The sequence below is a fragment of the Gopherus evgoodei genome, chromosome 6 (assembly GCF_007399415.2).
Source record: "Gopherus evgoodei ecotype Sinaloan lineage chromosome 6, rGopEvg1_v1.p, whole genome shotgun sequence".
NCBI classification, from domain to species: Eukaryota; Metazoa; Chordata; order Testudines; family Testudinidae; genus Gopherus; species Gopherus evgoodei.
Window position 1 is genome coordinate 100,009,016 of NC_044327.1, and position 72,089 is coordinate 100,081,104.

A 72,089-nucleotide genomic window follows, 5' to 3' on the forward strand; every position below is an offset into this window, starting at 1 on the left:
ATATTTACATAACAATTTACAGTTATACACTTTAAAACATCTCTACTGGAAAGAGATCCAGTAAATTAAAAAGGACAGAAATACACAAGGCTGAAAAATACAGATTTAGAATTTATCTTGGAGATGAAGACTAAAATAAGTTCTAAATGGGGATTGTTTTTAGTCTGGCTTTATTGTTCCAAATCATCTTGATTCTGTTTTGCTTCATGTAGTTCAGCTTTCAAAGCTGTTTTGCTAGATATGTTGATTATGCAGGGAATACATTTAGTATAATTCTCTATAGGATTTGCTTTCTACCAGTCAAAGGAAAAAAAAATTGTATCACATAATAGACCAGGTTTTTCTTGTGAGAAACTGTGGAATACAAAGTAGAACAAGCTATGATGTAAACAACAACATTCTGAACTTGAATTACTCATATTCACACAGCGTCCTCTGAGTCACCCGCAAAAACTACCAGCTCTTCTTGGCTGTAGCTTTTACAGTTTGAATTTTTAATATAGATTAAGAAAAGGCAAAAAACATTTGTTTCCTTGACTAACTGGCCCTTCAAAGCACTCTGAGAATGTCTCTGTCAGAGTTAAGCTTTTCCATTGCATCTTAGGGTTTTGCGTAGCACCTGCCACCATACTAATCACCAGTCATACTGGTGTAAATAGCCAATGAGATTCATCAGTTTAAGTCAACATGCTGCAGTAAAGGAACACACACAGTCACCCAAAAGATGAAATTTGTATACAAAAGCATAGTGTAAAATAAACTAACTTTTTTTATTATTTCTGAGCATGAAAATGACATATTGGAGCAAATTCATCCATGATTTACACCAGGGATACATTTGGGACACAGTCAAATTCTGTCCATCCAGCCTACAAAATCCCAGTTCATTCAACAAGGTTGTGCACATTATAAGAATACAAATTGCTCCCTTTTTACATTCTTATTATGGTGTAACAGTAGCACCAACAGTCCCCAACCTCTATGTGTTTATGTAGTGAGAGCCAGCCCTTGTCCGATGAACTTACATTTTCAATAGACAAAGGATGGAAGAAAGGAGGTATTACCTTCCCTTGCTTACAGATGGGATCTGACACAAGCAAGATAGAGGGCATGTCTAAATTTGAGTTGAAAGGTGTGATTCCCACACTAATGCCTAAAAAGAGCAGTGTGCCTATGTCGTCATGGGTGGCAGCTCAGGTTAGCTGTCCAAGTATGCACCCAATGGCTCGAGTGGAAATGTACTTGGGGCAGCTAGCCCAAGCTGCCATGGACACACTGTTATTTTTAGGCACTACCTTGAGCAGAGCTAGCATGGGTATGTCTACATGAGCTCAAAAATCACACCTCTCAGCTCAAATGTAGACGTACCCTAAATGACATGTCCAAGTTTACACAGGATACCTGGTGTAGTATGTTAACCACAAACCACTCTCCTCCTCAGTCATGGCACCCAGGGTGCACTGCAGCTGCAGAGGAGCAGGACCTGGCCTGCCTTCTTCCTACACCCTTGTCAACATTCTAAAGCAGATGCTGATGCCCAGTACCTACTGCTCATCTCTGGAACTGCTGTAAGGCTACGTTTTCCTGCAGTTGTATGGTTCAGAATGTGCAAGAAAGGGAGTGAATCTGCCATTGGGGAGCATGATCCACTTAACTGCTGGCTCTGCTGTGTAAAAGAGTGGATAATTCTTTATGTCCCTAGAAGTGGTACTTACACATGGTGAGTACCCAAGAACTTCTTCCTCTGTGGCTGTTCCTTCACAGACCCAAAAAGGTAATCAAGTCAAATTCTTTTTTTAAAAAGTAGAGTGGTAATTATTAGAAACATTCAGCTGAGAGGCTGTTGCTACTGAAAATGTAGGGACTGTATATTTGTATGTGTTTGTACCGTGCCTAGCCAAGGGAAACAAATTCCTGCATCAAATCACTCAGCATTACTGCCATATTGAATAAATATGATCACTCAGAATATAAGAACAAAAAGATACCAGTGGTCCATCTAGCCCCATATCCTGTCCTTCAACAGTGATCAGAGCCTGTTGCTTCAGAGGGAATTAACAGAACAGGGCAATTATTGAGCAATCCGTTCTACATCATCCAATCCCAGCTTCTGGCAGTCAAAGACTCAGGGGCACTCAGAGCATCAAGTTGCATCCCTGACCATCTTGGCTAATAGCCATTGACAGATCTATCTGCCATGGACTTATCTAGTAATTTTTTGAACCACGTTACATTTTTGGCCTCCACAACATCCCCTGGCAATGAGTTCCACATGTTGACTGTGCAATGTGTAAAGCAGTACTTCCTTGTGTTTGTTTTAAACATGCTGCCTATTAAATTTCATTGGGTGACTCCTGGTTCTTGTGTTATATGAAGAGGTGAATAACACTTCCCTATTCACTTTCTTTACACCATTCACAATTTTATAGACCTCTATCATATCCCCCTTTAGTTTCCTCTTTTATAAATTGAACAGTCCCAGTCTTTTTAATCTTTCCTCATATGGAAATTGTTCCATACCCCTAATCAATGTTGTTTCCCTTCTCTGTATCTTTTTCAACTCTAATATTGTTTCCTGAGGTGGGACAACTGGAACTACACACAGTATTCAAGATGTGGGCGTACCATGGATGTATATAGTGGTGGTATGATACTTTGTCTCATCTGTCCCTTTCCTAATGATTCCCAACATTCTGTTCGCTTTTTTTATGCCACTATACACTAGACAGATTTTTCAGAGAACCATCCACAATGACTCCAAGATCTTTTCCTTGAGTGGTAACAGCTAATTTAGACCCCATCATTTTGTATGTTTAGTTGGGATTATTTTTTTTCCAATATGCATTACTTTGCACTTATCAACATTGAATTTCCTCTGCCATTTTGTTGCCCCGGCAACCTAGTTTTGTGAGATCCCTTTGTAATTCTTCGCAGTCAGCTTTGGACTTAACTGTCTTGATTAATTTAGTATTGTCTGCAACCTTTGCCACCTTACTGTTCACCCCCTGTTCCAGCTCATTTATGAATATGTTTGAAAACACAGGTCCTAGTACAGATCCCTGATGGACATAGCTATTTAATTCACTCCATTCTGAAAACTGATCATTGTTTCCTACTCCTTTTTTCCTGTCTTTTAACCAGTTACTGATCCACAAGAGGGCCTTCCCTGTTATCCAGTAACCACCTATCTTGCTCAAGAGCCTTTGATGTGAGCCCTTATTAAAGGCTTTCTGGAAGTCTAAGCACACTATATTGACTGGATCACCCTTGTCCACATGCTTGATGATGCCCTCAAAAGAATTCTGATAGGTTGGTGTGGTATGATTTCCCTTTACAAAAGTTGTTTTGACTCTTCCCCAAAATATCATGTTTATCTAGGAATCTGATACTTCTGTTCTTTACTATAGTTGCAACCACTTTGCTTACTACTGAAGTAAGACTTACTGGCCTGTAATTGCCAGGATTGCAGCTCACTGTGTTCAAGATGGTAAAAGAAGGTTAGTCTCTGGCAGCAGAAAAGAAGCCAGACTGGGGGCCTGTGCGAACTGGTTCTTGCTGCCAAAGGCCATGATTCAGGAAAGCAGTTATCACATGCTAAGCATATGATCAACAAGTACCATTGACTTCAATTGGTGCTTTCGTAAATGGGGGCCAGTGAGGAAAGACGTAGCAGTAGCCTCTTAGGATTCTATTCCATTGGAAGAGTAATCTGACATACCCCTTTGCCCTGTAGATCCATACCATGAGGAGGAAAGTGCTACCAGCTTTTTATGCTAAGAAATGCTATAGAATGGAAGCCTGGTGCCTGTAGCCCTGGAGCAGCTGACAGCTGATGGGGATGTGCACAAAAGGTGCTATTTTAATTAAAGTGAAATTAAGCTAACATTCCTTAATAAAGATTAAAAAGGGTGTGGTATGACTGAATAGGAGGAAGTCACTTTCTCATGTTTATACATGATTATGCTAAAAGTTTAATTTGATGGGTTAAAAGACTAAGTTTGATAATTTACATCTAACTATATTCTTTATATTATATTACCAAGTGCACTACTGACTGCTACTGAGCTTGTGAAGGATAAGAAGTTTGTTCTTGCTTTCACGGTAGTGGATTTTAAAGAAATTTCTCGTTCAAACAAAGAGGGAAATGCTCTAGGCTCCAGGACAACATCATCATGATCACTTTGATCGATTGATCCTTAAGCCTTTGTATAGATTTTGCAGAACACAACACGTCTTCCAACACAACATGCCAGGACGGAAACAGTGAAATCACAACCATTTTGGCCAGATTAAATCAGCAATTAATTTAAGTCACATTCAGGTCAACCAGCTCCTCTCCAGCTTGTTTCCTTTTGTTGCTGATGCTGCTTTAGGTGTCATGGGGTATCAACATTGATTGTGATTCTTGCTTTACTCCAGCTGCTGATGCTGTTGGAGACAAGACAAGAAGAACAAAACATCAGAAGGGTCGGATGGCTGACTCAGTAGCTATATGCAGCCTGTCACAGCTATCTTTTCTTCTGCAGCATGTAGCCCAAATGACTGATATGTAATTTATTTTAACAAAAAGTTTAAAATCATATATTGAATCCTGGATGAATTCGAATGATTTTCCAGTCAACAAACTCATCCCTGCCAAAGTCACATGGAAAGGAAATGTTATTTAAAAGCTGTCAGTAGCAGGTGTCATGTTGCAGAGGATGTTACAGCAAGAGATATAACACTGCAGAAGGTGTCAGAGGGAAGTGAGAGTCTGTAGGGAGTTAGTGAACTCATTCCAATTTCCGCACAATTATATTGGCATTAGGGAAGAAAACTACATAAAGAATCCAGAGACTTCACTGTATTTAAATCACAAATTTACTGAAGCATATCATCAGACTGTGTTTTACAAAAAGAGTTGCAATTTGGGAATACAGGGGATGTCGGTGGCAAAAGATTCTGTTTTCCTCCTGAGCTAACAGATGAAGCATTCTTGGTTGGAACATAATTGGGAGCTAATAACTGATAAACCTTTGCCAGCCTCTTCTGGTTTGTTCTGTTATTGAAAGGTACAGCAAATGAATATGGCATAGCAATAACTTACAACAAGGAATGTGGCAAAAGACTGCAAAAATCTTCAAAGCCCTACAAAGGGCACCAATATCTTAGTACTTTGGGTGATTGTTATAAGACAACTGCTCCTTGATTATAAATTTCATTTCCCAAAATAATGTTGTTTCAGGGTGACTGGCCCCTTTAAGAGGAAGCTATGGTCCAGTGCAATGGTCACCAATTACCTTTTTTTCTGATTATTTGCTGCCCAGTTGGACTTAAGAGAAAGCACCTGGCCCTTATAAAGAGGGAGACAGCAGTGGATTGAAGCTGCAGAGTTAGAAGGGCTGCTTCAGGTTACAGAAGAATCTGATATTTCAGAGATCAAAAGACTCCAGCCACACAGGGCTGAAAGCGGCCTGTGAAAAGCAAGGGAAGACTTCATGCAGGAGGGGAGACGAGGATTATCTTCTGTGAGAACCCCTCAGACTGAGGATTGTGTGAATTGTATGCAGAGGTAAAAGTAAACCGGTACGGTACGGGAGCCCTGCCACCACTACCCCGAGGCGGCAGGGCTTGGGCGGGGATTTCAAAGGCCCGGTGCTCCTGCCACTGCGAGGAGCCCTGTGCCCTTTAAAGCGCCACCGGAGCTCCAGCAGCAGGGCTCGGGCGGGGACTTAAAGGGCCCAGGGCTCCAGCCCCTGCTGAGAGCCTCAGGCCCTTTAAATCCCTGCCCAAGCCCCACTGCTAGACCTCCAGTGGTGTGTTAAAGGGCCCGGGGTTCCCCGCAGAGGCCGGAGTCTTTGGCCCTTTAAATTGCTGCTGGAGCCCCAGGGCTCCTGCAGCCAGGGGGCTCAGGTGTGGATTTAAAGAGCCCAGTGCCCTGGTCCCTGCGGGGAGCCCCAAGCCCTTTAAACTGACACCTGAACCCTGCTGCCAGAGCTCCAGCGGCACTTTAAAGGACCCAGGGCTCCCAGCAGTGGCAGGAGCACCGGGCCCTTTAAATCCCTGCCCAAGGCCTGCCGCCCTGGGATAGTGGTGGCAGGGCTCCCGCAGTGTTTAAAGGGCCCAGAGCTCCCTTTATTTCATCCCTAAGCTCCCAGTTGCATCTGCAGCTGGTAGCTCCGGGGTGATTTAAAGTCCCTGGGGCTCCCAACCACACCCCAGGGCCTTTAAATCTTGAAAAGCCCTGTCTCTTCTGGTTGAGGCCATGCCTCTACCAGTTGAGGCCACCCCCCGCTCAGGACTCCGATGTACCACTAAATTGTTTAAGTTACTTTCACCCCTGATTACATATAAATGAATTAGATGCAGAAAGGAAATGTTGTAAGGACTCTGGACTGGTGAAGATTATTTTAAAAACCGTGAATGGGTGGAGGGAGGGGAAGACAGACTGTGGCAGGGTGTTGCAGAGCTACCTCTGGCCAGAAGGGGGTGCTACTGGGCAGGTGCGCCCTTTTACAAGTCTCTTAAAAGCCACGTTTAGTTCTGTGTGGTGTAGAAGTGCATGCATTGTTCCTATAAAGGACCAGATGGTATTCACCCAACAGTTCTGAAGGAACTCTAATGTGAAATTGCAGAACTACTATCTGTCATCTGTAACTATAATTTAAACCAGCTTCTGTACCAAATGAGTGGAGGATAGCTAATGTGACGCCAATTTTGAAAAAGGGCTCCAGAGGTGATCCCGGCAATAACAGGCCAGTAAGCCTGACTTCAGTACTGGGCAAACTGGTTGAAACTATAGTAAAGAACAAAATTGTCAGACATCTAGATGAACATAATTTGTTGGTTTTTGTAAAGGGAAATCATGCCTCACCAATCCGCTAGAATTCTTTGAGTGGGTCAACAAGCATGTGGACAAGGGGGATCCAGTAGATACACTTTATTTAGATTTTCAGAAAGCCTTTGACAAGGTCCTCACCAAAGGCTCTTAAGCAAAGTAAGCTGTCATGGGATAAGAGGGAAGGTCATCTCATGGATTGGTAACTAGTTAAAAAGATAGGAAACAAAGGATACGAATAAATGGTCAGTTTTCAGAATGGAGAGAGGTAAATAGTGGTGTCTCCCAGGGTCTGTTCTGGGACCAGTCCTATTCAACACATTCATAAACAATCTGGAAAAAGAGTTAAAACAGTGAGGTAGCAAAATTCTGAGATCATACAAAACTACTCAAGAGAGTTAAGTCCCAGGCATACTGTGAAGTGCTACAAAAGGATCTCTCAAAACTGGGTGCCTGGGCATCAAAATGGCAGATGAAATTCAGTGTTGATAAATACAAAGTAATGCACATTGGAAAACAGAATCCCAACAATACATATAAAATGATGGGGTCTAAATAAGCTATTACCACTTAAGAAAGAGATCTTGGAGTCATTGTGGATAGTTCTTTGAAAACATCCACTCAATGCGCAGCAGCAGTCAAAAAAGCAAACAGAATGTTGGGAATCATTAAGAACGGGATTGATAATAAGACAGAAAATATCATATTGCATCTATATAAATCAACGGTACACCCACATCTTGAATACTGCATGCAGATGTAGTTACCCCATCTCAAAAAAGATATATTGGAATTGCAAAGGGTTCAGAAAAGGTCAACAAAAATTATATGGGGTATGGAACGGCTTCCATGTGAGGAGAGATTAATAAGACTGAGACTTTTCAGCTTGGAAAAGAGATGACTAAAGAGGGATATGATTGAAGTCTATGAAATCATGACTGTTATAGAGAAAGTAAATAAGGAAGTGTTATAACACAAGAACTAAGGGTCATCAAATGAAATTAATAGGCAACAGGTTTAAAACAAATAAAAGAAAGTATTTCTTCACACAACGCAAAGTCAATGTGTGGAACTTTTTGCCAGAGAATGTTGTGAAGGCCAAGACTATAACATGGTTCAAAAAAGAATTGGATAAATTCATGGAGGATAAGTCCATCAATGGCTATTAGCCAAGATGGGCATGGATGGTGTCCTGAAGACCCGCGGCAAGAAGTTCTTCCGCCCCGGGACCTGCTACCGAAGTGCGAGGTCTTCAGCTGCAATTCAGTGGCAGGGGGTCCTTCCGCTCCGGGACCCACCGCCAAAGTGCTAGGTCTTTGGCGGCAATTCGTTGGTGGGGGCCCACCGCCACCCAAGACCCCAGGCCCTCTGAATCCTCTGGGTGGCCCTGCTCCCCTTAGAGAAACATTAGTCAGACAGGGGCATGGAAGAGCAGGGCAACAGAATCATTTTTCATGAGAAAAAAAAACATGTAATTGAGGCCCTTGGTAAGTGTTTTGGCCTCAAACACACACATTCTCTCTCTCTCTGCCCCTAGCTGGCCATCCTCATTCTGTTGTTCCAATGAAACTATAAGGAAAGCCATATGGGAAACTACTGACAATTATATGGCATTAATGTGACCATACAAGTGTTTCATTCTCTGGAATGAAACAACATTTTATTTAATGTGACTATAGTAGTGCCTTTGGGTTCATTTTTAATGGCTTCACTGCTGGCTAACTTACAGGTACATTAAGACATGTTAAATCTCTCCTCTAGGGCTCCTAAGTGTACTAGGTACGTCCTGGTGTCTCACTGGGACTTCCAGTGAAACAGCAAAGAAATGTGGCAGCACCACAGAAGCTGGAGCAGAGAGGCCACTAGAAAAGCAGTGGAGTAACATATGGTAGATATGTTTAAGCAATAAATCCCTCCACACTACTTGCCAGACTCTGACCTTTCACAAACTTCACACTTGCTGCAGAGAGAACCTAGTGACCCAGCAAGGCAGCAAGTTAGAGGGAAGCAACTGTCCCAGCTGGAAATATAGGGCTAGATTATGGCCAAGCAGGGGGACACGTGGAGCTGCACCATCCCAGGAGGAACAGCAGAGAATTTCTGCCTCCCTAGTACTTGCTGGGACAGGGGGTGCATTTTTTGCCAAGTATGAGCAGGCTGATCCTGCTCTGCAGATCACGACACCTTCCTGGAATGATATGGCCCCCCTTCTCTATACCCCCATTTTTCTTACCTTGTTCCCCACAGGTCAGGAGCACTGTACTCCCCTTTATGCAGGGGCTGCACTGCTATTGTAAGCTACTCTTTGGCACCTGGGAGGTGTGTGTAGGAGGGAGGGCTGGAGCGTAAGGGTTCTTGTGCTCCCCCCCAACCCTGGTCAAACAAGGTCAGTATGCACTCTGTGCCTGCATCTTTGCATGTTCTACTTAATGACATAATAATCCTGGACAACACCAACAACCCAGAGCCCTGACACTTGTAAACGCAACAAGCTTGGTGCAAGGTACACATCTGTGCTGATCAAACTTCCTCCTAATGTTTGTAAACTAAGGCCAGGCAGTAAGAGGTCAGCCAGGTTTCAGCCTGGTCCTGTGGATCTGATTTACAGCTATCTGCACTAATGGAGAAAATTGCTAGAGAAAGTCGGATTAATTTTCTAATCAGCGTATTAAGCTTGTGTCTCTGCTTCCTATTAAAGAGAGACAAATTAGTAGGTTACTACAATGCCCAGGAATAAACAACACTAGAATTAATGGAATAACAGGGTTAGCGGAGATCTGTAAACAGGATGTATCCCAAAATATATTCTGCCAGGGGCTTTATTAGCTAAATGTGAATTATTTCATGAGGATGGTGCATCTGATGTGGCAGTTACATAATCACATGCACATATATCTTAAGGGCCCAAGTGTGCAACCCTTACTCATATTCACCCCCAGGGCAGAGGGATGACATAAGGGCCTCTGTATCACTTAAGATCTGCATATGGGCTCTGAGGGGGTCAGCTGCCTGAGCAGCCATGCAGAGGTCCCTCACACCATAGAGCTGGTCTCCACACCAGCCTTCATGGGACTAGTAAAGAAGATTAGTTTGGTTTTGGGCACCAGGTGGGACAACAGCAGGTCTGGCAAGATTGTATTTGTCTAGGCATGTTCAATGACCTCCCCCCATACACACACAAGTACTGGGGGTGCTGTGGAGCAGCGCTGCATCCTGATGCCACATTGGAGAGTGTGAATGTTACCTCCCCAGTCTGCCCTCCAGCCTAATTGCTCTGGCTTTATGCAGATAACATAAGTTTCTCTCAAAGATGAGCACTTCCTCACACAAGTAGTCTGATTGAAGTCAAGGGGATTATTTGCATAAATGCAAATAAGGAGTACACAGTAAGGTCATATATCTCTCTGACATTGTATGTTTGTACAGCCTGGGTGCTATTCAACATATACATACACAGCAGACATAGCTAGAAGGTAGCCCACAGGCTAGAGACAGAATCTGACAACATGGCCATGGCAGCTGCTACTTCCCTCATCTTGAATATGGAGCTGCAGCTGACAGACTACAAGTCTTAGCTTGAAATTATCCATCTTGATTCAGCTGATCTCTATTCATAGGAGGTCACGAGACCCAGAGAGCTCAGATGTGGCAGTTGTGACATACAAAGATTACACAGACATGATTTCCATAAATGTTGAAGCTGGCCAGGACAATGAGTCTGAGTGGCTTCAGGCCAAGACTCAGTCAGCATGACCAGGATCCCAGTGAAGTATAAGTGCTTCTGTACATCACCAAAATTCCACAATTAACCATCTTATGCTGGGATTCACACAGTCAAAAGAAACTGTCTTTGGACTGGGATACATCAAGCACCAGATGTACAGTGCCGAGAAAAGAACTACTCACCACCACCCAGCTCTTCCCTATACTGACTGAGTGCTGTTGACTGGTCAGATCAGGGGACAGGGATCAGGAACCCTGGCTTTTATTCCCACTCTGCTCCTGTGACCAAGGCAAGTCACATTTCTGTGCCTCAACCCCACTATCTGTAAAAGAGGTATGAGGATTAATGAGGTTAGCAATATCTCCACAGACCACTCCACCTACCTGCCTCTCCATAGGCTTGTACTGCAAGGTCATTTGACACATCATTCCTTCTCCTCACACATCCTAAATATTTTACAACAGCTATAAAACCCATCCTTTCCCCTTCAGACCCACCACTGAAGCCCTTGTCAATGCCCCAGTGCTCTATCTTTGATTACTGAAGCCTTCTACTCTCTGGCCCTCCCCCTTTCCCTCTCCTACCGCTTTGACCATGTGATTCTCCCACTTCGACTTCCTGTGCTGGAATTCTTTCACCTTTGCTTATGGGCTTGAATAGTGTTCACAGCGTCTCCATGCCAGCTGCACAGGAAAATAGGACCTCTACGTAAATGTGGATCTGTGGCCCCACCTCCAGTGCACCACAGACCCTTCCAGGCCTGCCCCCAAAGTGGCCTTCCATACCAAACTATGCCAGGCCATGCACTTCTACAGTGTTCAGGCAGAATGGAGAGGGGTCAGGCATTCCAATGCAACCACCCGTTGGCCCTTATGCTGGTCTTCATTGGAACAAAGGGCGTGACAAGGAAAAGACAGAGTATATGTGGGCAACCGGGCTCTTTTGAGCACTTTGGAGTAACGTAGTCATCAAGGAAGGGAATAGAACTTTCCAAAGGAGAAAAAACTAGCAAAATATATTAAAACCAAATCAAAATAAATGTAAAACATTAATTATTTTAAAAGAAACAGCTGTTTGTCACCTTGGAGCACACATCCTCACTAGCATTTCCTTGCTCATGTATATAACATTCACCAGTGATATGAGATGTATATCCTTATGGAAGAGTGCTAAATAACTTAACTGGGATGAAGGAAGGTCGCATTCAAACATATTATGATTCTGTACAAGTTACTCTAAAACCTTAAAAGGAATAAATAGAGAGTTTGACTTTTGTATGTTTTGAACCATCCTATAGAATTCTGTGACCGGGAATACAGTTCTTTACGACATTTTACAGAATAATTTTAAACATTTCTATGGCATTTTCTCCACGGGCAGGATGTGCTACGTATTGTCCTTTTAAATAATATCTCTATACTAAATACATTTTTGGGGTGAAAGTGGAGCGCTGTCTGAGAATTCTGGTTCCGTTGGAGGTATTCATACATGCAAGTCCACATTGTCAAATGCCGAAGCTTTCATTGCACCTGCAGCAAATGCACATGTATCCATTACACAAGCAAAACCTATGTTTATGCACACAAATGGTTATCTATGTATTTTGGGGGTAGTTGTATACACTATTATCCTATACGCATGTGTAAGTGTGAGACTTTCACACACATTTGTAGCCACCATTTAGAAACTAGCATTTGAAAATTTAGTTGACGTTGTCTATGAAATATTAAAGTGAAGAGGCACAGCTCAGTGGGGATTAGAAAGCACAGTTATCAGCATTCCATTTGTCCGCTGGACAGACATTTCTCCTTTCATCTAACAATATGCTGCTTGATTCCACAGAGTGCCAAAATATCCCCAGCACAGTTAAAGAGCAGATCCTGATAGCACAATGCAGACTTTTTCCACACACTATATAGGTATGAAGGTCTTACCTTCAGGTATTTTGGTGCTACCCACAAGTGTGTCAAGTAATCCTGTCCCAAAATTTTTAGCAGATACAAAGTCTAGCTAAAAAAACCAGGCACATATTACATGCATGCTCATTTTTGCTCTGGAAAAAAAAAAAAGTTCAATTCTTGCCTTGAATTCTGAAGAATGATTTAAAAGTTGTGCACACTGGACAGTCAATCAATGGCAATGACTAACAGCTGGCCAACTATTAGGACTCTGCCAGCAGATGGGGAAAGGATGCTAGAGACAGAGTCATGTGGCGTAATGTGATGGCAATGTTACCCCAGAATTTGATATTTTTGCATGTACCTCAAATAGGGTGACTATATTTCCCAAAGGGAAAATGGGACACCAGGTGGGGCTCACTCAAACTCCTCCACACCCCTGCGGATGATCCAAGTCGCTTGCCCAAGCCACTCACACACACATGCAGGACTCACCTGAGGCCCCTCCCTCTCCCGAATGCACATACGGGGCTGACCCAAGCACTCACTCTCCCCCCCACACACACACCCCCATGGAGCTGACCCGCCTCCCACCCCCACCCTGCCCCTCCCATGTGCAGGGCTGGAACAAGCCCCCTTGCATCACTGACATTGCCACTCACTCCCCCCAAACATTCCTTGGCACCCTGCTTAGGGAGCATGTCCCACTTTTGGCAAAACTGGGCATTTATCCTATTTGCTCTTGCCATCTGATGGTCAATTGGAAAGGGCAAATGGGACAAATGCCCAGTTTTGCCAAAAAAAATCGGGACGCCCAGGACAGGGCTTAAAAAGGGACTGTCCAGGCCAATATGGGACATCTGGTCACTTAACACCAAAATTTGGCAGTACTGCAGTCAGCAATTTTGCATGTTCAGCCACTGCCTGCTGAAAACCAAATATCACATAATTAGGAAAATTTTAGGCTCTGAGAGGCAAGGCCAAATGACTGCATGTTTGCGGTTTTGCTATCAGAATGGGAGGATGGGATAGGATAAGAAGGGAATGTATTGTGAGAACAGAAGGAATGTTTGAATGGCTGACTTTGGTCTTGAATGCCTCTGACACCTCTGATATGAGAGTTTTACTGTTGTTATGATTAGAAATATTGTGACAAGAGATAATGAGCAGCTTTGCTAAAATTAGGAAAATTGGTGACTCATTAGGGGTTACAATGATGTCCCACTAGGAGTCACACAAGTTATGTGCTTTGTTTGAAGTTAGCTATACAAGATTAGGCAATAGAATTTGCTTTGGAGCAGTCTGAGGGAGCTTTCTTTGGGCAAGGATCTGAGAACTAAGTTCCCCAGTGGCTAAAAAGAAGGTGGGGCCCCCTGAAGCCTGGACACTCAACCCTCAAGACCGTTCTTAACTTTAGGTAAATATACATGTTTTGAAATGCTCTAAACCTACTGGAACTGTGTGTGTGCATGTGTGTGTGTGCGTGTGTGTGCGTGCGCATGAGCGCGCTTGCATGCGTTCTTAAGATTAAAAAGTAGTGAGGTGAAAGCACTCTGGTTTGTATCTATTATATATCATATAGATGAGCTGTGCCTCCATTCACTTATTCCTGACACTGCCTGGAGAGAAACAGTTAAGTCACCACAGCTTTGGGTTCTGAAAACCCTGGGTAACAACAAAAACAGGAAGTTAGGGAATTTATTTTGCTTTGTCTTTACAGATCAAATTTCTATAAACTGCTTTTAACTAGCACAGATAATTGTGCATACAAGTAATCTGAATGTGGAACATTACGCTCACAATTTGCATTTGAAAAAGACAAAAAGGAAAATTCAGCCCTGCTGCAAGTGGATGTAACTATAGAATTATCGCTGTTTATATCCGCTATGAATTTGGCCCCCACTACATGCTTAATTCTCACTAGCATTAAGAAGAATTCCACGTGTGCATCAAAGCAGGGGCAGCCTTCAAACAAGCCATGCAAGTGACTACTTGGGGCCAGCACTTTTGGGGCCCCTTGCAGATGTTTATGCTTATGGGTCAGCCACATTCCCTATCTCTTCAGAACTGAGACTGGAGGAGTAGACAATTCATTGCCTAATTAGATCTGACAGACCAAACTGAAAAGCTATCTGGTTCAATTCAAACTGAAACCAATTTTTTCACCTCCAAAATTTCTTCTCAAATTGAAAAAAACCCAATCATTTCAAATTGACCTATTTAAAAGAAGGTTTTTTGGTTTGTTTTTAAATGTTTCAGTGACCTAAAAAATATATAAATATTGTTGTTTTTCATTTTGATGGCTGCTTTGGGGTATTTATCACCCTTTTATGTGTTTGACCAAAATTTGAATTCAATGTGCAGACATCAAAACAAAATATTTTGAAACAAAATAGTTGAAATGAAATGTTTCATAACAAAATATTTACAGGTTTCAAAGTGGTAGCTGTGTTAGTCTGTATCAGCAAAAAGAACGAGGAGTACTGGTGGCACCTTAGAGACCAACAAATTTATTTGGGCATAAGTTTTCATGGGCTAAAACCTACTTCATTGGATGCCCATGAAAGCTTATGCCCAGATAAATTTTAGTCTCTAAAATATTTACACTTTCTTTCAGCCCCACACCCAGTTTTTTCTACTTTTTTTTCTAAAACTATTATCAAATTTGATGCAAATTTACAAATAGTTTCAGAGTCCCAAAAAATGCATTTTGGATGAAAAAAATCTGGTGAAAAATTTCATCAAGTTCTACATTTGATCTCCCACTCTGGAAGACAGACCAAAGTCGGAGATAAACTTTGCCCACCACCAGACTGGGTCCTAACTCTTGCTCGTATAGGCAGTGACACTGTGGGTGCTCCAGCGCACCCATGGGAAAAAAACACCCCGTGGATCAGCTCCTTCCCCCTACCCCCCAGCCCTCCCACCTGCCAGTTGGCCCTACTAATCAGCTTCTCCTCCTCCTTCCCAGTGCCTTCCACCCACTGGGATCAGCTGTTCAGCGGCATTCAGGAGGCGCTGGGGGAGGGGAAGGAGGAGTGGGGACAGGAAGAGGAAGGGAAGGGGCAGGGCAGGGGTGGGGAATTGGGGGAAGGTGTGGAGTAGGGGGCAGGGCCTGGGACAGAGTGGGGGTCGAGTACCTCCTGGGAACTGGAGAAGTCAGTGCCTATGCTTGCTTGGCTCCCCACAAATTCTCAAGGTGTCCCTGCACTGAAGGAAGATGAAACAATCATGGATTGCTTTGCACACAGTGCTTCCCTCTTACTAAGTGCAACTTGGAAGTCTTTCTTTTTAACAAATACCATTCTGTTCCTGTTCAAAGCTGTGCTACTCAAGCTAAACAAAGGTACAAAGGTCTGGCTTGGGCTGCCAAAAGAGGACTTTGGCAAAGGATAACATTCAGACGGCAATGAAACATCACTGCAGGTTCAGCACCTGGCAAGATTACAGCACTGAAAGAGACAGAATGGGTTGCTTTGTAGCCTTTGCTTTCCTTACTATGTGTTAGTAAGCTTAGCCCATGTCCAGACTACCCCGCCGTATCGGCGGGTTAAAATCGATTGCTCGGGGATCGATATATCGCATCTAGTCTAGACGCGATATATCGATCCCTGAGCGCGCTTACATCGATTCCGGAACTCCATCAACCCGAACGGAATTCTGGAATCGACATGGAGAGCCCCGGACATTGATCCCGCGCCGTCTGGATGGGTGAGTAATTCGATCTTAGATATTCGACTTCAGCTACGTTATTCACGTAGCTGAAGTTGCGTATCTAAGATCGATTTTCCTCCCCTAGTCTGGACGAGGCCATAGTCTACTTGAACTGTAACTAGGGTAGATCACTCATTCCTAAATATATACAAACCTTCAGTAAAGAAAGAAACCACTGCTCTGGAAACCTGACAACATTTTCAAGATAGAAACATTAGCCTGTGGAAGCTTTTTAGCTTCATGGTTTTGGGTATTAAGAAAAGAGCTGCCAAAGGAGATAAAATACTATTTCAACAGTTAAGGTATTTTAGTTGTAGGCATCTGTTTGGCCTAACATCTGCTGTGAAATATGATGCCATGGCAAGAAGTGGTCTGTAATAGATTGCCTGGCTGGAATAACATAGCAGCCTCATGGAGAGCATTTGATTCTCTTTCATTAAAGAGGATTCAGAAATGACAATAGAAAAACATTATACAAGGAAATCAGCCATGAAAATGAATGTATATTAGCTTTTGAAAATACCCTCTGGAAGATAAAGAAAAAAATTTCAACCTAGACCTTGTAAGAAAGAATTTAACAATGAAGGATTACACTGGAACGGTTTTTAATTAGCACTTTACATAGTGTAAAAATCTTGCCTGCATGTTAAACAAACATGGGCCCCAATTCTGCAGACAGATTCATTCAGGCAGACTCCTGCATCCACACAGATCCCTGTTCACCTTAATGAGGATGAGGCCTGAGACTTCTCTTTGCAGAGTCAGGGACATGGTTTTCTCTAGCTTTTCAATACCATGGGCCAGATCCTGATCTCAGTTATAACAGTGTAAATGTTGTGTCACTTCAGTGAAACTGAGGCCCACTTACACACGTAAGCAACTTTATGCAGGCAAATAGTCTCACCGAATATCATGAAACTACTCATGAGGGTAGAATTACCGCTGTGCATAAGTATTTGCAGGACTAGACGCTGGCTCCGAGAGTGTTCAGCAATTAACCCCATCAATATATCATCCTCCATCTCATGGACCAGCTTTTACACAATGCATCTTAGTACATAAAGATCATCTCTGTTCTGAGAGAGGAAGCAAAGCGAATCTAAGTTGTTGGTCTGATTCTGGTTCCCGACATACAAAGCAATTCAAAGCTGTGGGGAAGAAAATATTCTCCATTCTCTTTAAAGGAGACTCTGAAATGCTACATAAAATAAAATAAAAATTATCCAGCTGTCACAGACTTCTTTAAAAATATTTTAATAAAAAATTTTCTTCAGCTATGCAGCAGCTGTAAACCTTTTAAACATTAAAAACAATTCTATTCATAAAGCATTCGTTATTTCCCTCTCCAACCCAAAGGCAAGATTTCATTGATGCTGGCCAACTCTTATTTTATCAGCTGGTTCATATTCAAGCAGGAGGCGCAGACAGACAAGATCAGTGTTCTTAGTGTAATGGTAGCAACGCCATTTCAGTCTATCACTCAGCTTGTTTATGCAACAAAAATAATTACTCTACAATCCTGCCAGTGGCTTGGCAGATATAATGTTGGTTTATGGTAATGTGCAGCATGAAAGGCTGAAAGGGAGGGAGTTTAATGCAGAACTGAGATAGACTAGCATTAGAAGCATTAAGGTGGAAGTGATTTTCCTCATATTTGAGTTATTAGATTTTATATAGGGATAAGGCAATCTGCTGCATGCACTGAACTACAGACCCACAAAGCTGAACAAGAGAGACCTTCACACAGCCATAAGGACTCTGAGAAACAAGCAGGATTCCTGCCCTCCCACCCTTTGTTACCTCACAATGCAAATAGATTAAGGCAAAAACCCAACATCTACCTACATGCACATGCCCAGTAGTGATGGCTGGGTTCCTAGGCTTAAAAGTGTTCATGCAGGTCCCCACTTTTTGTACCCTAATGTTCAAAGTGGGGGAAAAACCTTGACACCCTGGTTGGCAAGAAATCCAAGTCCAGCTTCCGGTTGTCAGCTGTCCTCTGACTGAAGGATTGGGGATAGTATTTGAGAAGGACATGTGCAGGTTGCAGGACAAGGCATGTGCCCTGCAGGCATGGAAACAGCAAGATGAAAGTCTCAGTCAGGGCTGGGGGATAAGTCAAGGGAAGAGCAGACAAGTCAAGATGCGGCAGACATCTTAGAGTAGAGAGGTAACAAATAATAGGTGCTCTATGAGAGAGAGGCATATACTACTATAAAATAGTAAGTGATATAGAAACTGTCAGTGAGGTGCTCTCATTTACTGTCTCTTCTAGTATAAGAACAAGGGTACACCTGATGACATTAGATAGCAATACTTCTAAAACAAATACAAAAGACTTTAAACAAAAGCATAACTTAACTAGAGAGATTCATTACAACACATTATAGAATCATAGGACTGGAAGGGACCTCGAGAGGTCATCTAGTCCAATCCCCTGCACTCAAGGCAGGACTAAGTATTATCTAGACCATCCCTGACAGGTGTTTGTCTAACCTGCTCTTAAAAATCGCCAATGATGGAGATTCCACAACCTCCCTAGGCAATTTATTCCAGTGTTTAACCACCCCGACAGTTAAGAATTTTTCCTTAATGTCCAGTCTAAACCTCCCTTTCTTCAATTTAAGACCATTGCTCCTTTTCCTATCCTCAAAGGTTAAGAAGAACAATTCTTCTCCCTCCTCCTTGTAACAACCTTTTATGTACTTGAAAACTGTTATGTCCCCACTCAGTCTTTTCTTTTCCGGACTAAAGATACCCAATTTTACCTCATAGATCTTGTTTCCTAGACCTTTAATAATTTGTGTTGCTCTTCTCTGGACTTTCTCTAATTTGTCCACATCTTTCCTGAAACGTGGCACTCAGAACTGGGCACAATCCACCAGTTGAGGCCTAATCAGTGGAAAAGAGGTAAGTGGGATTTTTAAAAAGAGTTATTTAGGTGAAGAACAATACAATTTGCAGATACAATAGCTAAAAGAAACATTTATAAGGGATATAAATCTATGTTCTTCAGAACACAAGCTGACACTAACTGCGTAGGGCTGGGAAGAAACTTCGGGCATTCATTTGTTATTATACAGCAAGTATGGGCTTTTAAGACTGCATCTGAAAAATCCAGTCCTGGCCACCGTTGGAGGCAGACTAACTAGACTGGCCATTGGTTTGATCTTGTATGGCAATTCCTATGCTCCTCATTCTCATTTTTTCCTTGGATAAGATATTAAGAAGGTCCTTTTTTCCCCTTTTTGTAGCCATACACAATTAGCCGTAGCTCTTCCTGAAGGGTATATTTAAGAGCAACTATCTGAATAGAGCCAGAGAGTAATTTTAGCAGTGCAATTGCCACAGAAGAAAATCATCCCTTTCTTCTACTAGAGTGTGGGGGGACGATTACAAGGAGACTGAGGTAGGAAGCAAGAGTTCATTTAAAGGCAGATGCATCAGTTAGTCAGTAGCCCCAGGATTTTTAAGAGCTGGTCAGCAAGGCAGCAAGCAATTAAGTTTCATTTGTCCAGGCCAGTATTTTGCAGTCCTGAGCTGCCTGACATAAAATTTCGCCTCAGTTGGCAAGAAAATTTATTCTTGCACACATAATGGAAGTGCTCACCTAAATGAAAGGACACAACAGGTGGGTAGCCAGGGTATGTCTACACTACAGGATTATTCCGATTTTACAGAAACCAGTTTTGTAAAACAGATTGTATAAGGTTGAATGCATGCGGCCACACTAAGCATATTAATTCGGTGGTGTGCGTAAATGTACCGAGGTTAGCGTCGATTTCTGGAGCGTTGCACTGTGAGTAGCTCCCATAGTTCCTGCAGGATCCCCCGCCCATTAGAATTCTGGGTTGAGATACCAATGCGTGATGGTGCAAAAATAGTGTCGCGGGTGATTCTGGGTAAATGTCATCACTCAATCCTTCCTCTGTGAAAGCAACAGCAGACAATCATTTTGTGCCTTTTTGCCCTGGATTGCCCTGGCAACCATGGAGCCTGTTTCGTCTTTTGTCACTGTCACCGTATGTGTACTGGATGCCGCTGACAGAGGAGGTACTGCAGTGCTACACAGCAGCATTCATTTGCCTTCGCAAGGTAGCAGAGATGGTTACCATCCATATTGCACTGTCTGCCATTGTAAATTGGCGATGAGATGACGGTTATCAATCATTTTGTACCGTCTGCTGCTGTCATGGGTGCTCCTGGCTGGCCTCGCTGAGGTCGGCCAGGGGCACATGGACAAAAATGGGAATGACTCCCCGGGTCATTCCCTTCTTTATGTTTTGTCTAAAAATAGAGTCTGTCCTGCCTAGAATATGGGGCAAGTCTACTAGAGAGCCAGAGAGCACAGCCGTTCCGGGTCAGAGCCCCAGAGATCCCGCAGAAATGATGAGCTACATGCCATTCTAGGGGGTGCCCCTGCAACAATCCCATCCATTGCTTCCCTCCTCCCACACCCCTCCTGGGCTTCCGTGGCAGTGTCCTCCCATTTGTGTGATGAAGTAATAAAGAATGCAGGAATAAGACACACTGACTTTTTAGTGAGCTAAAATGAGGGGGAGGAAGCCTCCTGCTGCTATGATAGTCCAGGCAGTACAGAATCTTTTCTTTAGACATGAAAGAGGGTGGCTGATAGAGCTCAGCCCCCAGTTGCTATGATGAGGACGGTTACCAGCTGTTCTGTACCATCTGCCGGGAATGACTGGGAGTCATTCCCATTTTTACTGAGGCCAGCCAGGAGCACTCACGGGAGGATGATGGTTTTCCACCATTTTGTACCATCTGCCATCAGGAGAAGAAGGGGAGGGGATGCTGCTGTTCAGCGCCGCAGCACCGCGTCTTCCAGCAGCATGCAGTAGACATACATTGACATTGAAAAATGACAAGAAAAGATTTTTTTCCTTTTTCTTTCACAGGGGGGAGGTGGTAAATTGACGAGATATACCCTGAACCATCTCGGACAATGTTTTTGACCCTACAGGCATTGGGAGCTCAGCCAAGAATGCAAATACTTTTTGGAGACTGTGGGATAGCTGGAGTCCTCAGTCCCCCCCTCTTTCCCTCCATGAGCATCCATTTGATTCTTTGGCTTTCTGTTATGTTTGTCACGCAGCACCATGCTGAGTCCCTGCTGTGACCTCTTTCTATCATAGCCTGGAGATTTTTTTCAAATGCTTTGTCATTTTGTCTTCTGTAATGGAGCTCTGATAGAACAGATTTGTCTCCTCGTACAGCGATCAGATCCAGTATCTCCCGTATGATCCATGCTGGAGGTCTTTTTGGATTTGGGACTGCATCACTACCCGTGCTGATCAGAGCTCTACACTGGGCAAACAGGAAATGAAATTCAGAAGTTCGCAGGGCTTTTCCTGTCTACCTGGCCAGTGCATCCAAGTTCAGATTGCTTTCCATAGTGGTCACAATGGTGCACTCTGGGATACCGCCCAGAGGCCAATACCGTCGATTTGCGGCCACACTAACCCTAATCCGACGTGGCAATACCGATTTCAGCACTACTCCTCTCATAGGGGAGGAGTAAAGAAACCTGTTTAAAGAGCCCTTTCTATCGATATAAAGGGCCTCATTGTGTGGATGGGTGCAGGGTTAAATCGGTTTAACGCTGCTAAATTTGGTTTAAATGCATAGTGTAGACCAGACCCCAGTTTACCAGAAGCCAGTTGTCATTAGTGCTTTATTCTGAAGCTTGCTATATATCACCCCACAAACTGTCGATAGATAGGAAAAATCTGCCCAGGAAAAGAGAAATAGCAATTGTGTAAGAAGGCATGAATTAGGCCACTGTAAAGAGAAAAGTGTAACTTTCCTGAACATTGCAGAAAAGGAAAAAAGGCAGCAAGAAAAACTAGCTTCCTTTGCAGTTTTCAATCATATTTAAGATGGATTTACAGTTGGAGATTTGTTCTAGTCTGGAACAATAATTTCTACAGTAATACTTTATGTGAGCTATTGGTTTGTCTTCAGTGACAAAAAAGTGGATTTTTTACAGTGAGATAATTAATGGATGATAGTTACTTCTGTAAAATCTTAAATGGAAACAAGGCACTCGTAGTTTTTACCATGAGGTAACTTAGTGGGCTCTGCAGCACTAATCCTCCTGCCTCTGGTCGGCCTTTTCTTAGTTAATCTCATGGTAAAACTACAGTGCCTTGTCTCCACTACATTTTTAGAGTGAGATAGCTAACATGCATTAGTTATATCCTGCAGTTAAAAAAACCCACCTTTAATTGGTGAAGACAAAAGGTACATCTACACTACAGCCACAGCTACTCCACTGTAGCACCAAGGCATAGATGTTCCCTACATCCATGGAAGGATTTTTTTCAGTTGATGTCATTAACCCACCTCTCCAAAAAGTCAATGGAATACTCCTTCATCAACCTAGCCACATCTCCACTGGGGGTTAGGTTGACCTAACTACAGTGCTCAGGGCATAGAACTTTTCACAGACTTCAATGATGCAGCTAGGTCAACCTCAGTTTTAGGTATAGAACATGCCAAAGCCTCAGGGTGAGATGGGGTGGGAAAGACAGATCTAGGAAACTGAGAAACCAGATAAACAACATAGATCCACATCAAAAGATGAATCTGCCATTTGTTCATTATGTAAATGATACTGTCTGAAATAGAAAACATGTCAAGATCAAAGCAAAATGTGACCTGAAGGGAAAATGATGCTTGCTCTGTACATGATTAATTATAAATCCTCTTGAAGTCTGGTGATGTGACCCATGTGCTGACCCAAGTGATTAAATCAAGTTTTTCCTGACTAGAAGGAAAACTGAGAATAAAACTTACTGTTTTAACCACAAAAATATGTTGCCAAATCAAAGGGAGAGCTGGATTAAAACCTTGAGCTTCTTCCTTCAACTAGGATGAAAGTCACCCAAGTGCAAAGGGTTTCTCCACCATTAAGATGTCACTGAAAGCTAATCCCAAGGACATGTGTAGGGCTGATGGCTTAGCATAGGCTTGCAAAAGTAGGATGAATTTCAGTCTCACAGTGAGACATCAAGGAGTGATGAAAGGAGGTTGTATTTTTCACTCTTTTCCCAACTTGAATGAAGAGACACCTTCCTGAGAGAAGGAGCGTGCTGATGACAGGATGTACTTGACTAACTTTATCATTCATATTTTGGTTTCTCAGCTATCTAACAACAGTTATTCTTTAAAGAGGAGGGAAACACACGCAAGTATGCAATCAAACCCATTTGTTTTCACTGGTTTTCAGGTGTATGGTATTTAGAATATGCACAATGAGAAAAAGCACAGCACACAACTGACTGAGCCGTCACAAAACAAATCAGCGCATTTTCTTCACAGAAGTCAATACCTAGGCCCATAGCAACATTAACAAATCAGAGTGTATGTGCAATGAACTTCAGCTGAGTGCAAGACCCTTACTGTTCATGGAGATTTTGGCAAACCAGTAAAGTGCTTAAACCACTATTGTGTGTTGCTAACAGTAGTCAAGTTAGCAGGCCATACTGAACCATTCTTGCTTACTGCTAAAATAGCTAAGTCAGCAGGTCATAAATTGGTCATGCAGCGGCCTCAGTGTAACCAGACAGGAGGGGAGGGGGTTTCAGGTGCCACAGACAGGGCAGCTTGACCCCGTGCCCTTCATGCTAAGAGTGTTAAAATTGCTGATACATATATTTTTAAAAAAAACAAGAAGTCTGTTTATATGTGGCCTCCGGAAATATTTGTCAGGGCCCAAAGGCATGAACACTTTAAAAAAAAAAGAAAATATCTTTGGTTAATTGACAATCATAAGGTGTCTAACCTTTTAACTCTGCTTGCTTAGCAAGTTTTCTTTAAGGAATATGTCATTGTATTACTGATGTATAAATAAGGGGGGAAGGTTTGAGGTAATTGGACTTCTCAGGAGGGGCTTTTCAGAGACGCTGCCTCTGGAGGCATCTTCGGGTCCCCACCTGCAGACGGAAGCCTGGCTAGCTGAAGCCTGTCATGGTGCCACTCAAAAGCCACGCTCAGCTTCGGTAATTATTGAGGTTTGGGGGTGTTTCACTAACCTGTTGCGAACATGTGTAAGTGCTTGAGACTAAGTAAAGTTTAGCTTTAAGTAAAAGCACTTGTGTTGTTCTGTTTGTGCCAGCCACCTATCAGTCAGATGGCAGTGTCCCCCTTGATTTGTTTCCTGATACCACCTCGCACACGGTAAAAGTTACTGAGAGCTTTGGGTTAAAGGAACACCAGGTAACATCACCCTTCCAGCTCTGCACAGCATTCATTGTCCCAACCTGCATTGCTGTTCATTTCCTCATGCCTGATGCTCTATTTAGTCATAAATTCCACTTCTGTATTTGTCACTCACTCTCAAGTGAATTCATCACTCTCCTCACATGAACCTTCTCAAGACCCCCATGTTTGGGGCATGTTCCCTATTCCAGGAGCCAAGTGACCACTCTCCTCTCTTTCTCCAGCTGCCACCAAGCCCTCCATCTCTATTACCATTGTTATCCACAATCCACCTCTGTGTCAGGGAATATACAAAATTTAAAACAATCAAATACCGTAAATTGGCTAAATAATCTAACCAATAAACAGGATGACTTCCTACCCTATACATACTCCTCCATCACCTACCACCGAGAAACCTCGACTGTTACTAAAATGCCAGGCTGAACAGCTGCATATTGCATCAGGTACTAAAGGTCATCAAAGTCCAGCTGTGGTGAATCATCAGAGGGAATGAATTCCAAAGCCTAAGGTTTTCTTCTGAGGATAATGACAGAACACACCCAGGAACTCATCTCTGGGGACAGTCTGCACTAGCTTTCCAGTGGGCTACAATTGATGCAGTCACAGAGCTGGACTCTCCATTGCCCTGTACCTTGTGTAGTCTGCACAGCAAGTGTCTACAAAATGCTACCACTCCAGTATAGTAGCATTTTACATTCACTTTGCAACAGTGTAAGTGACCATACGGATGCAGGGCAGTTGAGAGTCAAGCTGACAGTCTGCCTCTCTCTGTGTTTTTCCACATGGAGGGCTCCAATATAGTAAAAAGAAACCACTTTCTGACATCATATGCATACACATGCTTCTTTACTCATAGACCAATCAATGTAGAGTAGTGTCCTTTAGATTAATTTCTGTCTGATCTAGAGAGACTTACAACAATAATAGCATTTAATATCATGCTAATTAAACTTAAATGTAGTTATGACTTGGCTGTGCCTTTCAGCTGTAAATTCCAAAAGGCATCTCCTGCCAAGGTTGACCATGCTATGTGTTGGGGTAGAGTGGTTAAAAAGAAATTTTTTTTCTGTGGTCAAAATTTTCCATGAAAAATTGTGATTATTGGAAAGAAAAAAAGAAGTCTTTTGTCTCAGCCAATTTTTTCATTTTTCTTTTTTTGTTTGGTTTTTCATTCAACTAAAAGTCTTTCCTTTTCCAAAGAAAATTTAATTTTCCATGGAAATCAGACATTTTTCATGAAAATTTTTGCTTCATCTAAAACTCAGTTTTCTGTTGAAAACTCATTTGGCGGAATTTTCAATCAGCTCTAATACTGGGGAGCTGGCATAACAATGTTTTGCTCCCACTACAAAACAATTACTCTTGCTCATGAAAAATCACACCGACCTGCACAGCGGCAGGCCAGTGAATTTCAGCAAGCCAGCAAGATGATTCGTAACACACTCCAACATTAAACTGACTATGAAAATAGATGGTGAGGGATCTTCATATTATGCCCAGGTGTCTGCTGCTGCTGTGGAGCCCAGCTACTAGTGCTAGATACCAGGCATACTCACCAATATTTAGAAAACTTTGACAAGACGTCCCCAACTAAGCTGGAATCTAGGGAACCACCAGAAAACCCTAGGTGCGTGCCGCTGAATGTTAAAACTTCTGTAGTAGAATTTTTAAGCATTAAGTGAGTCTCACAAGCCCTGTTGTGAGGTCAGTATTATTTCCACATTGGACAGATATGGAGCCTGAGATTCAGAGGTTAAAGAGCTTGCCGAAAGGCACAGATAGTCAGTGTCAGAGGTGGGATCAGAACAAGTCCCATGAGCTCACTCTTGTATTCAGCCCACCAGACGAGACTGCCACAGGGGTAAAGGAATGCCTATGCACATTTTGCACAGTGTTTGGTGGTAATTTATAGTTGAAGCAGGGAAAAGTTAGAAAAAAGGCACCAGCTGGATAGAGACAGAAACAGAGAAATGAGAGAAAAGTAAACATGGCTGAGCAAAAGTAAACATCAGTGAGAAAGCTTTACATTGTAATGACTCCAGAACAAAGACCCTTTGCCCCAAAACCTATGCTAATGGCTATGAATTTCAATGCACAGAAAGAATCAAAGTTGTGGCTCCCTGAGCAAGTGAAGGATGTGATGTCCCTTTATGTTATTGTACATGTGATGTTATATTTCACACAGTTTCCACACATCTTGCCTTAAATGTGCAATCTGGCTGAGTTACAATTGCTACAAATTCTCTTCCATCACATTGCATTTGTGTCATTCCCCTTCCCCACCAATGTTCTCATTTAAATCAGAAAATCAAGCTATCAGGTCAAACCATCAGTGAATGTTCATACATTAAAAAACTATACGGAGGCAAATGTCTCAGTAGTGAAATCAATAGAGTAACACCAGGGATATAATGTGGCCCGTTTTGTGCATTTTGGTCTTTATAGTCCAATCTATGTTCTCCTGAAACATTTGCCCTATAAAAGTTAAGGCACTCAAACATGACCAGTGCAACCACTTAGGCAAACTAGGTGGCCGCCTAGGGTGCCACTCAGGTGAGGAGGTGGGGTGGAGGTGTGGGGCGCGGGGAGGGCTGCCCACAGTAATGGGGGTGGGCACACAGAGGAACTGCTCCCTGCTCCAGATCACCTCCACTCTGCCTCCTCCCCTGAGCACACAGCCCCGCTCTAAGTTTCCTCCAAATCAGCGCCGCAAGTCAGGGAGGGGGAAGAATTGGAGCGAAGCTGGCGTGCTCAGCAGAGCCAAGGTGAACTGGGGCAGGCTCCCCGGGTGGGGGTTCCCTGGGTGGGTGGCTGGGTTAGCTGCCGTGGGGGGGCGGGGTTAGCTGGGTGGCGGGATGGCGCAAGGTGGAAGTTTCACGCTCTAGGCGAAACTTCCTTGCACCGGCCCTGCACTCAAAGGTTGGCTCAGCACTGCAGGAACATAGTTGACTTAAGTCAGGAGAAGGTGGTTCCCCTCTCTGTGTCTGTCTGCCCTCCTTTTCTTCCTTTCTCCTTACCCAAAGTCTTTCCAGGTCTGTGCTCTGAATTTCTTTCCTGCATTAGCTCCTGGTCCTCATCGTGCCTTTGGAGTGTTTGATCTCTTAACCTTAACACAGCATTTAATTTCCATGGTGAAATTTAAGGAGAGCAGCAGGAGCTCTGAAGGTATTCAGCTTGTGCAGCTGGTTCTCAGCATACAGACCCAGCAAGCGGAGGGTCATGGAAATTTCAAGGTGTCTGGGAAACCTCTTCAATAGAACAGGATGAATTTCAGTGAAATATGAATAAACATCTTATAACAGGGAAAGAGAGGCAGGTCCCTGGTGTTTCCCCAAAACAGGAGATGAGACAATTCAGGAGATGAGGGAGGTTATGGAGCAGAAGCAGAAACAGATGGTCTGCAGAGTAGCAGGAAAGTGAACTCTAGCAGTGGGAGGCTGGCACTGCAGGTGGCAAAAAAAAAATCAGTTCTTGCAGCCCTACGTGCAGTACAACTCCTGGAAAGATAAGGTGAAACGCGAGACAGGTGTCAAAGCCTGAAGGTCACCCCTATTCTCAAGCAACTCACTGCTCAAATTAGGAGCAAGTTCCAAACTACCCTTTTTTTTAAATCACTCCTTGGACTTGGTTAATCCTACCTTTACTTCCCACCCCCTGATGTTGAAATAGGCAAAGCCCAATCCCTCTACACAATTCTGTCTGATGTCAGAGCCTTCTCTTCTGCATTGTCTGTGATCATGCATCTCTCTGCATCACTGCCACTCCATCCCCTTTCAAGAGAGACGGATCATAACACTGACAAAGATATCTCATATCCATGTGCTTTTGGAAGGTGCTTGTCACACCTTTGGCAATATATACAAGACACATTCAGGAACGGAATTACAGATGGGATAGTGCATTTCCAAAATTGTCTGCTTGTACATCTGTGCAATGAACTATATCCATAATTATCTTCACTCTGAACAATTCACCAGGATCAAGATTTTTCAAAAACGAACCCAACTTTAGGCTTCTATCCATTCCTCCAGTTGGCCGTCCAACATCTTGACAGATGCAAGGGGACACGACAAAGTCAGTCCATCAGTGGTGCTTAGCAATGGTATGGGAGAGAGCCTGATGTGCGAGAAGCAAGCTTTCCCACAGTGGCCACGGGTCCACTTACCAGATGGAGGTTGAAGCACACTCTGCTTCCTGGATCACCTGCAGGCCTCAGCCTGGACTCTGTCTCTTTGCAGCAACTGCACTGGTCTTAATCCAGCTTCTCCAAATTGAGCGAATGTGGGCAGGATTTTCCCAGTTGTCAGTAGGAATGATGAATTTCTTGAGATTTTGCTTAATCTTTTCGCTGTATTGGAGCTTTGGCCTTCCTCTGCATCATGGGCAGTTCTTAAGTTGGCCACAGAGCACAGCCTTAGGCAGACGATCATGAGACATGTACTCCACATGTCTCAACCAGCAAAGCCTACAAATGTCTAGCCTAGTCTGCATAGCTTGTAGGCCAGTTCTCTGACGGATCTCATTACTGGTGATGTGTTGTGTGATGGGTTCCCCCCAGGGTGCCACCTGGAACTGGGGTACCACTGAGCCCCCTGACCCATCAGCCTGGACTCCCTTTCACACTGTATTGCGGTGACAAGCTACAAAGCACTCCAGTCTGCACTTTCACCACCATACATACAGGTAGGGACGCACCCAACTGCAGTTACAAGCAGCCTTTCTGACTAGCCCCTGCATGGAAAGGCTACTCCTAGCTCCTCAGGCATGAACCCCCTCTGGAGTATAAACCCAAAATTATATAGTCTTGAGCTGCATAAGCTCATAAAATCCTCTCCATCTCAATGTGGAGAGGAATATGCAACAGCCTTTTGCCCCTGAGTTATGATTCCCAAGTGAGTCAAGATAGCAGAAGCAATCCACATTGTCCAGAGCTTCATTAGTGACATAGATTTTAGGTGCAATGTTGATACCTTGTGACATGACAACTGTTTTCTTGATACTGATTACCATGCCAAACTTGGTGCATGCATCAAGATAACGTGTTTATCATGGCCTGTAATTCATCGGGTGAATTAGAGATGAATGCAGGGTCATCTGCAAGAAGCAGATCCTGAATCGTAAGCTGGGTGACATGCCTTCTGCTCTGGAATAGTCTGATGTTAAACAAGCATCTATCCATCCTTGATTCAATTAGTACGCCAGACTGACCATTTCCAAAGGTGTGCTTTAGAAGAATAAAGGAGAAGATGCCAAAGCCGGTGGGCACTAAGATGCAGCCTTGCTTCATACCCAAATCAATACTAAACTCAAATGATGTTTCATTTTCATACTGGATGGTTGCCTTCACTCCCTCATGGAACTCTTTGAACAGGGGGAGCACTTTTTATGGACAGCCAATTTTCAGCAGGATCTTATAGATGCCATTCCTGCTAACCATGTCAAAGGCCTTTTGTAGTGTCAACGAACGCTATAGAGAGAGGTGCCTGTTGTTTACAGCTTTTTCCTTGCAACAAACACAAGGTGAAGGACATGTCAGCCATGGAGCGTCCAGGTCTGAACCCACATTGTCTCTCAGGATAGACTCTTTTAGCAAGGACTTGGAGTCCTTTCAGCTTTCCCTTGCCACACTGAGCAAAGATAACCATCGATAGTTGTTGCAGTCTGCTCTGTCCCCTTTATTTTTATATAGAGAGTAATTTTGTATCTATCAGATCCTTGGGTATATGGCTTTCTTCCCAACAGACACAGAGAGGTTAACACAGATGTCACTTGCAAGCTTCCTCCCCACTGCCTTTAGGAAGGTACCTGATCATTACCTGCTGTTTCCCAAGCACAACCTCTTTGACAGCCTTCTCTATATCTTCAAGAGTTGGTGTTCGGTCCAGTTCCTGCATTGCTGGAAGTTGGGAAATGGCAGCTAAGGCAGTATCACAGATAATGGCATCCTTTGAGTAGAGCACTTTGTAATGCTCAGTCCATTGGTCAAGTTGTTCTTATCTGTCAGTCAATATGGTACCACCTTTCGCTTTCTGGTTTGTAGTCATTTTACAAGGTTGACCAAGTCCCTCTTTAATTCCATTATAGGTACCACAAAGGTTCCCTCTTTCAAAGCAGAGCTGAATCTTTTTGCACAAGTCTTGCCAATACTTCTGGGCACATTCTCTGATGACTTTCTGAACTGCAGCCTTAGCCTCTTTAAACTTGAGAATTCTGAGCTTGCTTTGTTGTTGAAGTAGAATTAGGCGAGCTTGATTTCTCTTTTCTGCAATGCATTCTGTGTCTGGCTGATCCCTCTTCTGGGATTCACCACTGGATGTGTAGACGGCACAGCCAGTGATAGGTTTATTTACCAGCCTCTGTCTCCCCTTAAGAAGCTCCAATGGCTTCAGGCGGAGGAGTACCTAAGCATAGGTGCTGGAACTAGGGGTATTGGGGGTGTGGCAGCACCCCTGGCTTGAAGTGGTTTCCATCATTGCCATAAACAGATAGTTAAGGGTTAATGCCTCTTTTACCTGTAAAGGGTTAAGAAGTTCACCTAGCCTAGCCGACACCTGACCAGAGGAACCAATGGGGAAACAAGACGTTTCAAAAGGAAGGAGGGAAGTTTTCCTTTGTTTAGTCAGAGTTTCAGTTTCAGCCGGAGTGAAAAAGATCAAGGAACCAGCCTCTTATCAGAGTAGTAAGTTTTAGAAAGGGATAAATAGGTTTATGTTTATTTTCTTTGTAACTTGTCTTGGTACCATTAAGGGCATTATCAAATTTGGGTATTCTTGTGTGTATTAAGTTTTTGACCAGGGGAACATCCTCTGTGTTTGGAATCTGTTGTCTGTGAGAGTACCTGGTATGCTAATCTCTCCCAGAGGCTTTTCTTTTACCTTTCTTTTCTTTAATTAAAAGCCTTTTTCTTAATACCGGATTGATTTTTTCCTTGTTTTTTAGATTCAAGGGGGTTGGATCTGGATCCACCAGGAGTTGGTGGAAGAAAGGAGGGAGGATGGTTAATTTCTCCTTGTTTTAAGATCCAAGGGGTTTGGATCTGTGTTCACCAGGAAATTGGCGAAGTCTCTCAAGGCTACCCAGGGAAGAAAAGTAGTGCTTGTGAGTGGTGGCAGCGATACCAGATCTAAGCTGGTAATTAAGCTTAGAAGAAGTGTCCATGCAGGTCCCCACATCTGTACCCTAAAGTTCAGAGTAGGAAAGGAACCTTGACAATCATATACAGGGTTTACAGTTTTGTTCAATGGCTTTCAGCAATCCCTACTATAAAAATTGTTCCAGCACCTATGCACCCAAGGGTGGGGTAGTGGAACCCCCTGGGTAAAGGAAATGTCCCCAGAAAAGTAGATGAGACAGAATTTTGTTGGCCAATGGTACCCACACTGTTGGGACCCTCCCCACCCAGAAAAGGTGCAGTTGTAGACATAATGTCCATTCCTAGTCACTAAGTAACTGCCCCACTTTTCAAAAGTGCTGAGCACCCAATAATTCCAATTAACTTTAAATGTGGATTTGAGAAGCCTAATTTTAGGTTGCTAATTCTGAAAACCTTGGGACATATGGTGCAAGTGAATAGTGTCCCTATTGCGTAAACACAGTTTGATTTTTTGTAGACAAAAATAGGCAGATCGTTGCGTGAGAAAACAACGAACAATTACAGAAATTCCATGTGCAACTTAGATAACAGTGTGCACAAGTGACTAGCTAGAACTACGTGTATACAATCATGGTAATTATGCAGCTAACATTTTCCCCATATCATATCAAGATCAAAACTGCTCTTTGAAAGACATTTAAGATTTAAAAGCATTTACTAGATATACAATAGATGGCAAATTCTGCTCTCCATTGTACTGGTTTAAGTCTGGAGTAACTCCATTGATTTCAGTAGAATTACTCCAGGCTTACGTGTATTTTAGAGCAGAGTTTAGCCTTATGTTTATTTTTTTTTTAACTAAATTATTTTCTGGTGGAACACTGTATGTATCATTCCAGTGTTTAAATAAAACTGTCAAAACACATTTTTCCACATTTCCAAATATAGCACAGCACAGCAGTGTGCTTTGCCTTAAGATTAGGTCAGTGTTTCCATTATTAAAACCAATTTTTAATGGGGTTAGATTAGAACCTTGGCTTAAAAAAATGGTTTCAGATCTGAAATTTGACATAAGAAGCAATTTACTTTTAACTAAACTTGAATATTGCTCTATTGTAAAATTGCAGGAGTGCAGTAAAAAGTTATTTTCACATGTGGCTTTAGTTATCAGATGGAAATTTTGCAGGATGCTAGGCCACAACATGAAGGAGACATGAGGCTCCATAAGGTCTAAGAGCAACTATAGCAAAATTCAGACTTTTTAAAAAGAGATACTGGAAAGATCAGCCAGCCCAAAGTTTGACCAACATTTTCTCTATATTCTTGCTTGCGAATTCCATGCGATTCTTCAAGTATTAAATACGACCCATGCACAAAGGCTAAGGCCTTGGCTACACTTGCAAATTAGAGCACATTAAATCAGCCCTAGGTACCCTAACTCCTGAGGTGTCCACACTGGCAAGGCACTTAGAGCGCCTGGACTCCACAGCTGGAGTACCCCTCAACAAGAAGCGTAGAGCTTGCTGCTCCCTGGCTGAAACGCCAGGGTGTCATTGTGGATGACGTGTTGCATTACTGCGCTATGATTGGCCTCTGGAAATGTCCCATAATCCCTTGAAGTCAAGTGGCCACTCTAGTCATTGTTTTGAACTCTGCTGCAGGCATGTGGATATCACCTTTCAAAGCTACATTTCTGAGAGCCTGCATGCTTATCTGCTCTGGGAAACAAAGCAAACCATTACTATGGAACGCTCCTGCTGCAGAGGCAGGCGTTTGTGTGTGAGAGAGAAAGAGGCAGGGGGTGGGGACTGATGTCAGGGTTTCCCCCTTCCCCTTGCCGCTGTCTGATCTTACAAGACAGCATGCTGACACACTCTCTGCCCCCCAAAACACACGGCCTCTTCCTCCACATACACACAACACACTTCCTGTCACATTCCGCCCCCATTTGAAAAGCACGCTGCAGCCACTTGCACACTGGGATAGCTACCACAATGCACTGCTCTCTGTGGCATTGCAAGAGCTGCTAATGTGGCCACGTCACTGTGCTTGCAGCTGATAGTGTGAACATATGGCAGCGCTTTCCTTGCTGCTGTCTCCAAGGGCTGGTTTAACACCTGGTGCTTTACATCTGCAAGTGCAGTCAAAGCCTAAGTTCATAACCTTCATATGGGGAATTATGCCAGGGCTGAGGGTGCAGAGGCACAGCAAGAGGCAGATTTATTAATCCTATACTGCTGCTAGCCCTGCCGTTGGGGTGGTAGAGAGACCATGAACCAGGCACATGCCCCACATGAAATCCCTCTGCACACTCTCTCCAGGACTCCCAGTTACCCATGCAGCAGACCAGCAGTGGGTCTGCTATACTGGGCTGTGTGCAGCCCTGTAGTCATCCTGTCCATATTAGAAATCGAACTAACGCTTCAATGCACTGCTCTATAATGAGAAAAGAAAAACCGGGGCTGTCAGGCACTCAGGTATTGAGGTGATGAGAACCATCAGTCTGGTTTAATGCTTACTGAAGTCAATGGAAAGGCTCCCATTGACTTTAAGAGACACTCGAGCAGGCCCCATACAAGCACCAAGCTATAGATAGGACAGACTGTCCCTCATAGGTAGTTCTACAACAGTGATTTATTCAGGCCATACATGTAAAAAGGCAATGTGATACATTTCAGATTCAAAAGAGTGATGAAAATAAAAATACTTTAAATTATTATTTTTAAAAACTACCAACGTACCAGGTAAGTGTCTTATTAATTTCACATAGCTTGACAGAGCTGGCTTCCCTACATGAAACTCCCCTCTTCCTAAATACAACACAAACACCAGCCTGTAGAAACATTTCAAAATCTGCAGCTAAAGAACAACCCCTTAAAAACCTCTGCAAAGCACAGGAGTTCACGTTATCTATTGATAACTGTTTGCTTTTGAGAAAACACTCAGTCTCTCAGAGGTAGTTCATGTGCCATGCAATACAGCTCGAGATTTTATTAACTGGACAGTAAGTAGTTATGGAAGGCCTAGTTAACTACTTTGTGTAGTTTAGAGATCCCTGGCATATCTAACAGGTCTCTTCTCCTCCACCAATCAACATCTACTATTTTCCTTTGGGAACACCTTCACGCTTAGAAAAACTATTATTCAGCCATATTGAGGCCAAAATGGAGATAGTCTTTCTGAGGTGTGCCAAACCCGGAAGACCCCACATAGCAGCATCATAGCAAAGTGACCTATTCAGGATACAAGATGTCTCACTGAGAAAGAGGAGCCTCCTGACTTCCCAGGCACTGCAGACATCTCTCTTGTCAGAAAACTTCATAGTGATTTGTCTGAAGAAAAGCCAAAGCTATCGAGAAAGAGCCGTGTGTGAGGGAAATTCCTAAAAAGAGTGCTGTGCATAACATACTGCTTATTATCTAGTCTAAAATCCTGCTCCTGTTGTGACTCTTTTTGTTTCAACCTACCAAAATTAGTACATATTGAATGGAATGCTGCTGGTTAGTCACTTTTTTGATAGCCAAATAAAAACAGTGTAGTAACTAATAATTAGTAATAAATTGTTTCTATGGTGTCATAGGTGTCTTGATGCATACAAGCAAGTTACTGTAAATGCCAAAATTATAATTTGAACAGTCCCTATGAAGTGGCTATCGGCTATCCAAGGGGGGTAGATGATGGCCTGGCCAAGATTTCCTATGCGGTGGGGAGGGGGAATTACACATTTCTGTATTATAAACTATACACACAAATCCACAGTATCAAACAATGTGGCTGAATATTTCAGTCACATTAAGCTGCAACATTGTATTCTAGTGTCACTCAAAGCACTTCTCAACACTCCAGGTGGCTACAGATGTGATTCAAATTAATGCATGCCTTGATGTAACGGAGTGGATTTCAGCCCCTACATACAGCAGTGGAAGGCTAATGCTGCATTTTTCACAATACTTTACTTGAGAGCAAAATCTAACCCACAATTTCTGATTTCAAAAATAACTATGGGGCCAATTATCTCACCCCAGAGTGGATACAAAAGGGTGGCGGGAAGGGACTCTGCAAAAGAGCTTGCTTCTCACACTTCCCTCACAGCCACATGAATGCCAGTAAAATGACCAGCTATAGGTATAAAGCACAGGCCCTGCTCCTTGCTAACACACCATGGCTGCTAGTTACTTGAAAAAAGCTGTGGCTACACTACAGAGACTATACCATAGCTATGCCAACATAGTCCTCTAGTGCAGACTCAGCTGTGGCTACACTACAGAGACTATACCATAGCTATGCCAACATAGTCCTCTAGTGCAGACTCAGCCTACAGACAGGAATGTTTCCATCAGGATAGGATCTCTCTCTCTCTCTCTCTCACACACACACACACACACACACACACACACACACACACACACACACACACACACGAACGGTGCTAGCTAAGTTGACAGAAGTCCTCTTCCATCAACATAGCTGCTGCTACATTGGGGGTTTGTCAGCTTAGCTAAGCTGGTCATGATGTGGTTTTTTCATACCCCTGGCCAATGTAGTTATGCTGACCTAACTTTTCTGTATAGACCAAGCCAAAGAATAGGGGTGGGGTGGTTCCTGGTTCACCCCCTGCCTTAGGGGTGGTTTACACTTAAGTTTTACTGGTGTAACTATTTTGAGGATCAGAGGGGTAGCCATGTTAGTCTGGATCTGTAAAAAGCAACAATGAGTCCTGTGGCACCTTATAGACTAACAGATGTATTGGAGCATGAGCTTTCGTGGGTGAATACCCACTTCTTCAGACATGCTCCTATACATCTGTTAGTCTTTAAGGTGCCACCGGACTCATTGTTGATTATTTTAAGGATGTGATTTTTAATCAAATAGTTCTACCTGTTGAAGTTCTATATGGAAGCTGTAATACCACTAAAAAAAAGTATCTTATTCCAATATAGTAAGCTCAGGTCTACACTACAAGCTTTTGCAGACATAGCTATGTTGGTCAGTGGTGTGATGAGGTGCAGTTTGTAACTGACACAGCTGTGTTGGCAAAAGGCCTTAGCATAGATGAAGTTATTCTGGCAAAACAGCTTTTGCTAGTATAGCTAGCTTATTTTGCACAGAGCTTGGAGGTGAATGGCCCTGGAAGAAGCCTTATTGGCAAAAGCACATCCCAACTAGGGCTGCTTTGGTGATATAGTACACTGGCATAGCTATACCAGCAAAGCCTTCCAAGTGTGCACTGGAACTTATGAGAAGAGCTAAACCGGTATAAAGCACCTATATACAGATATAAGTGCATCTATATTAGGGGGGCTTGTACCACTTTTAGCATAAATAATACAACTTTCTAGTGCAGGCAAGGCCAGAGATGGCCAAACATGGGAAGTGGCACCTGCACACACATTTTCTTTCCTGTTATAAACGTTTGCACAAAAGAACATTTTTAGCACATTAATGGGTAGTTGTCAGCAAGCCAGCACAAATACCTGTGAAGTAATTAGGCACCTCCCTGAATTCCTTTCATAGCCACTACACCATCCTGGTCTAACATACAAAAGTAAAAAGAAACTTCAAATGCAACAGGCATGGGAAAAAATGTAAAATATTTCATGGGAGCTGAAGAAGCAGGACGAGAACATTTTTATCAAATTCTGCAAATGAGATGTGTGCGTGGGATATGCTGCATGCCAGTCACTTTCTGAATACTGATTCTGAACTTTCGGAATGCACCCTGACTCTCACATTTTGCACAACTTATTAATGCCAAGCTGAAGAACTATTGACGTTCCAGAATAGGCTCTGCAGCCAAAGCTCCACTTGGGAAACCATGCCTCGCAGGTAAACTCACTGAGCCTGCATGCTACCTTGAGTTCAGAGGAGAACATTCACGTAATTAAAAGAAAATTAGAGCAACAAGAATCGATTAAACAATTAATTATAAGTCTTCAGTCTTGCCCCGGAGAAATCAAAAGGGACTGCTACCACCTGTCACTAATGTGAGGGTATGTCTATTTGAAGGATTATCACCTAGGAACGATAATGGGAAAAGACCAGAGGCACATGATCTCCCTTGCACATTCATGGTTTATGAAAACACAGGCCGTCAACTATAAGAGCACAATTTGGAGTGACTAAAGTCAAATCAATGTAAGCAAGGACCTGATCTTCCAAAGTGCCACTTGCACTCAACTATTAGAAGTCTGTTTGGATAAAGAAGAGGGGCAGCCTAAAGATGGGGGCTGAGGAGAGGGATCTGGAGAAATCACTTGTCACAGAGAAGCAGGAGGTGCAGCAATGTAGAGCTGGAAAGCAAGGCAAAAAAAATCAAGTAAAAATCAAAGGAGTACAGCATGACCTCTTTGGAAAGCAGTTCCAGGAGCCTACTAAGGTATCATGCTGGGATTTAGGGGTTGGCATCTCATCTAAATGACAGCCCTTCCAAGAGGACAGCATTCTACTACTGGCGCACTGCCATTTTAATATTCAGCCTGAACCCAAGTCTTGCTGTGGGATGTGACATCACGACGTCTGCCTCTAAGGCAAGAGTGCTGCCAGGTGACTCATGCCTCAGTGATTAGCCTTTAGCATAAGCACTTACTATTCAGCATGTAGGGCTGCACACTGCCATTCAATACAATTACATGACTTCATTCTAACTCAATAAGTCAGTAAGTTTGAGATAAGTATACACTTGCCTTAAATATCTGGCATTTAAGCAAACAAACCCTGGTGATTTGTTTATTAATTGAAAAAAAACTAACTGCATTTTTAATTAAGGCACGACAAACATTCCCACAGATTTCTGCCCCGTAGCAAAATATTTAACCAAGGGAAAAATATTTAAAATATCTTTGAATAAAATCATAATTAGAGACTTAAAAATTCTCAAGATATTTCTTAAATAAAAACAAAAAAGTTGGTAGCAGCACTCTAAAAAAAATAAATCTACCCCCCAAAATTCCCAAACCCCGAAATTATATACTGTGGGCCAAGGTCAGCCTTCAGTTACACCCTCAAAAATCACTGGGTTGCAAGAGAAGTAACTGAGGAGAGAATCTGGCCTAGTGTTAAAATCACACATAGCTGTAACTTCTGGGGTTTTATAGGCTTATTATTTTATGTTTTTCCATTGGCTAAAGTGCAAGGATCATTACTATTATTAATTATCTGTTTTACTGTAGTGCCTGCAGCATTAGTCCTGGATCAAGACTGCATTGTGCTAGCTGCTATACAAATACTGAATAAAAAGAGGGTTGCTGCCCCAAAATGGTTTACAATCTAAGTATGAAACAAGAGACAACAGATAGACATCAGCAGACTGACGGTGGGAGGGGAGGGGATAGAAGGAAACAATGAGACGGCACTTGTCTGCATGATAGGCAGTGGTCTTAGCCCAATAGCCTTCAAGTTCATAAGGGAAGTAACCTCTCTGACTATGAATAGTTTTCCCCTTACATTTAGGGTACACCTACATGTAAACACTGCCAAAATGAGTGTGCAGAGTACATATACTACACATACCCCTAGCGTGGGTATAAAAAGCAGGGTAGACCCTGTGGTGAGGAAAACCTCCAGCAGGTTCCTTGCGTCAGGGAAAGACTCCGGGAGCTGAGAGCTGCCAGAGCCTTTCCACACCTCAGTGAAAGACTCCAGCAATGGGGAAAGGCAGCTCTCCGCTGCTGAGCCTTTCCCTGCTGCCTTCCCTCTGCCAGAGCCTTTTGCTGACACATGTAGCTACACACTGCAGTGTAGATGTAGCCTGCTTTTCACTGTGGCATGTTGCTACACAGACCTTATGTGCCACCACAAGAGGTGTGCAACGTAGATGTAACAATTGCATATTTGGGAACTCAGTGAATATGAGTAGCTTTTTGCTGAAAAGCTGTTGTATCTGTTTGCACTAGATGCCCGAGTGCCCCATAGAATGGACTAAGCCAAATATAGAAGCATCATGCATGCAATATGCATCCCTAATGATGATCCTTGCACTGCACCTTGAATAGCTGATCTATTAATGCACTGCATTAGCCATGCATGATTCTCTCACCTTTGCCAATACATCAGCACTTTTAGACAACTCATTATACATCTGATTGGATCCATAATATTCATTATGCACATTTATTCTGATCAGGGCTGGTTCCAGGCCCCAGCGCGCCAAGCGCGTGCTTGGGGCGGCATGCCATGGGGGGCGCTCTGCCAGTTGCCGGGAGGGAGGCAGGTGGCTCCGGTGGACCTCCCGCAGGCTTCCTGCAGAGGGTCCGCTGGTCCCGCGGCTCCAGTGGAGCATCTGCAGGCACACCTGCAGGAGGTCCGCCGGAGCCGCGGGACCAGTGGACCCTCCGCAGGAACACCTGCGGGAGGTCCACCCGAGCAGCGGGACCGGCGAGCGGCAGAGCGCCCCCTGCGGCGTGCCGCCGTGCTTGGGGCGACGAAATGGCTAGAGTCGGCCCTGATTCTGATCACTTGTCTGCATAGGAACAGAATTAAAAAATACCTCTCAGAGATGGAAAATCTTTGAGAGATGCACCTCATTTAATCATTGTTACATGAAGGGACATTGTACTCCCAACTCTTCCATTGACCCACTACATGAGGCTGGGCCAATCATTTCTCTTTGTATGGTATTTCTGTTTTCTGTCCCATCAAGTCTGTCTTGTTTACCAAGATTGTAAGCTATGGAGGAGAGAGGCATGAGAACTGTCTCACACTGTGGGTGAAATACTTGGCCCATTAGAGACAATGGACATTTTGTGGTCCCTGTCTCAGATAGGGAACTATACAAATAATAGTTTGAGTTACAGATAGCAAAAGAAAATGGTCCTTTCCCATTATGGGCCATGAGACAGGGACAAGCATAACAGTCTATAAGTTATTTTCAAAGTTCATTTGCTTTCTTTCTCCCCCTCTGGCCCTGCACCCACAGGCACTGCCCAAATATCGTGTATTACTTAGTCAGATGCTCTCTCATTGTTTTGTATAAAATAAACCATCCTCCCTCTGTTTAAACAAGGCAATGTGTGTGCCACAAACTCCCACTGAGAGAAAGCTGAAGATGACAGAACATGGAGGCAAGGACTCAGCCCAGAGGCATATATAATCTATACAAACAACTGAGATGACAATTTAGACAGTCACATTTCAGAAGGGCTCAGCCCCTGCCACTCAGGCCAGATTTTCAAGAGCTCAGCAGGCTGAGTGCTAATTATTTTGAAAATATAGCCATAAAAGCATCACACTAGGAGCTGAGCACTTTTGAAAGTCTTGCCTTTATTAAGATGCCTAAATGGGAGCTGAGCTCTTTTAAAAACCTGGCCCCAGATTGCAGTGCTGAGTGTTTTTGAACATCTTGTCCATTAAGCTGTGGGTTACTAGAAGCTGGATTCATCAAGCAGAGCTGCAGCACTTCATTGCTGGCATGTCAGAACTGGGATGTGCACACTCCCACAGTGCATTTGGAAGAGGGATTTGGAGAGGGTAGGGGACCAGTGCTGCAGACTAATGAACTGAGCATCAGCCTTAGCTTTTCCTACCCTTGCTTCTGTAGGTTTCAGTTGGTCATATGTTTATGGATAGGGTAAGTGCTCCAGCAAGAGCTTTACTTCGGATCAGGCATTTTAGAACCCATTGAGATCTTCACCTGTTGCTACCCATCTCAGAACCATTTGATTGCCTCCTTCCCCCAGCCCTCTCAACTTCTTTCTTCTTTGCCTCTCTCTGATATTTTGAAGGCACTAGTCATGGTATTATCTATATCCTGATTTTCCTAGTCTGAGACTTGACCCTGATCCCCTTAAGTCTTGCCACTACAATCAAGTCTCTGAGCACTGGTTCCCATTAGTAGGTGCCACCCCAGGTTTCCTTTTACTCACCTATCCCTTCCCCCCTACATTATACAGGCATCCCTCCTACTGTCTACTTCACTATGCCTTCTTTGCTGAGATTCTCAAAGTGTGATCATCCCAGCAGGTGTGGCAACATCTGCCAGATTCAGGCTGACAACTGTTTTTAGATTCCTCCAGGTACAAATCCCCCTGTAGCCAGCCCAGCAAAATTTGCCAAGTGTGTTAGGAAACTATTCTAGAGTATTGCTGGACATCAGTGAGTGAGTTGTTTGTAGCAGACCACACTGACTTTTGGAGAAGCATTTATGTGAATTCATGGCATATGGCTGGTTTTGTTTGAAACCATTTGGCACATCCTTGCTGTAAGTGAACGAACAGGATTCTATCCCTGGGACCCCAAAAGACATACAGTTGGCTCTAGCCTTCTGAACTTCATAACTTAAAACATTCTTAATAGACCTCTAGAATTTAGACAAGAAGCAACCCTTCCCATTCCCAGACTCATTCAAACAAAATGGAGCAAATAAGCTAAAAGACCATCCCCCTCGGTATAAGCTCTTGATAGAAGGCACAGGAAATCCGTATTGATGGATGATGGAGCAGAGCAATGTGGAACAAAATCAGAGAAGGATACATGACCCTGATGGTGTAAGAAAGTGGAGTTTAAGACTGTGACCATAAAAATCAGCTCTTTGAACCATTGTGGTTCAGACTGAATAAGTAGACGTTACTGCACTTCAGGACCAAAGCACTGGCAAGAAATATTAAATTAGCTGTGATTTTGCCAAGGCTTCTTTAGGACGAACAAGTCAATAAAAAAATCTACACAGTCTTCAAAATGACAAGCATACAAAAGAGAACATGAGCCACTGTGGAATTCAGATGAATGTCAGGACACCAATAGCAAATGTTATATAAACTGACAAAGAAAATGCCTTGTGACTGAGCAAATAGGAGAGTTAATGTTTGCTCCTTATATCAACGGTGCTCTAAAGTATATAACAGCTGCATTCAACTAGTCTGACAGCACAAAAAGACAGGATTAATGTTTTACTGTCTTTTGTGATGGCAAAATCTAGCCTGCTTGTAAATATTTCATTGCCAAAAAAGCAACAGCCTTAGCTTAGTAACAAGGGGCCAGGCCTGGGACCAATGGTTCCGCAAAAGTACCTTCTAACTGCCCAGGACTCTATGTGGGGATGTGAGTGACTTTAAACAGAACCTCCAAGCACTAGTAGGATTGGGACCTAGGCTGAGTGCCAATGCCCCAGCCTAACAACTATGAAGAGCTATGAGAAAGGCTGCCATTTGGGGGCAAGGCGGAGGGTCATTTGGCTCTGTTCTCGTAACTGATTGTTACACTGGGGTGAAGAGAAGCTGCCTTAGTTTGTTTAGTTATGAGATTATTTTTAATTAATGGCAGAGGTGACTACAGCCAAGGATAGGAACCTTTTTTAAAAGCTATAAGTGGGGGTGAGGGAAATCTAATATTCACTAAAACAGAAAAAGCCAAGGCTGTCATAGCATCAATAATATGAAGAAAAGATGCTTGTGTATTTCATATATTCAGTCCATATCAAAGTTAAATGAGGGGTGTGAATGGCATCCAAGAGCAGCTGCATTCTAGCAAGTGATCAGGATATTCACCTGACAATGGCATCTCACTGCATTCCAGTACTGGTTGTTAAGTGAAAATACAGAGCAGTTGGTGAAGGCAAGTCAGTTTTATGAGCACTAGGCAGGGAAACTCTCCTGGGTGGCACTAAGTTAAACGAAGATTCCATAGCCCAACTATATTCCTTATTAAGGCAAGTATGAAGGGAGGATGGAATCACAGTAGTGGGCAAGGTTATTGTTGGTGATGCTGATTTAAAACAACGTGCTGTTTCAAGCCTGACACACAGAACTTGCAAAATACAACTGAGGAGGAAAAGGGCAGCTCAAAAGCATGTAGCCCCTCAAAGAGAAATGTCAAAATGAGTTCTGAGGAGTCAATAGCAGAAATCCTCCAGAAACAGCAAAAGGTAATGCAACCAAGAGATGTTTGATTTAGACAGAGCTGCACAAAGCACACAGAGATTTGGCTTTTCATGGTGGTCAAAAGTACAACATGTACAAGTGAACATTAGTTTGTATCAATGCTATCTTCCTTACCTGTCCTTTGCACCATTTCACATCAACCTCTTCAAATTTTTCCACTAGCACCATTTTCCCAGTGCAGCTAGTTCTAGATTCTTGCCTTCACCGAGCATCTTTCAACTCTTCATAGCAGGTTGTGATGTTAGCGATAAACAGGAAGGTAACTATGAGTATAGTACTTAGACCAACAACCAGGGGTGAAAGTGGGCTGGTACAGGCCAGTATGGTGTACCGGTAAGAAGCCGGTACCGGCCCGTATGCAGCAACGTTAAAGTACCGCCGTGGCAGTGCTTTAAGGAGGGTCCTTTGCTGTGACAGCACTTTAAGGACCCTCCTTAAAATAAAATAAAATAAAATACTTTGCTGCCCCTTTTGCCCCCCCCATACCCTCATCAGTGGCCTTGCCGGTAGGGTCCCTACGGGCAGGGCGCTGACTCCCAGCAGGGCCGCTGACTTGGGGGGAAGGTCAAAAGGGGCAACTATGTTAAAGCGCTGCTGCAGCATTTTAATATTATTGCCTCCCACCAGACTGCTGATGGGGGGGGGCAGAAGAGGCAGCTGCCCCAGGGTCGGCAATTAATGGGCCCACGGCTCCAGGCCGCTGCCGCCGCAGCAGCCGGAACCCCAGGCAGCACGAGCCAGGTAGCACAAACAGTCTGCTGGGGGAGGCTGACCCCCAGCCCCGCCCCTTCCGTCCAAAGCCCTGGCCTTTCCAGGGGCCTACTCCGGGCCCCCGTACCAGTAAGAATTTTATATTACTTTCACCCCTGCCAACAACCTTCATTTTGACAGAACACTGTAAAACATAGCCAGGCCACCCTTATGCCAAGACAATCCCCAGCTGCTATATTGATCCTCTGGGGCCAGAGGCAGCCTGCACAAGTTAGAGTAGCCCTCAAACTGTTCTAATTTGTGCCTGGGATCCAGCCCAAATAAAATACTTTCTATCATGAGTTTTTAAAAAACTAGGAACTAGTCTACTATATATGCCTTAGAGAATTATACCACTTGCTTTTTCAATTTTGCTAACTATTGAAAGATTTGATTATTTCAATGCTGATAAATTTCAGGGTCCTATCACATTTTGTTGATAAGATATTGCCTGCTTTAAAAAGTCATCAGTAAACTAAACTATCACACACACAAAAAAAAGTCCGTAACAAAAATAACCAAGACTACAATCTCCAAAATCTTATTTTAAGGAAACATGGTTCTAATCAAGGTATGTTTTCATAGGCCCCTACTAATCCATAATGCTGACATTCCTGGAATAGAGGGAACTGATCAAAAATAAATCTTTACAAAGTACTTATTTTGGTTTGCCTTTCCAAGGAAGGCAGTGCCAATGGGACAAGGGCTATGTTATTAAACAAACTGAACTACTAAAGTGATTCCAAGTATTATTGACATTTGCTGAGCCTTGAGGGTGTGGTTTCCTTTCATGAATGTTCAAACTCTGGATTTTCTGAATGCTTTGTGGGAGGGTTTTTAAACTATACAAAGCAAGGGTGCCCTCTCATCGTCCAGTTTGCTTGGATTAGATCCAACTGAGTATCATTCATTCTCTCCAAAACACATTTCACTCTGTCTTCTCTCCTAATCCTTCTCCTCTGCTTCCCTCATCTATCATCACTGACAGGTCCACCATCCTTCCTGTCATCTCCTGAGTATGCAACTTCAGTGTCATCTTTCACACTTCACTCCCCGCTACCCAGAATGCACAGGTTCACAGACTCTTGAGCTGAAGAACTATGTTGTTTATTTGCTGCTTCAGTGAGTGATCAGTCCACCGCAACAGGACACAGCAGGTTAAATGGGCTAAATGGGTTAAATGCAAATGCACATCACAGTCAGGTGCTCGCCTTAAATAGGTTGTTACAAAGTTATTCATTATATATTGTATAAACACTTTTCAGCCTAACACTAAGAATAGTTTGCTAATTTAATTGTTTACCTGATTGGACTGCAGACCAAGCTGTTTACCTGATCAGGTTACTGATCAAGATGTTCACCTGATTGAACTGACCCAGTTGTTCATGTAATTCAGTGGCGCCCAACCTTATTACACAGGAGGGCCACATAAACCTAAGCACAACCTTGTGTGGCCCAAGCAGATTCTACATATTTTAGTATGATTTAAAGTCACCTGTATTGGTTTATATTTTAAGTTCAGCTTGTTTCATATCTATTTAGATAGCAACAACCTATGTACAATATTATCTATTTACACACTTTTGTAAACTAAAATGATGCAAACATGACAACAAAACATGAATGAAACAGCCATTGGTGTATTGCAATGAAGCAAGTTGTGGGCCTTATGAAATGCTCTGGTGGGCTGTATCTGGCCCACGGGCGATAGGTTGGGCACCCCAATTGAACTGCTGACCAGGTGTTTATCTGATCTGGTTGGTGGCTTAGCTTTTCACCAGGCTGTTCTCCCTTCCTGACAGACAAACAGGCATCTTTTCACACGTCCCAACACCTAAAATATACATACTACATATAACATCCTACATTCCCCTATCCTGAGTCCTTGGTCAAATTACAATACTTTTTCCTCTTTAGTGTCATTTGTAATCAGCGCCTTCCATCTGTAAGCGCTCACTCATGTTCACTCCTTGGCTATTGCTTGCTTTGAACACTTTAAACCTTCTCCTCTCCATCTTCCCTGCTTTTCACTGCTCCTGCCTCTTCAGTCTACTCACTGCTTCTAAAGTCATCTTACTCCCCCCACTTCTTGGCCTTGATTGCACCTCTCTGGTGGGTTTCTGTTACTTACTGCATATTTCTTGTTATCACTTCCAAGGTGTCCTTACCTGCGTCTCTGCCTTGATTTCCTCCTACTATGTCTTGCTGAGAGTAGGGAAGGAGGTAGAAGGACCAGGAAGAAGAGAGAAATAGGAAGAGCACAGGCAGCTTCCCCTTTCATTCACAGTGCAGTCCTCCACTTGGAAATCTCCCATTTCTCTCTCCTTCAAATCCTGCCTTAAAACCTACTTCCTACTACCATAGCTGCCGACTTCACGGGTGCTCTGGGGCTGGAGCACCCACGGGGAAAAATTGGTGGGTGCTCTGCACCCAACGGCAGCCAACCTCCTGACCTCACCTCTGCCTCCTCCCCTGAGCACGCTGGGTCCCCACTTGTCCGCCCAGCACTTGCCACCATGAAACAGCTGTTTGGCGACATAACAAGTGGTGAGAGGGAGTTGGGAGGAGCGAGAATGCAGCACGCCCAGGGAGGAGGCAAGGAAGAGGCAGGGCTGGGGCGGGGATTTGGGGGAAGGAGTCCAATAGGGATGGAGTGGAGTTGGGGCTGGGACTTTGGTGAAGGGGTTGGAATGGGGCGGGGCGGGAGGTCAAGCACCCACCAGCGCCTGGATACGTTGGCACCTGTGCCTACCACCACTGCCTCCATGACCTGCTCTAGGTTTTGTCAGGTTTCTCTGTCTGGGGCCAGTCCTGCAAGATAAAGCAGGAGTTGATGTTGTTCAGTATCTTGTAGTAAATTCAGTAAATTCTAGATATAGCTTTATTATTTTTTGAAAAGCCTTTTATTATTTTATATTTTATAGTGTGCGAGGTATTTCACAGAACATATAGGAAGACACAGTCTCTGCCCTAAAGAACTTAAAGTCTAAACTTCATAGGTGGCACGATGCATGGGGGAGTGAAGGTTACAACCTGGTCATGCAATTATTCAGTTAAAGGGATGGTGGGTCTGGATTTTTTTGGTTAAGCATATCTAACAAAGGCAGACAGACAAAGAGGTGATATTTCAGGAGGAATAAAACCTGATTCAGCAAGGTACTTAAAATACATGCATGCATAGTCCCATTGAAAGTAATTGAAATCTATGGGACTGCACATGTGCTTAAGTACCTTGCTGAATTGGGGTGTGATGTTATGTTATTGGGGTGTGACACAGGGCCAGAAAGAGTTAATTAACTCACAGACTGACATGATCCATGGCCGAACTTTAAAGACTGGTTAGGAAGATATGTAAATGAATAGAGCTTTGAAATGCAAGCCTGAATTGTTAGAGATAGAAGGGTAGCTGTTTGCTCAGGTCTTGTGATGTAAGCAAACAAGTCTTGTCTATTACTATGGCTTTGATTCGAAGATCAAAAAAGAAGTATTAATATTTAGGAAAACACTTGAGTGAAATAGTATTATTGTCCATAGTTTTCTTTGAAGATTGCAGTAGCCTGTATCCGAACTGTTAACGGATAAAATACCCCATGCTAATCGCCATGATGTTTGGGAGAAGGAAAGTTAAGCCTATTGTTTTCTCAGGCCAAAAGGCTGCTGTAAATGTATAAAGACCCTGGAACACGATCCTTCCTCATCCCAGATCTGCTTTGGGTTTCAAGAGTGGGAAACCTTAAGCGATAAGGATTGAGATTCCAGTCAGTGACTGGAGTCACTCTGAATATGGACATTGGACTATAACCGATGGACTATTTCTAAAAGTTCTTTTGGCAACTACAAGTTCCTCTCTGCTATGTATCTGAACCTCAAGAATTGAATTCAAATCTCTTTTCTTTTTAAAATAAATTTTAGTTTAGTTTGCACACTTGTAACCAATTATTTTTTGGGGGGGTAAGATCTAAGTTTTATATTGATTTGGGTGTGTGGCTGGTCCTTTGGGATCAGAAGAACCTTTTCTTTTATATGATGAAATAAGATTTTCAGTAATCATCATCATATCTAATGTGTGTCTGGACAGAGACTGGGCACTTTAAGGAAACTGCATTGTTTGTATTTCTGAGTAACCAGTGAGGTAATACAGAAGCTGTTTTGTGCTGCCTTTGTAAATCTAAGTTCTGGAATATCCACCAGCTTTTCAGGTTTGTCTGCCCCGTTCTGTCTGCAGTTCACCCTAATTGAGTCACCTCAGCTGGCTCCCACAGGCAGCATCGTCACATGGGGCCTAATTAAAGAGAGAAGGCACTGGTGTTACAGACAAGAGTAGAGAGGACCGTCCATGTATGGAGGTGAGAGGTGGCATGGAAAAAGGTACAGAGAATGCAAGGAACAGACAAATGAGACATCAATGATGGCATTAATGGTGAAGCTGATGGGATAAGAGTCTAGGTCAGAAAAGTCAGGAGGAAAAGAGTTATGGTGCCTAAAGTGTGCATAAATCTTGGCTCTTCAGTTTTGGAAACCTCAGTTCAAACGTAGGTTAGGTTAGAAATGAACACAAATGTGGTGATCTCAACATAGGCTGACATCATAAAATAAATATTTGTACAGTGCTATGATAACAAATTCCTATGTAATTATATATTAGGCTCGTAAAGACCTATACATGCATTTATCAAGATTAGTAGCATTTGCATGGAACAGCAGAGATGTTGCCACTGCTTGGCATATTGGCAGAACTTTGTAGGGAAGTCTGCACCATTCCCACTCCACTGCAACTGAAAGATCTGCAGCGCCATACAGAGCCACTTTTGTGAGCACAAAATTCAATGCAATAAAAGAAAAATATAAGATGTAAATAATGGAGTATGCAACTTTAATTGTGTCTTACGTATTCATTTGATTGAAAGTATTTAAAGAAAGTATAGCTAGAGATTTTAAGTGGTGACATTAGCTCCCTGTTATAAGGATATCTATAGTATATGGAGCAGATGGCAAGAAAGCAACAACAGTCTTTTTTCCCCCATGTCTCCATTAAGGTAACTTGGAATATTGTGGCTTTGTATAGATTGAGGCTTCTACAGCTATGTGATATGCAAACCCCACCTGCTGTGTAATTAAGCCACAACATTTTCCTTAACATGTCTGAGCAAAGCAGCAAGTTGAAGAGATAACATACATGAGAAGTCTTCTTCTTACTGTAATATGAAAAGGACAGTACTTTGACTTCTACTGACAATTTTATTTTAACTTGTCTGTAGAGCTGGTGGAAGGCAGAAATTATGAGCAATTTATTCTAATGGCTCAGCCCTTTTTTGTTCATAGATTATCCACAGACTGGTGACATTTCCAGGTTTCTTTGCTGTTCAGAGTCATACTACAAATATTTTGTGCAAATAAACTTCAGTCAGTGGACTGTTCAAGAATTGATCACTACAACTATCACTCTGAAAATTTCACATTCATGGTTCAATACGTTAGCAATATTCATGCAAACCATTGCTATAAAGGGAGTAAACCAAAAAACAAGCATGTGCCAAAGTCTCATTTCAGTGGGGCTTAACCATGTGCTTTGCTGAATAGAGATGGGATTAAACATGTGTTTAAGGTGCTTAAGCACTTTGCTGAATCAGGGCCTACAAAGAACATTTACAATGGAAGCTGATGCGTCCTTAGCTATGGAACGATATATAGCCTCTCTATAATACATATACACTGTATACAGGGAATGTAGTGAACACATGGGACTCTCATTTACCCATGTATTTTGTAAATTAGTCCAACACCATATCATATTTCTAACTATTATACACTGGTACATGGGAAGGTGGTGGTTTCCAGAGCCATTTCCCCATCTAACACATACAGGCAGGAGGCATAATTTAGCTGTAAACAAGCATCCTTTTGAAAACATTCCTTTCAATATTTGTTTTTATTCCATTAGTCCATAGACTGTATATATCAAAGCTAACACAGAGAGGTCTCTTCATGCAGTACACTCAGGACACAAAGAATATACTTCTCTCTGATGTGGAAAATTCTGTGCCATACACTCTATTTATAAATGGGAAAATAAAATTCCATAATTCATCCTGTTTGGTAGCAAAGCAATACATGCACTAGTAGAGTGACACTTGTTTTATTCTTAATTAGAGAATCTCAAATCATTTCTCTCTCTTTTTTTAAAAAAAAAAAAACCCTAAATTCATGCTCTATATCCTTATCTTCGTTGCACGCATTAAGGATAATTAAATTGATCTTCAGTATGATAATTACAGCTACTCAGATTTTACTTTAACTTAACAAAAATAACATATTTTAAAATAAGTTATGTTGCTTTTATTCAAACAAAACATGAATTCAAGTAGCATAAGTGATTTTATATTATGCAAAGTATTTACCTAAATATACAGGATGAAATCCCAGCAAAATTCCCACAGACTTTCTATAAGTGAAATCTTGTCCTCCATGACTTAACATTTTCAAAAGTGACTTGTGATTTTGGGTGCTGCTCACCCAAGGGGTCTGATTTTCAGAGGTGGATGTTTGACACTTTTTAAAACTGGCCCCTGTAGTAAGGTGTTTCAAATTGGGCACTCAAAAAATGAAGGCATCCAAAATCACTATTGAAAATTTAGACAATAGGGCCAGCAATAATCTGCAATTTTAAAATGCCACGCACCACATCAACAGGTGGAGTAACTTGATGGAGCCAGTCCCAGTATCGAGGGAGAGAGACACTCACCAAGGGACAACAGGTAGCTTCTCTCCCAGAGAGTCTCTGGAAGTCATTGGCTAGCTGGAGGTGAGGGGTGCTGATTGGTGAACATTCTCCAGCTCCCAGGATTTAGCCCAGTGCAAGAACCATGTGGAGCCTCTTTCGGCTCCATTCCAGCAGCCAGGGCCGGCTTTATAAACTGTGGGGCCTGATTCAAATACACAGTGGCAGTCCGGGGCTTCGGCAGCACTTCGGTGGTGGGGGGTCTGCCCCAGGTCTTCTGCAGCACTAAAGGACCCCTCACTGCCAAAATGCCGCCAAAGACCCCCGGAGTGGACCCCCCACCACCGAAATGCCATCAAAGACCCCAGGAGCAGACCGTCACTGGGAGAGTAAAAAATAATAATTAATTAATTTTAAAAGGCGCCTAAAGCATGGGTCCCTCTTAGGAGCAGGGTCCGATTCCAGGGAATCGGGCCAATCGGCCTAAAGCCGGCCCTGCCAGCAGCCCACCCCAGCTGCCCAAATTAGGAATGGGAACCCAACCTGATAGATGCTATGAGTCTAGCCGGTCACCTGTTTAGGGGGTCAGGAAAAAATGTTTTCTCCCATGGGTAATAGGCAGAGGACCAGGGAGTTTATTTGTCTTCCTTATAGCACCTGCAAGCCACAAGGGGTTGAGCAGAACTGCGTTTACTACCTTACTGAGATACTGGTGGTGTTTATTCATCGCAACTTGCAGAAAGTTTCCAGTGCACTTAAAAAAACAAAACGAACAGTTCTCAAAAGGTGAAAGACCTGGGATTTTGCTGTTGGGCCTTTGGGCTCATGTGATAGGGTGAGTCATTGTGGCCTTCATGGGCTGAGGTCCCTGCTGCACCTTCTGCCTCCCTCACCAGAAGAAGGGTGCTAGAAGAGATAGAGACCTGAGTCCTGGTGGGATAGGCTGAGGAGAGCCTACCTCTTGTTATGGGTTATATGCTAAGGAGCCCTGTGAAACCAATTACATTCCTTATATAGGAGATATGGGTGATAGGCAGCTAGCACTCCACCCCTTGGTTAAAGTTTAATAAAAGTTATGGCCTGCTGCTTAATTCTTTGCATGTGTCTGTCCTCATTTTGCTGCTGTGTCCTCATCAAAAAGTGGTTTCACCATAATAATAGTGAGTGAGGAACTGGAAATGTGGTTTCAGAAAAAAAAGCTTATTATATTACTTTTGTGGTCAAACACAGATCAATTACTATTGCTAAACAGTATATGCTAAACAAAAAAAATGCTACCCCATTTCATTGCTGTGCATTTTATTAATCTGAAAATAAATAAAATGAAAATATTGATTAGATAATTCAAAGGAAAAACATCCTGTCTGTCTCAGGGAGCACTGAAAGAAAAGGAAAAAGATAAAAATCCCTTGCTAGAACTTCATAGCTCAAACTCTCCATTTTTCAAGTGCAACCGATAAACTAAAAAGTCCAGACAAGTTTTAGCCCATGTCTCAACCATGTTGTTTGATTTATTAATCCAAGCATTTCTCAGCATATTTTTCAAATTTCCAGTCAGATGCTTTGTAGTCCTATAGGAATAGTCCTTCCAAGTGATTTATCTTTGTCCTGAGTACATTTCTGATCTGTTGTGCTTATCTACTTCAGAGCTACCTCAAGACTAATCAGCTACTTCATTTCAATGTCTCAAGGGCCCAGTTTTCCTTTTGTTTTCAGAATGGTCTAATTTGGGTGGACAAACCACAAAAGCATGCAAGACAGATAAGATTGGAAGTTTGGGAAAACATTTAAAAAAAAATGTTTAAGCCTCCTAATCACCACATTACTGCCCATAAGGAATGAAGGAAACTATTTTGATAACTAGGTAGTAATTGTCCCAGAAAATCCAAGAATTTGAGAAATGGACGATCTGTAGCCTTTATTAATAGGTGTACTTAGTAATTAGGGCACATAGCACTTCTGTAGTCAGTCCTATTGAAGATTCCTGAGGAACTGACAGATGAGGGTGGAATTTTACAATTTACATCCTACACACATTGCATAAATATTAACTCCAAGTCTAAGGGGGAAATAAGCACAAATGGCCACATTCTACAGATTGGGCAACTGAATCACAGAAAGGTTAAGTCAAGATCACACAGCAAGTCAATATCAGATCCAGGATTGTAGCTCAGGAGTGATATTTCTTTTTCGAGCTCTTAGCTCACTAGTCTATATATTGAGCACTTCTTGGAAAATCAAGACACAGGCAGCAAGGTCTTGGGCAGCTGGATATGTTTACTAAGCTAAGCTATCAGAGATCTGTATAGCCTGTCTTTTTATAGCCAAGGACTACGCTTACAGCTGTATAATAATTCAGTAGAGAAGTAATCAGGAGTGCAAGTAGGGCTGTACCCTCCAGTATGCAGTACCGGCAAGAGATTTTTACCAGGTACAGGGTACCAGAAAGACTTGGAACTAGCGTGCCCCCTCCTCCTCCCCAGAAGGGCAGTGGGGCTGCACTCCTTAAAGGAGCAGAACACAGCTAGGGAGGACATTCATTCTTTTTATGGCTTTACCAGTGCAATGCATATGCTAACAAACTTAAACAAAGGCTTTGTTTAAGTTTGTTGGCATATGTATTGTGCAGTTAAATTGGTCAGGAGTCCTCAAGAAGGGAGGGTTGGGGGCGGATGGAAGGCGTTTAAACAGTGTTTTTTATTCTGTTTCTCCCCATTGGTCTGAATTATCCATGACCTTAATACTGCATCATGTTAAATCATTAGAGGAATGCCTCTGCTTGCACTGACCAGAGGATGTTTGGATTCTGATGTCAGCCAAGTTCTGCAGCCTTATAGGAATCAGGGTTGTCCCCAGTGTATACAGAATTCTTCTTTGCAGCCAAACTAGTCTAACATGCATTTTGCTAACTGGAACCGGAGCAGCAAAACAAATGCCTAATTTTCTAGCTTTGTGGGTGAAAGAACTATAAATGAAGATTACAAGGCCTGACACTGATGGCCTTAAACCAGCTGCTCAGGAATCTGTCAAGAACTTTGCTGAATATATGTTCCTCATCTTAGCAACGGAGCTAAGACTTATCACACATCTGCCCACCTTTATTTGAAAGACGATCCTTCTGATCTCACAGATCAGGCATTGTAAGTTTCATCCAGAACAATTTACAAATTTGCAACCTAATCCTGTAAACCCTTAATCATTTGATCAATCCAGTTGAAGACAATGGGACTATCTCCATGACTATGGACCACTTTTGTGAACTGGTAAGAGTTTCAGGAGTCTCTTCCTATAAAGGAAGTTGAATCCTCCATTGAAATACAGTGTTTGGGTACAAAACCATAAAGCAGTTTAGGATATAGTTCTACTTAAAATTTGTCTTTTAATAAGTCATACATATGCTGAAATGGCTCCTTACCCAAATCTCATATTCCGTATAAACAGACTGAATACTACATATTTGGGGGGAAGTAAGTAGTTAAGCACGTTGGTGTTTGTATATACAAAGGGGGGGGTGTCGGAGGGGACAGGAAGAGCATGGGGGCCCTGGGCTGAGGGCAGGGTGGAGAGGAATCCAAGGAGGGTCACACGGGGAGATCACGTGCCCCCCTTGTGTCCCTCCCATGAGTGCAGTACCGGCAAGAAAGAGTTTCTACTTGCACTCCTGGGTAATGATTTCATCCAACAGAAGATATTATTAGTCTAACACTTATTATGTTGGTGATGACCCATATATTTGTCATCATTAACTGTACTGTGAAAAAAATCTCACTTTGAATGTACATGTTTAAGAATGTGACCTCCTAATGATCTGGGTTTCTTGATTTGCACAAGCTTGATGTGCACAAGCAGCAGGCGCTAGCTTACTTTGGCCACAGAGAGAATGGGGGTGGAAGAGCACAGATGAATTAACACAGGACTAGTTGCCACAGAGCTAGCATTGCTTCAGTGTGTTAGCCCTGACTAGCAGGAGCCCAATACTTTGAGCATTGTGCACATGCATGCTTCCATTCATTTCTGAGTGTTCTGTGATCGGAGGGTTTCCAGGATCCGGCCCCCAAAATGTTGGCCATCTTGGAAACTGCACAAGTCTAATAGGCAGGATCAATGTGTTCTGGAAGATCATAGTAGAGAGCTAGATCCTCCGTGTGGCCCCATTGACTTCAAATGGAGCTGTACAATTTTACACCACCGGAAGATTCTGGCCTGAAACCTTCCAGTTTTTTCCTTCAAAGACAGGATAACAAATATATCGAGTATAGTGTCATCTGCAGCTAAGAGACTAAATGTGCTTAAGAAATATCTAGTTATTTTCCTGAAAGAAGAGAGGAGTTGAGGTGTCTAAAATAGCTAGCCAAGCCTCTGTTTCACAGGAAATGTAGACATTTCAAATTTTGTTTCATTTATATATCTATATTTTTGACATTTCCCACAAAATGGAAATTCTGGAAAAAAATTGTTTTGGAAAAAACAAATTTCATTCCAGAACAAAATTTGTTTCAAATATTCTCTTCGTTTTTATATTTTATTATTTTTACATTATTTCATGATATCAGTAGCAACAAGACATAACAGGACATGTTATATTATGTCAAGTCATAACAGTTAAAATATTTTTTTTTGAAAGAACGCATTAAGGGCAGGTTCTGTTTACTGCACGTTGAACTATTACATCTTGCAAAAAATCAAAGAGTTTGACCCTTACAATACATACATGAGACACTTTGAGTTCAAAAACAAGATAAAATGTTTCATCTGCACTAAACAAAAACTGCCCTTAATGCTTTTTTGGGGGGGGGAGATATTTTGCCTCCTATGTTATTATTATGTCATAATAGGACACAACAGGATTAACTGATTTTGAATGTTTGCAGTAATAGCCAAGGAAGTCACCAAGTAAGGCAACTTTATCTCTCAGACTAAACACAATTCACATCCCTTACCACCAAAACATCACAATATATTATATAATGGCATATTATAATGGTATGTCATATGCACTACTACTGACATGTCATGAAATAATGTCAACGTTTAAAACTGAAAACATTTCAGAATGAAATTTTTGAAACAATGTTTTTTCTTCAAAATGTAATTTCCCGCAATGAAAAACTGTTTTAAAAACAAAAAATGTATATGCAGGAAGTTTCATCCAAATCTCTATTGATTTCAATGTCATTGAAACAGCATTTTCCAGTCGAAACCTTTCCATTAAAATTTTCTGACCAGCTCTAGTGTGTAGAGAAAAGCCGGGATCCAAATACGTTTTTTAAAATATAGATGAGATGTAGAATGGCCTTTAAGCACTACCATAATACAAATAATTTCCTAATTTCCTCTGTAACATTCTTAAGCTTTAACTAAAGCAGAAAACTTATTGTATGTTTCATAGACCTGAACTTTCATAGAAAGAACTACATATCTTTAAAACACCTGAATTATTTGTGTGTATATATATCCTCAATATATGTTCCATTCCATGCATCCGAAGAAATGGGCTGTAGTCCATGAAAGCTTATGCTCAAATAAACGTGTTAGTCTCTAAGGTGCCACAAGTACTCCTGTTCTTTTTGCGGATACAGACTAACATGGCTGCTACTCTGAAACCAAATTATTTATTTGTACCTCAGACATGAGAATCCAACGAGTCATGTATGTAACATTATTATAGCTGTAACAAGATATGAAGATTCACAGTCTGAATATAGCTCAATTCATGAGCAAGTGAATGCAGAATAGAGGGCTAAATTAATTATTGTGGAAAATGGGTACTTTAAATGAGCTGTGATAAGCATGTACCCCCAGACCAGAAGTGGGAGTTTTGCTATTGGCTTCAGTTTGGGTCCTGTGTGTATTGTTTTACATGTTGTAATTTGTTATTAAGTCTGCATTAAAACTATGGGTGAGATTTTTCAAAACTGCCTAAAGTCTTTAGGAGCACAAATCCAAATGTGTGTTGGGGAGAGAGGGAGGGAAATCAGTAGGACACATGCTCCTAAGTCACTTAAGAATTTGGGAAAGGAAGGGAGAAAAAAAATCACCTCAAATTCTTTATGATAGTTTTTTTAAATTAGCTTTTCCTCTTTATGTTCCTTTTTACTTAAAAAATCATGAAAAGAGAAGTTCTATAAAATTCTGTACCAACGATTAGTTCAATTTTAACTTATCTCCAGGTCTGTTGTACTTTTGACTGCTGCACTCTTTCCCTATGAACTCAAATTTGCTTTCGAAGGCTCTTGTCAATGTGTGAGTCTTAAATCTGAAGAATCATGATTGCACTCCGGCCCTTTAAGCTCAGATTTCTGGCACAGAAAACAAAAAAAGAGTAATTGTTTGCCTTACCACTGTGCACTGCAGTGGTTCTTGCTGTGACAGACCCAGTATTGAACTGTTTTGACTCAAACTGGCTGGGTGGGCCTCTGTTCATACTTAAGTCTGTGTCTGTATTAAATCACAAAGAGGAGAGTTAACAGCCAGGAAGTCTTACAGTGATCATAGAAGGCATGTTTAAAGGAGGTTTCTCTTGTGTTCTTCTCCTTTTCACACCACCTTAAATATGTAAACATCTCCTGAAAGTGTAACTTTCAACCTCTGCAAGCTCTGAGCAATGCTTTATTGCCAACTGAAAAGTATGGAAGACAGTGCAATTAAGCTGTAATTAATAATTAAAAAGACACTTCTGTTCTGATGCTGGGAAACAGTAGCTGTCCCAAAACTCATCCCAAACCTGAAACTTTAATGAAACCCTGAGAAACTTTGGTTATAAAACCCTCAAACCACATAAAGGGCTCAATCCTGGAAGCTGGGACAGTCTGGCCCCAATCCGGCAAAGGACATCCATAAATGCTGAGCAAGTGAGTAGTTCCCTTGACTTCAAGGTGTTAACACACAGGCCTGAAGCTCTAAATTATGCTAAAGAATTGTTAATCAAGACTCCTATGAAGCATTGCAAAGTTAAGCTAAGAGAATAAAAAAAATGTTAGCAAGTATATTGTACTTCACCTATAGAATGAAAAAGTCTAAAAAAAAGTCATGCAAACTTATTTTTGCAGCTGTTTAAAGGTATATGCTTGTAATCAGCTCTAACTACTTGAACAATAAGTTATGAGATCATAATCAAAACCACAAGAATGGTCTAAGTCTTGCAAACGCATAAAATGTTCCAGAGGGAAAAATAAGCTATTAAATAGTACTGTCTCCATTGGCCAAAATAATTGTGACCTTTTGTATGCATACAATTTGGAATGTATTAAATATAACTGTCCACATAATTAACTGAACAGTACACATCTGATAGTGATTGACAGTAGTTAGCTGCAAACTGCAGTATGAAATAAATGGGGGGGTGGAGGGAGGCTTGTAGATTGTGAATTACTTCAGCCCAGTGTACTCCAGAGGCTGATAAGTAATGGCCTCTCCAACAGTCTGGGCAGCCTGACTAGAAAACTTGGCTGAACTTACTATTTAATGTCTCACTAATCAATACTTTCATGGAAGCCATTATTTACAGTTGTAATCCTTCTGCCCCTCTGAGTTGGCAGCAACAAGGGCCAGGTTCAGTATCCAGGGGTTCCATTTCAATAACACAATGCATAACCGGCTCGAGCCCCCACCCAGTGACCTGGACACTTACATACCACACCCCCCTGGGTGCCTCTAGGAGGCAATATGTCTCCTCTCGCAAGCACGGAGTTTGAGTGTAGCAAACTCCTTTCAATAAAGGAAGGAAACAATGCAGCATCCCATTGGAGAAACACCACAAACAGGATTATAATACAAACCATAAGCAAAAACCCACCTCCAAGTACTTTTGGCAATGTCCTTTCCCCCTTAGGGTCTTAAGCCCAATCACTCCAAAGTCCAACAACCCGAAAGTCTCTGGTCAGTGCCACCCTAGAATTCAAAAGTTTATCTGCAGAGTTTTACCCCCCTAGCCTGGGTGGAAATGAGGGGGGGAGTCCACACAAGGTGTTAAGGGGCACCTTACCTGGGCCAGGGCCAACTGCTCCGCCTCTCCATGGAGTTCTGCTGCAGCCTTCACCACGACCAGCTCCACCACACCAGCTGTGCCGCTCCTCCAGCTGTACCTGCAAACTGCTTCACTTCGCTCACTGTTCCATGGGCTGCTCCAACATGCTGCAAACTGCTCCGCTCTGCCAGCTGCTTAACGATAGGTCTTCAGGCTCCCCCACTAGTTAACACAGCACTTACTGATCTCAGCTCAGCTCTTTCAGTGACTTCAGCTCTTAGTAGGGGAGCCCCGGTGCTGGTGCACCATTGCCCAACATGAACTCAGCTCAGCAGTCTCTAGATGGACTCCTAGTGGAATCAAAATTAGTTCTACTCTTTTACAGTGGAGAGAGGAGGCTGTGCAATTGATGTTCTAGGCCCCCAAAAGGGGCCCATACCATCAGGTACACAAACCAGTCCCCAGCCTCTCTCAATTCACTGGGTATTGGAACCCATGTCCCTTGTTTAGCAAGTGTCACTTAAGTTATATTGAGACATCTCTGTCATAAAGCAGTCTCGTAGTTCCTCATTCACTTAATCAGGTGGCAACACTTTATTTATCCTGCCCCAATAACAAAGAAATTGGGGATTCCAGAGCTGTCAAAATAAACATCGCAGGCTGCATTGGGCTATGGTGGGCGTGCCCATGCAAATATCTGAGAATTCACAAGTTTTGAAATTCTTTCCACACTTCCCATAATTCACCATCAGATGTCAGGGTAGAGCTCATCCTGACTCTGCTTACGCAAGTGAAACTATTACTAAGTACCTTTCTAATTATAAGCATAAGTGCTTCACTGGATTGGGACCCGAGTGCTGGACACCTGGCAGGATCCAGCCCAAAGTGCACATTTCTCATGTTACAAACGCGAAGCTCTGCCATTTTATCAAAAGGATGAAAGAACTTTCCAGCAAAGCAAAGACAGCTCATGGTTTGGGGCAAAACTTGACTGTTTTGCCCAATTACTTCCTCTGAGTGAAGTGACTAGTGCAAACCCAAGAACTCAAAGTAAAAATGCAGGAAGTACAAATGCACAGAGAATGAAGCCAACTGAATCCTAGTGAAAAAGTGTCAAGTTACACTTGGCGCTACTAATTACCCCTACAAGAGATATTACACTTGGAATTAACAGATTCATTGTAATGTTTGCATTAATAGCCAAGAAAGCCACCAACTAAGGCAACTTTATCTCCCAAACTAAACACAATTCCTTATCCCTTACCACCAAAACATCGTAATACCCTGACGTGCACAAACTCCTCAGTTCCACAACAGATGCTTTTTTCCATATCCAACATTAACCAACCACAATACACATCTAATTCTTCACACTCCTCCTCCATCACTAACAGTATCCCACCATCAAAATACACCTCATCAAGGGAACTTTGGAAGAGTATGGGATGGTGCCTGGGAGCCATGGCATATATGGGTTGGAGAGCAGGGTGCCAAGGTGTATATGGGTCAGAAAGCAGGGCATCCAACATCCCAGTCTGCATCTCTGCTTCCCCAGAGTCATGACTGGCTGGAGGTGTGGAGCCAAGGTGGCAGGCTAGGCTGCATGGCCAGGAAGGAAGTGTAGGAGAATGGAAGCAGCATGCGGAAAATTGAGGTTTTGTTTGGCCGCTACCGTGAAGCGTAAAGGAAGAAATGTAATAACCAAGATTTTCAGAAACGATTAGTGATTACAGGTGCCCAGCTTGAGAGGCCTGGTTTTCAGAGCACTTTGTAATTACTCACATTTCTAGTCCCATTGATGCATCTGTTACCTGCGTTAACTGTATTGACATATGCCGACCATCAGCAGCTACAACTTATGTTTCATTTCAGCACCACATGACAACATGTAGGACCTTACCCTGCAAGATGCTCTGCACTCCCAGCTCCTCCTAGAGTGGAGGGGAGGGTACTCCTCACCTCACAGTAGGTTCTCGGCACACTGCAGGATCAGAACCTTAAGGCTTGGGCATGGGGGTTATTAAGTGCATTTCCTCATGCACATTATATTCCATTTCAATTGCAGTAAGTCCTCAAGTTATAAGAAAGGAAAAAAAGGCTCTGTTTGCAGTATGCTTTTTTTCGTGTAGATGAACTCCTGAATCATTTTTATGAATTCAGTATAATAGTTTGAAATCCTAATATGCCCTCTCTTGGAAGGAGGATAGAAATATTAAATTATACTTTCTTCTTTAGGCACAATCATTGTATACAACCCATCAGAATATTTCAAAAGAACTCAATGAGTGGTGTGTCATTTTATACTGCTGCATTATTAATTTTGGTTTCATCTCTCCATTCTTTATTTTCATTACTACAGCAAGTTTCCTGTTCCTAGTGATAACTAGTGTAACATGGAGAGTTATGGATTACGTACTTCACATTGTTGTATGCAGCATAATTGTAGCTGTGTTGGTCCCAAGAGATTAGTGAGACAAGGTGGATGAGGTAATATCTTTTATTGGAACCTCGTTCTCACCAACAGAAGTTGGTCCAATACAAGATATTGTCTCATCCACCTTGTTTCATGGTATTTCTCTCTCTCTCACACACACACAACCTTTCAATATTTTACTTGTACAGAAAATTGTCCTGTCCGAGAGAGAAAAGGAAATATGGTGAAAAATTTGTGGATGCAATATATCTACGGCTGGGAATTAGATACAGGTTTTATTGTTACTGCAACTCTTTACAACATTCAATTAATGTGGATTTAGACCCTGTGATAATCATGGGAAAACATTCATGGGATGAATTTGAATGTGCCAGTGTTTCACTGAAATATCATTATTTTACATCTACTTACCATGATAAGAGGAGTTAGCATCTGTGCTCATAGTGGCTCTCAACCTTTCCAGACTACTGTACCCCTTTCAGGAGTCTAGTTTGTCTTGCATACCCCCCAAGTTTCACCTCACTTAAAAACTACTTGCTTACAAAATCAGACATTAAAATGTCACAGCACGCAGTTACTGAAAAATTGCTGACTTTCTCATTTTTACCATATAATTATAAAATAAATCAATTAGAATATAAATATTGTACTTACATTTCAGTGCTTAGTATATAGAGCAGTATAAACAAGCCATTGTCTGTATGAAATTTTAGTTTGTACTGACTTTGCTAGTGCTTTTTATGTAGCCTGTTGTAAAACTAGGCAAATATCTAGATGAATCAATGTACCCCCAGGAAGGCCTCTACGTTTCCCTAGTTGAGAACTACTGCTGTTGTACACTACCAGTCTACTCTAATGATTTATAATGGATTTATCTGGAGAGGCCTTGTATGTGAATGCTGCTGAAGAGAGCCCTGATTCAGCAAAGTACTTTAAAAGGTTCTTAAAGTGAAGCATGTGCTTAAATCACATTGACTTCAGAGAGAACGGAGCACAGCTTGATGTTTAGCACATGTCTAAGAGAAGATTTGGTGTTAACTGTAACTGCTAAGAATTTGCTATTTGAGAGCTATGGATGAAAACTACTATGTAACAGCTGCATATTGTTATTGATCACATCATCCTGCAAACCTCACCTGGCACCCCAGGACACAAAGAAAATAAAAGTGTCGCTAGCCAGCTGAGTTGATTCTTCTCTTTCAAGATACAGCCCTCAGAGAGCTGTAGTAGAGGGAGAGCAGCAATCATCAGAAAGCAGCCACATATGGTGCATGTGTATGTGAAAATGACTGAGTCACTTCGCTGTATTTAAAAGCAAAAGGTCACGTTTCTTGGTTTTGCAAAATTGCTTCCAAACAGACAACGCTTCTTACAAGACAAAAACTGAGTGCATCATGACAAGTGCTAAAAATAGTTACTAACAGGACATGGCTCCAGAGTCCCTGGAAAATGTAAATGATTTCTCTGAAGGAAAATAAAGAGCTAGAGCTTCATTCATTTCCCATAGGCTGCAGAGAGAATACGGAGTACAAGACAAACATTCCATGCCACACAGTGCTGCAAGCGCTAGTGCACACACTGATCATTGGTTATCAGGCCAACTCCAGGGCCACCAGCATTACACGAGTGAAGTGAGGAAGAAAGCAACCCAATTTCAATTACAGCATTTTCCAGGGCACAACGTTTCAACTACAAAGGAGCAGCTGGGGCCTGAAGCACTCATGACAGCCCCTTGGTACCATCCAAAATAGGTTTAATTAAGAACACAGTCTAAAAAGCACCACTGATTCTGCCATGGATATGTATTATAGATTATCCAGTGTGACTTGTCCCATGGAAGTCACAAAGTAAGGCTGCAAGGAAGAAGGGGGACGGAACCCTTAGATGTGATTAAAAGACAACATAATTACAAACAGATTTTAAAACAAAAGATCTGAAATATTGTTTTATTGCTTAAAAACAAAAAGATCCTTGCAAAGCACGTTTAATAGCAAGCAGAGCAATACTTTTCAAGGACACGTCTTGGCTATCATTTTCCACTTACATTTGTCAAAACTGCTTGAGTTGAGGGTTGTAATGACTGTTTTGAAATCCCTTTAAAGCATTCAGCATGAACAGCACTGTAATATTTATCGCTTTCCAATGGCAGGACACCCACCCTACTGCTGTCAGGGAAACAATTTTTCACATTTAAGTTTTGAATTGCAACACCATTCATGTGCAGATGCATAATCTATAACAGATTGAATCAGATCAGCCAGTGTCTTTGTGATTTAGTGGCCAAGAAAAACTATAGTTGCTAAGAACACCAGTAATCAATGCAATTTTAAGACACAGTCTGCAGAAATCTCATTGGGGGAAAAAAAATCAAACCTATTATGTTACTGCTGGGGGAAAAAAGGCCATCAGCATCAAACAACTTTAAACAAACACTCTACTGGAACTTTGGCATAGGGCTTAACTGGTATCATTTCATATAGTTGTATATTCAGCAAACTTTGGTCCAAATCTAAACCTAATCACCACCACTCTAAACTTACATACATAAGGTCCCCATTTTTGAATCGTATGTGCAGAAGTTTAGGATGTAAGAGATGGTTTTTAGAACCTTTTTCAGGTCTTCTCCTGCAGGAAAAATGTGGTTTTAATCTCACGCAAATATTCTGTATTATACACAGGCCAACTCAGAACCATACATTTTTTCTGAAAATGATTAATGACCTAAAGGATATTGAAAATTATTTTTCTAAACTGTGATCTTGGTTCAAGTTTGATTGGCAAAGGTAACTGATTATAAAATAAATGAATTTATGATATCATTATTGTTTTGCTGGATGATATTGGAAATTGATGTCTTCCAGCAATCTGTCTTTTATCTATGGGCAATTACAGACCTTGGTGAATATGATGGGCATGTTAGCCACCTTTCATTCTGGCAAAAATGGAACATTCAATTAAGCTCCTTTAAAGAGTAAGACACTTGAAACAATAGAAGCCACCACCCCAATCACAGGTGACATGATGGAAGGCCTGAGCAAGAACTCAGTCAGGGAGAACAACAGTTGTTCCTCTGAGAACTGATTCCAAAAGCAGGCCTGGAGTATTAATTGTACTGAAGCTGTGTTTGTCTGTGTGTGCGAGCAAGGCCAGGAGAAAGACAGAAGCACAGATAGCATGGGCCTGTGAGGAAGCCAATAGGGAGATTTTTGGTCTGAGTGCTGGTTGGAAAGGCAGGTTTGGAATTGTGAGCAAGGAAACAGCCACCTATATACTTTGACTATGTTCAGAGAACAGGACTTGGTGTCAGGGCCAACTTTAGGCCAATTCCTCCGATTCCAGCCCTGCGCCTAAGGGGGCCCTGCGTCCAGTCAGAGCGCGGCAAGCCCCGCCGCCCCCTTCCCCTGGCCGGAGTGCAGCAAGCCCCACCGCCCCCTTTCCCTGGCCAGAGAGCAGGCAGACAGCTCTAAGCACGCAGCCCCGCTCCCCCAGCCGGAGCGCGGCATGGCCTACGGCCCCGCTCCCCTCACCGGAACTCGGCAATCTGAAGTGCTGCCAAAGACTCTGAGCACTGCCCGGTGAGTAAAAGCCCCACGAATCGGGCCCCACACTTGCTAAAGCCGGCCCTGCGTGGTGTATATTCTTTATAAATAAACAGGATTGAATCAAAGAAATACTCAAACCAGCCCAATTTCTCCTCCTAATGGAAGAACCCAGCAAGACCCCAAGAACTGGCTAGCCACTTGGGGCAAAGAGGGACAAGATTATATTTTATCATTTCTAAGATAATTGTTATATATATATATATATATATATATATATATATATATATATATATATATATATATATATATATATATATATATATATATAAAATTCAGTTAAATCAGTGCTTGTGAAGTGTGTTAGCCAGCTCCAGAAATTCAACTCAACAATCCACAGAGCAAGTACAGCCCAGCCAGCAACAATGCAAGCTTCTCACATACTGCTCCATCAGCTTGCCTGAGCCCTTAATTGGAGGGACTATTTACTTCTAGAGGCAAACAGGTAGTTCACTCTCCTGGCCCTCTTGACCAAGACTATTTACAGTGGTGTCCATTAGTGGTATCCATGATGGCAGCTTTGTGATCCTTAGGAAGAGGATCATCAATTTTCATACCTGGAATGGAAGAACATCACAGTGTCAGGAGTAAACCCAGAACAGAAGGAAAACAGCATCAAAGGCTGCAAGATCTCATCAACACCCCCCAAAGAACTTCAGCCTTGATGAACCTTCAGAATGGACAGACTGGAAATAATATTTTGCACCAAAAAACATTATACCAAAGCAGTTAGGGACTTCACTACTACAGACAATCAAGAGCCTTTGTTTCTGGGCTCTATCACTTGTGATGACACAGAATCTGCCTCAAGAATGAAATCGAATATTCATGGCAAGACTATTGACTTTAAAATTGATTCAGGAGCTGATGTCACAGCCATCTCAGAAGGGACTTACAATCACTATCAACCCCTCCCAGAGCTGTAGTCACCTGACACAGCTCTGACTAGCCCTGGAGATGTTCTGAATTGCATGGGTCAGTTCACCACAGAAACAACTTAACAAAGACAGAGTGTGTGTGATCAAAAGATCAAAGACCATCAACCTTCTGAGGGGCAGTGTGGCAGTCGTGATGGGCCTACTGAAGGAAGGAAAGGAAGAATCACTCAATGGAAGATTTGATGATATTGGACTTTTGAAAGGAGATCCAGTACAAATCAATTCAGGAGACATAAGAATGGCCATACTGGGTCAGAACAAAGGTCTATCTAACCCAGGGGTCGGTAGCCTTTCAGAAGTGGTGTGCCGAGTCTTCATTTATTCACTCTAATTTAAGGTTTCGGGTGCCGGTAATACATTTTAATGTTTTTTAGAAGGTCTCTCTCTACAAGTCTATATTATATAACTAAACATTGTTGTATTGTAAAATAAACAAGGTTTTCAAAATGTTCAAGAAGCTTCATTTAAAATTAAATTAAAATGTTGATCTGACACCACAGGACCGCTCAGCTTGCTGCTGGTCTGGGGTTCTGTTCACCTAGGCCGACAGTGGGCTGAGTGGGGCCTGCGGCTAGGGCCTGCGGCCGGGACCCCAGCTGGGAAGGGTCTGGCAGCCAGAACCCCAGACCGGCAGTGGGCTGTGCGGGGCCAGCAGCTGGGACCCCAGGCCTGCAGTGAGCTGAGCGGCTCAGCCCACTGTCGCTCAGGGGTTCCATCTGCTGGCTCCTGCCAGCTGGGATCCTGGCTGCCGGACCCGCTCTCCGCACTGAGCTGAGGGTGGGAGTGGACAGAGCACAGGGCTGGGGGTAAAGGGTCTGGCCAGGAGCTAAAATGAGGCAGGGGGTTCAGGGTTGGGGCAGGAGGCTTGGGTGTGGGGGCACTTACCTAGGCAGCTCCCATTTGGTGTGAGGGGTGCAGAAGTTCCCATTTAGTGCTCAGGGTGGGGGTGGGGGTGTGCAGGGTGCATGGCATGTGGGGGAACTGGGAATGTGGGGGGTGCAGGTGTCAGGGTAGGAGGGCTGGGTACGTGTGGGGGTGCCAGAGTCAGGGCTGGGGTCATGGGTGGGGGATGAAGGAGTCAACAGAGGGCTGGGTGGTACAGGGCTCAGGGCAGAGGACTGGGTGTGTGGGGGGGGGCGGTCAGGGCTCAGGGCAGAAGACTGGGTGACTGCCCCCCTAGAACCCCCAGCCCCCTCCGCTCCTTGTCCCAACTACCCCCTCCTGGGACCCCACCCCCTATCTAAGCCTCCCTGCCCCTTGTCCCCTGATTGCTCCCCTAGGACCCTACTCTCTACCTGTCCCCTGACTGCCCCAACCCTTACCCACATCCCCGCACCCAGACAGAACCCCATGGACTCTCATGTCCCATCCAACCGCTCCCCGCCCCCTGACAGGACCCCCCCAGAACTCTGGACCCATACAACCCAACCCCGCTCCCTGCTTGCCCAACCCCTCTCCACACCCCTGCCTCCTGACAGCCCCCCCAAAACTCCCAACTCATCCAACCCCTCCTGCTCCTTGTCCCCTGACCACCCCTTCCAGAGACCTCCCCCCACTCTAATTGCCCCCAGACCCTCCTTGCTCCCTATCCATCCCCTGCCCCTTAACAGACCCCGGGATTCCCATGCCCCATCCAACACCCACCTGCTCCCTGACTGCCCCCTCCAGAGACTCCCACCCCTAACCACCCCCCGGGATCCCACCCACCCATCCAACCCACCCTGCTGCCTGTCCCTTGACTGTCCCCACCCCTTACCCAGCCCCCGGCACCGGCCCCGGACCTCTTACCATGAGACTCCTCGCTCATCCGGAGCCATGCCTCCACGTGTGCGCAGCCCTGCTCCGCTCCTCAAAGTGCTGTGCGCGTGGTAACAGGGCTCCAGATAAGTGGGGAGTGTCTCCATCCCCATGGATGCAAACGCTGCCCCTCAGGAGTGTGCGGCCCCAGCCCCCGGAGCGCTGTGTGCGTGGTGGCAGGGCTCTTGGGGAAAGCAGAGGAGGGGCTGGCGGCTTGCTGCGGTCAGCCGGTGCTCCGGCCAGGGAGCACGGGCCCTGCAGCTTGCCGCGTCGGCTGGATTTTTAATGGCACGCGGAGTCCCAGCAGGCAGTCACGTGGCATTAAAAAACGGCTCGCCGACCCCTGATCTAGCCCATCATCCTGTCTTCCGACAGTGGCCAATATCAGGTGCTCCAGAGGGAATGAACAGAACAGGTAATCATCAAGTGATCCATCCCATCTCCCATTCCCAGCTTCTGGCAAACAGAGGCTAAGGACACCATCCTTGCCCATCCTGGTTAATAGCCATTCATGGACTGATCCTCCATGAATTTATCTAGTTCTTTTTTGAACCCTGTTCTAGATTTGGCCTTCACAACATCCTCTGGCAAAGAGATCCACAGGTTGACTGTGGGTTGTGGGAAGAAATACTCTGTTTGTTTTAAACCTGCTGCCAGTTAATTTTGTGACCCTAGTTCTTGTTTTATGAGAAGGAGTTAATAACATCCTTATTTACTTTCTCCATACGAGTCATGATTTTATAGATCTCAATCATATCCCCCTTAATTATCTCTTTTCCAAGCTGAAAAAAGTCCCAGTCTTATTAATCTCTCCACATGAAAGCCATTCCAGACCTCTAATAATTTTTGTTTCCCTTTTCTGAATCTTTTCTAATTCCAATATATATTTTTTGAGATGAGGTGACCACATCTGCACACAGTATTCAAGATGTGGGTGTACCATGGATTTATATAGAGGATATATGATATTTTCTGTCTTCTTATCTATCCCTTTCCTAATGATTCCCAACACACTGTTCACTTTTTTGACAATGTACAAACACCTCTACCAGCAAGACCTTGGAAGAAACTAGCTTCATATTTATGCAGATCCAAAGGACATCATCATTACCTGGTCATCATGAACTATTTTTCCAACTACATAGAAATAATGTACTTGAAAGACATAACTTGCAATGTTATTGAGAAACCAAAGTGCACTTTTGCACATTTTGACGTCCCAGAACAATTAGTGACAGACAACAGGCCACAAGGCACTGCAGCAGAATTTAAGAAATTCCAAATGAAATATAAATTTTGATCATATTACTAACAGCCCAATTACTCACAAGTGAAAGGAGAGGTTGACAGAGCTATACACGCAGCCAAGAAAATTCTACAGGAGGAAGGCTTATTTCTTGCTCTTCTGAGTTACAGATCAACACAAAAAAGAGTACTGGATATTGTCCGGCACAACTCCTGGTGGGAAGGCAACTCAAAACTAAGATTCTCTTCCAAAGTCAGGACAGATCTCCAAAGTGGCCAGTCATGAAAAGAGTAGCAAAAAATGGATAAAAAGGCAAAAAGAGCCTATGGACACTTGTAAAATAGAAAATGCTGAGAGAACAGTCATGTCTCGAACCTGGTGACAATGCTCATGTAAAATTGGCTGGAGAAAAAGGATGGACAACTCCAGCTATCATTTAAAAAAAAGAATTCAGCACTTAGATCATATGTAGTCAAGACCAGCAGTGGAGAGTTCAACAGAAACCATTTGCATCTACAGTTTGATCCTCAGAAAAAACAATCAACAGAGCAAACTCTACAGCTGGCAGATGCAGAACAAGATGCTTATGACGAAGATTCCAAACCAACCACAGCCAGTCTTTCCAACCAATGGACAGCCAAATGACCAAGCTGTTATGTGTTTGTGTAATTAGAAAAAGAGTGTGATTCAGAGACAATTAACAGATAGAACAGAACTTCAAAGACAGTGTGGTAGTATAAATATTGTAAATGGCAGGAATGTAGAACTTAAGCGGGGAGATGTAATGGAACACTAAATTGTATTATACTCAGAGGCGCCAGCTTCCTCCTTGCCTCAAGTATGCTCAGCCCCAGGTAGGATGACCAGATGTCCCAATTTTATAGGGACGGTCCCGATTTTTGGGTCTTGGGTCTTTTTCTTATATAGGCTCCTATTACCCCCACCCCGTCTCAATTTTTCACATTTGCTGTCTGGTCACACTAGCCCCTGTCTCCACCCTCATTCCACTCCTTCCCACAGACCACCACCCTGCCACTTCCCACCCCCACTCCATCCCTTCACCCAAGACTCCACCCCACCTCACCTCTTCCCACCCAGTTCCACCCCCTTCCCCAAGCGTCCCATCACCCCTACTCCTCCCCCCCAGCTCCTCCTGCACACCACAGAACAGCTAATCATGGAAGGCAGGAGGCACCAGGAGAAGTTGATTGGCAGGCAGAGGCGCTGTGGGGACAGAAGGAGTGAGCTGGCTGCCAGTGGGTGCTAGGCACTCGTTAATTTTTTTCCATGGGTGTTCCAGCCCTGGAGCACTCAGGGAGTTGGTGCCTATGATTACACTGTTCAGCTACTAGGTGCCACTGTGTATAACATACCTTATTTAAAATTAACATCAGCCATACCTGAGAGAGCATTAAAGGATTGTACGATGAACACATCTAGTGTGTATAAGCAAGCACTGTAACCAGTCCGTATCTAGACAGAAGTACTTAACAAAGAGAACTGACCTTTCCAGGCAGCTTCCCCTGGAGTCCCTCACACCAGAGTTCCCTGCTCTTTGGCCCCTATTACTGGGCCCTGCAGAGCTTTGCCTTCCTCTTTTAGCTGAGCACTGCCTCCCAGGGCTTTCTCTCTGGAGATCCCTTTCCCTAGCAGCTTCTCACTGCCTCCCCCCTCTCACAGGACTCAGGCAGCATCTCCCAGGGAATTCCCTGCTTCCTATTGACCCTACCCTGAGGGTCTCCCACAAGAGCCTAACGCGTTTCCTGTAGCTCTTCTCATGAGGTTTTTGTTGTTGTTGTTTTTTTACGATGCCCAGTTGTTCATCAGGCTAATACCTGATCCTGTTAGTCCTGCCTCCTCAGACTGGGAGGAAGCTAATTATGACACGGGGGGGCTGGCCCCATTTGCCCTTAAAGAGGCCAGTCATCCTGTGACAGTTTCATTTTGAGAATGTCAAAATGAAGCCTTTTGATTTTATTTTAGGGGTATTTTTGACAGAAAAAATTCAGTGAAACTGACATGAGATCACAAAATGCTTTGGCAATGCCAAATCTGCATTTTTTGCCAAAAACCAAAAAAAAGTTTCAGTGAAAAACTTTGCTCAGCTCTAGTTGTGAGCTTTGAGTATTTAATGTTCGATACTCACAGAGCATGAATTCATGGTCAGTTAAAGCAAATGATAGTGATTCTGCTCACTAGGTAGATGGAAAACCTGTTAAAACTGAAGACTAAAAGGAGTAGCGAACACTCATTTGCTCACAAATAACCTAACTCATTTGCCTGCAAAAATGAATATTTCTAGGAAAGAAAGTCCAGTCTCCACACTTTCTTGTGATCAAAAAACCCCACCTGCTTGTGTGAAGTATTTAGTGAACAATCAAAGGGCACAAACATGGTCCAACTCCACAGCTATTTGGAGTTTGTTCACAATAATTGGTGTTTGCACTGTTCTACTTGCTCTGATTGAATGCAAATACTCTCAATAGCAGCAGAAGGGGCACAAAAAATTACTGTTGCAACAATTGCTTCTTTAAATAGTGCCTTGCCTCCTTTCACCCCCAAATATTGGGCAACACAAAAATGCCATTGTGCAAATGCCAGGCTTTCCAATAGACCATCATAGTAAGGAACATTAATCCTAATTTCAGTACAAAATCACTACAAGCACTTTCACCTTATTGCACTAAGTCTCATTTCCACCATTATATCAATGTCAGAGAAGGGGAAATGAATGCATTCTGTCTTTGGAGTCCTTTTTCTTCTTAAACACACTTAAAAGCCGACAAGAACGGAAGTTTAGTATTAATAAACACAAAGAGGTTGTGTGTGTTCTGATAAGAGCATGAACTATGCAATACTCCGCATTACCAAATACCCCATCACTATCCATCCTGGAAGCATCAGAGGAAGTTTGACCTCTCAATGAACAATATATCAAAGAATCCCATAAAGGACTTGGGATACCTGCATGAAATATTTTAGCTACACACATATATGAAAGCCTCCCTCCGCAGTCCTTACTCAGAAAAGGCTCCCACTGACTGCACTGTGAGGTGTAGCTTTCTTTTCCCTGTTTCTTTAGTCCCTTACCTCCTACTTTTTGTCTATGCCATTTTCTCCTCATTTCTGTCTATTGTTCTCCTCCACCATCTCCTTTTACTTTGGAAAGCAACAGCTATTGTGGTATCATTCTTTATGATCCTTCCTGTTCTTTTCTTCCTCAGGCACCACTCTCCAAATTCATTTTTCTCACCTTCTTCTCTTCCCAATCTTCCCCT

The 72,089-nt window shown here is 43.0% G+C and overlaps 1 long non-coding RNA gene across 1 annotated transcript; it reads right to left on the reverse strand.

The window, feature by feature from the left end:
- Positions 1 to 35,971: 35,971 nt before the first annotated feature.
- On the reverse strand, positions 35,972 to 53,380 carry LOC115653567. The gene is made up of 4 exons (XR_004000947.1): positions 53,334 to 53,380; positions 46,572 to 46,577; positions 39,538 to 39,544; positions 35,972 to 35,983 (listed from the first exon to the last, which is right to left on the reverse strand). It is a non-coding gene; the product is annotated as an uncharacterized LOC115653567 (long non-coding RNA).
- Positions 53,381 to 72,089: the final 18,709 nt, after the last annotated feature.